Source organism: Aplidium turbinatum, chromosome 1 (assembly GCF_918807975.1).
Source record: "Aplidium turbinatum chromosome 1, kaAplTurb1.1, whole genome shotgun sequence".
NCBI classification, from domain to species: domain Eukaryota; kingdom Metazoa; phylum Chordata; class Ascidiacea; order Aplousobranchia; family Polyclinidae; genus Aplidium; species Aplidium turbinatum.
Window position 1 is genome coordinate 20,301,491 of NC_137472.1, and position 72,089 is coordinate 20,373,579.

Here is a 72,089-nt window from a genome sequence, read left to right on the forward strand (position 1 = left end):
CCAACTGGTATCTGAAGGTACTATAATTATAAGCACGGCGGTTACCTCAGTGGTTTGATTCTGGATCATAGCATCTTTTCACATATAAACTAGGTGGGCACTTGCCCACCTAGTCCCTTTTCTTGCCCCCCTGGCCCTTTCTTTGCCCCCCTAGTTTGAAACTAGGTGGGCAATTTTTAAGACTTAATTTTGTTTAAATTAAATCCAAGTTAAAGAATGAACAACTAAATTCAGTGGTTCTCAACCTTTTTTTGGCTGTTACCCTAATCTCCACCCTGAAGTGAGCCAATTACCCCAATATCAATTTTCAAAAACAAAGTGTTTATTGCTATGTATTTCAAGGGGCTAACTATGACAATCAAAATGCAATACAATGCTGAATACAAGATGACAATGCGTGGTAAACATTCAATGCGAAGGTTGGACCTGGACTTCAGCCGCCAGCTTTGTGATCCTGGGTTTTGTGGTAGGCTACTGAAGGCGATTCTTGCGTTGCTTTTGACATCCAGGCGATTGCGCTTCTTTGTCTTCATTCCCAAGACAGTTGAAAACATTTGTTCACAGCGATACGTTGTTGAAAAAGATGTCAGGATATTTAATGCAGTGTCGCTAATGTTGGTGCGTCCTGGAGTCTGCCAAACAAGAAGGGTTCCAATCCAAGCCTTTCCTCTTGAAATCAAGTTTCAAGGCTTCGTTCATTCGGAGAGTGATAAATTCTTCTTTGGCCGCAAGTCGTCATCATCCACCTGGCTGTCATCACATGCGAAGGGCTCAGCGCAACATTGGAGACTATAGCCGTGTCCAAATTCGGAAAGTACGTAGTTGTCCAATGTCCATCTTCTTGGCTTGTTGGCCTAAGTGGTCAGCTATGTCCTCCTTCAACGACGCTGTCAAATCAAGTCCATAGCCTTCGAAGTAGGGGAAGGTCGGGACCCATGATCATGGTGGGAGCCATAATCCACCCCCGTTTTTTTTAATATAAAGTGCTCTTTTTGCATTTATTGACGTCATTATATTTTTTATGCTTGGATAACTTTCCCACAATCCTTTGGTTAAAATTGTACAAAAAAATGAAGGTGCAAAGAGGATTTATAGGTTTTGGGTTAAAAAACGTAATTTTTTTTGGCTGAATGTGTTTTAAAATAACTCATTTGTTATGCAAGAAATGTTCATAAACTTTTTTATAGTGGTAGGTGATGTATTTATGATGAGATTAAGCTGAAAGTTTTTTAGATAGCAATGTTAGTTTTTTTTCAGCTGTTGTTTCATTTTTGAACGATCAGGTAGGGAGCCTTGAGTCACCTTGTGTTGGGACCTACAAGCCATGACAAGTGCCTGTGATAGTAGATGTTAAAGTGTCATATGACATCATTTTTTTTTTGTTTTCACACCTTTCCATTAGGATATATCACAATTCTTACTTTTGTTTCGTTTGCAACTATTAATTATGCTATTTCACATGAAAATTCTGACAACTCATCCCAAGGAATCATTTGAAAATTCTCCATCGTTTATTTCAAAATTTAAAGCTTGGAAGCTGGCTTGAAGATTGATTTCACACATAAATAATACAACTATGTTTTAGAATTGTATTTTTGATATGGCGAAGTGATTTCTTTGCTAAAATACTACCTTTTTTGGCTTATCGCAATTGTGGCTTATCGCTCCCCACATGTGGGGAGCGATAAGCCGCTTGGCGCGTGTTTATGTTTTTGAGCGTAAATTAAACATTCGCTGAAATAATAACTTGTGCTTTTGCTGTAGAGTAGGTAGCAATACAAGGCATTGCAAAACCAATTTTTAGAGAAAAATATTGAGAAACCTAGAAGATATGCATCTAAAAGAAAAAAGTGGCTCGCAGGTCCCGATCTTCCCCTACATGTCAAACGTCTGAAACTGCACTACTGTACCTCTTCCAATTCGGTTGTTCCACCATTCAACCTTCGCCACAAATGCAGCTAAGGCTACTTTGGTGTCGATCACAGTTACATTCTTGCCTTGAATTAAAAGATTGTCTTTGTTCAATTCACCAAAGATATCAGCCAGGTAACACAGCTAGGAAGTCCACTGTTGGTTAGGGAAATATTCAGCCAAGTCGGACTTCTTTTCTATCAAAAAAACATGGATAGCCTCACGAAGTTCGACCAGGCGGGTTATCACCTTGCCACGAGACAGCCATCGTACTTGTGTGTGGTACAGTAATGCTTCGTATCTTTCTCCCATCTTCTTGCACAGTTCCTTGAAAAGACGGCTGTTCAATTCTTCCGCTTTTATAAAGTTCATTATCTTTACTTGCTTCATTGTTTCCAAATCGGGTCTCGTTAGGCTACCCCCCAAAAATAAGCAAATTAGTTGGAACCACTGAGCTAAATGGAAAGCATTAGCATACATTTAGAACTTATGAGCCTACCTTTGACCTTACTTATAATATCCTTAATGTTCCATTCAAGCAGATTAATTATCAATTTGTGTTGTGAGTACCGTACGCGGTACCTCAAATTTTGTGTGAGATTCTAATTGTCTGAATTACCGAAGTTTGTTTCCTGATTTTTATCAAAATAAAATACCAGCTCATTAGAATCATCTAATTCTGCATAGATTCAACTCATTATAATATTTTAGCAGTTGTGTTTCATATAGGCTAGGCTATTACCATAGCTGTTTCTTGTTACTTTAGTACAAGAGACCTCTGCAACTAAATGTTGCTAGATTAAATTTTATTACATTATTATTTACAAAATATTGTGGGCAAGGATGAATATAGGAATCAATTATGGGTCTCAAAAGTTTAGTCTAGTTATAATATGCCTTTTCACCAACAATTTTCCTGAGAAATCTTCATTTTTAAGCTTAATGTTTTACGCTCGGGAAAAAAATGACCCTTTTCACATGATTTACGCGCGAAAAGTGCCCTTTTTAACATAACTCTCGCGCTAAAAGTGACCTTTTTTGAATATTTGCCCACCTAGTCCCAATTTGTGAAAAGATGCTATGTTCTGGATCAAGAGGTTGAAGATTCGATACCCACTGCCGCTGTTGCAATTCTATTCATGCAGAACTTACAAAAAGTTTTGTCCCTTTACAGTATATTAGCCTACGTTCGATTTTTCGTCATGTTGATGAAAACAGTTCGTGCTGCATGGGATGGGGCATTGGGGCAGAGCTAATCAAGAAAAAAATTATCGTTATTGGATATTATCGGCGATAATTTTATCGTTTATCGTTATCGCTTAACTTTTTTTTGGTTTATTGTTTATCGTTATTGCTTTAGACATTTTGCGTTTATCGATTATCGTTATCGCTTAACTAAATTCCATCCACGATCCCCTTGTTAAATTCAACAGATTCGTCATTTATTAACGCCTGCAAAATAAGCTACTTGATCCAACTACTTGGCCAGAGGACACAGTAATGACACACGGAGAAAACGAAATCATTGAAGTGGCAAAGAGATTACGCTTAGATTTTAGATGAACGCAAAGCTGTGAGGAAACTTTGTGAATATGTAACTACGAAAAAAATATTCCAGAGTCTTCATAATTTGATCACTACTAAAATCCATTACAATTTCATCGAACGAGTGTGAGCGCTGATTTTCATAAATGAATCTCATACTGACATCTGACCAGGGTTGCAAGTATCGGTTCCGAATAGCTATTCGATAGCGCTATTCTTTACTTTTTCAATATCGATTATGTTCAAGTCTTTTCTTTTTTCCGCCAATATCGTTTATGGTTTTTCTTTACTTTTTTTTTGGCTGAATCGACATTCTTTATTCGATTGTTTGGCGACTTTTTTCAAGCATTTAATTTTACTTAATAACAGACGGACAAAGATATCATAACATATTTTGACGCTTATGCGAGAAAAACGATAATTGAACAATACCGATCAAGCGGAGTTGAAAGGATAAGCATTTTGTTTGAAGTTATGCATGATTGTGCAGAAAGGCACTAAGATTGGAAATCGCTAATTGTTTTGTCTAGGGCCTGTGGCGCCCAAGAGCTAATTTTCTCTGACGCAACGCGCGTCACTTCTATGACGTCAAGCCGTATTCTAGAACATTGTCTGTGGCGCTAGAGAGCCATTTTCTCTGACGTAGCGCGAGTCATTTCCATGACGTCATGTCGAATTCTAGAACCTTCCTTTCCAATTAACAAATAGGCCTACCGCGTGCTCTAGGAATGCAGTCTTGTAATGAATTTTTGCATTGTGCCTGAATCGCAGTCCCACTGTAATTCATCGACACGTAAATCCACCGTTATATTACGTTAGATGGTCGCATGTAGAATTGGCAATGCCTGTGGATGCGCCTCTCCAATTAAAGCTAGAATTAAAACTATTCACCAGCTCAGTGGCCGAGTGGTTTCGCCTTCGGCTCTGGTGCTGGTAGATCTGAGATCGATTCCAGGTCGGGTCAAACCGAAGACTTTAAAAACGGTACCGATTGTGTTCTATCCTGCATAGTGCAGTGAGAATGAGTCGGGTAATAATGTGATAACATCGTAAACCTGATACAAATTAAAAATGAGCCCTGTCGCTAAAAGACCTTAGCTGTTGTAGAGCGACAATAAATAAAACCATAACATTATTATTATTATTATTCAAACTATTCACCAGCTCAGTGGCCGAGTGGTTTCGCCTTCGGCTCTGGTGCTGGTAGATCTGAGATCGATTCCAGGTCGGGTCAAACCGAAGACTTTAAAAACGGTACCGATTGTGTTCTATCCTGCATAGCGCAGTGAGAATGAGTCGGGTAATAATGTGATAGCATCGTAAACCTGATATAAATTGAAAATGAGCCCTGTCGCTAAAAGACCTTAGCTGTTGTACAGCGACAATAAATAAAACCATAACATTATTATTATTATTCAAACTCAAACTATTGACTATTCAGGCTACTTTTCCATTTGTAATCAAGCTGGTTGGTTGATTTCTGCGGCTTCTAGAATGTAATTTGTAAAAGGCAATATGTAGAATTCTATTCTCTGGAAGGTGCAATCGTAAACGAAATTCCTTTTACCCCGAAGTTGAAGTTCTTTTTGTTGTGATGGAGTTCATAATATAATACGCCAGCATGCTAGTATTTTGGTAGTGGAATTGTTAGTGGTTCGGTGTTCTCATTTTGATGTGTGCGGATTCTGTTCGTCTGAAGCTAGAAGTCAAGCTAATAAATAACGCAGCCTTAAAGGATTCTATCTTGTGGTCAAATATTATTCTGTCAAACCAGTTGATAGATAAGGCAGTGAAGAAGACTATCGTGTCCTGGTCATTCCTAGCCAGTTTGACCACGGTTCTGCCCAGGAATGTCGCCGTCAGCATAGACGGCTGCATATGAGCGCGCGTGTTAACTGCCGCGTCCGCTACAGGCCCTAGGATGTGAATTGTTTGTTTTTACTGCAAATCTTGTTGCTCTGCACTGAATATCGTGTAGTGATATTTTGATCTTGAAGTCTTTATGTAAATGTAATATTTTGATCTTGAAGTGAACTCTATTACCCACAGTATTTTTGTGGCAACACTGTTGACCGGTATCATATATTTCTTCTTCAATCTGACTTTCCCGTTTTCATTCAATCCACTTAAAATATTTTTTAATGGCAACATGTGGTGCTAAAACGAAATCAGCTTCACAGCAGAATCGATATATGACTGTTTTGAAAACAGCTCCATTTCCAAACAATTGTTTTAGTTAAGTCATTTGATTTTGGACCCCTCTATCTGACGGTTTCAGCTAACCCCTTCCCCCGTTCTGACGCATCATATGACATTTTGGTATACCCCCATTTAAAGGGTCAAACAAGTCTAATTTTAACCCAAGTAGAAAAAATTTGAATCATAAATCAATTAACAGTTATTTTCACCAAATGATTGATTGATTGATTGAATCTTTATCCTCGGACTGGGAAAGCTTCTTGCAGAGCTTAATCCTGGCAGTTTCGCATACTTGTAGAGGCTTTGAATCACTGACGCAGGCCCGGTCACCCAGATTGACAGAGTGAAGTTTCCGATTGTTGAAGTCTTGTTGCCAGGGAATTATTCCATCCATTAGATGCCACTGAATGGAGAGCAGTCCTTAACGTGCGATGCTCAAGCGCACACCCCGAGAGTCGAACCAGCGCCGCTTTGGATGTTGAAGTTTCTTCGTTGCAGAAGTGACGCGCTAACCAATTGAGCTATCGGGGCGGTTCTTAAATGTGAGCTTTCTGTGTGCTAGCGTTGAGACTACCCCGTGTGTACTACCCCCAGATACCCATTGGCCTCCGGCCATCGAATTGGCTGCTACGCGGCTGACTGACACAATGTCTTACCCCCCCTAACAAACTTTCTTAATACGCCACTGTTTGCTTAGTTAGCATCAAGGAACGTGAAATTAAAATACACATATTATATTATACAGTCTTTTATTAATTTGTTTTGAAAAAAATTGGCTATTTGATCTGAACAAAACATATTCATGGACAATAGAGAAGGATTGCATCAAAGAAAAAGACAAAGCAAAGTGCAAGACACTAAATCTTATAGAAATGTAGTTGCATCCTCCACATCAAACTATTCATTATTCAATATTCTTTTAATCATATTGTGTGTCTTTACATTTGTTTGTATTTTGGGATATATAAAATCACCAGTAAAGGCTCGTTCAATTGAAATCCAACCTGTTGAATTTGCTGGTGAATTTAAAATAAACACGAAGTTATCTCATGGAAGAAAGTAAGATTGTGAATGTGTATAAAACTGTATATATCTAAGTTATACACTACCTGTGTAGTTTTAAACAATTGGTTGATAGTGGGAATCTTTATTCTCATACTGAACGTTTTTTTGCAAAGTTAATCATTGAAGTTTTGAATACTTGTAGCGGCTTTAAACCACTGACACACTGACACAGTCACAGAGTTTGACAGAGTGGAGTCACAGCTTGTTAAAGAGTTTATGCCTGTGAATTATTCCATCTACAAAATGTTGCTGAATGAAGAGCAATTCTTGTAATGTGTTGCTCAAGAGCTAAACCAGCACTGTTTGGTCTTGCTATTCATGTACAAAGTTGAGTTCTTAACCAACTGAACCATCAGTGTAAAGGAGATTAAAGAAGAAATGTAATAATCTGTTGTAGAAAATTTTTCTATCTGGCTATCCATTCAAGTCTGATTTGTGAATGCTCATTTGTGCACTGGACATCTATCTTTCTTGATTGATTCATTGATGCATATCAAAATTTATGAATATCTACTCTAGTTACTCTTTGGCTTTGCTTAAGTGTGTTGAAATACAGTATTTGATTGCAAATTTGCTAATGGCTAGTGTTTTTTATATATATATATATAGGCCTATTGATGAACTATTTCATAAGTATATATAATATGATATATATTGGTTTATAGAATCCTGATGCCAGCTCCAGAAAGTATAGAAGAGGATGATACTGGGAATCTATATACTGGTTTACTTGATGGGAGGGTGGTGAAAATTTATCGATCATCTGAAGGTTTTATTGGTGAAGGGAGAATTGAAAATATAACCTCTGGGATAATAAATAAAGCAGAACTAACTGATATGGATGCTCTTAATGGCAGACCTTTAGGTATGCTTTGAATGTCCACTTTCTTGTGTTTGAAAGCATTATTACAATAATCCAAAACACTTTGAATCAGTAAGAAACTTTTCTCTGTATTAGAGATAGCAAATACTTTAAAAGATTTGATTGAGGAAATATTCCTTCAAAAACTAACTACCCAAGTTTTAAGTTATGCATGTTAATATACATGCAAGTTTTAAAAATATTAGGATACTTTTCCTAGTAGTTTTATGTAAACTTTCATGAAATCTATAGAAAAACAACAGTCATGCATGTTACTTCCTTATCCATGCTTAACTGTGTTGCCTTTTTGTGGTAATTTAAGTGTAGAAGGATTTAAAACTTGCACGATGATGATGTCATCATAAATTGCAATAACTTTTACCGGTATAATTGCAAAGGCTGTGTGTAGGTGCATCAATTGTTTTCTTATCTCACATGACCTGACCATTCCATTGATTGGTATTGAGCTAATTATGCCATGTTTTTCTTGATTTTTTTCTTGGGCTCATGGTATGGGACTGTGTATTGTGTGTAATACCTGTCCCAACAAAATATTTTTATAGCTTTGTTAAGACTATATATTTTTAGCTTCTGCAAATTGCAGTGCAAGTTTTTTGCTTTTAGCTTGTTAAGAGTTTCTTAATTTCTCCTGTAATACTTTTTTTCATTTGATACCTTTATTTATGGAGGAGCATGTGATATTGTCAAGATCTTTCTGAGGCATTGTGATACTTGACCTTAAGCTTTCAAACTATCGTCCAAGAATATAGGACATCATCATGTACACACTTAGTTTTTCCCTGTAAAAAATTGATGTAGCTACCTGCAAAGTGTATGTACAAGTTTGTGTTTGAGCCTATTTGATTATTCCAAGTGATTTTCTATTGTACCAATTTATGCAGGTTTACGCATACGAGGAAAGAAGTTGTATGTCATGGATGCTTATTATGGTTTTTATTTTGTTGATCTGGAAACAAAGGAAATTGAATTTCTAGTAAAACCAAGTGACACATCACCCAGGATGGCCTTTCCAGATGATTTAGATATTACAAGTGATGAAAAGTTTGTCTACTTTTCTGATGCATCTGATCACTATTCACTATTGCGTGTAGCTTACGAAGTACTTGAAGGTGAATCTAAAGTTCAGTTCTTGTTTGTATTTCAATTATCAAGTCAACAAATTTGTATCTATATTAAAACATGCAAATTAATATTAACAATACTGCAGACATAGGCTACTGTATCTCTGCTTTGGAAAAAGGTCAGCTCTCACCACTCGGCTGCATAGCCGAGTGGTGAGAGCGCTGGAACGGTAATCGAAAGGGCGTCGGTTCGACACCGCTCATGAGCATGCAGCTGTGTCTTTGGCAAGACACTTAAAGGCATGCCTGAAGGTGGACATGAAGATTGGCTTCCTTGCCTTCCCGTCCACTTAATCTAAATCTTCAACCCCCAGGTGTAAACCTGGATACGACAAACATATATATACAACAGTACAACTCGCCTACAGCGACCCATAAAGGAATCTTCCAAATAGTGTCACCGTAACGAATTTCACAATAGCCGAATTCTACCTAAAGTTTAAAAACAGAACTTTGCAACAGATGCCGCTATATAGCAAAATATCTGCATGTATAGTCGAATTCAACTGTACTGACTGTTAAACTCGTTACACAACGTAATGCCATGGTTCGAATGACGCGAACACGAATGACGCCATCGCAAGGCACGAATGACACAAGACCTGAATGCCGCAAGGCCCAAATACCGCGAGACTTAGTTATTGTTAATAAATTGTTTTTTTTAATACGATAGTAATTTCTTTTGCCACAGCAGCAAATTCAAGTTTCATTTGTTACACAAATAAAAATGTTAAATTCGTTTTTTTGCACTTAGCAAAATAAAGATGAAGATGCCACAAAGTCATTTGTTGCTTTTTAATCTTATTGGACACGTGTGCAGAAAAATCTCAATAATCAGAAACATCTGGCGAACTCAAAGTGTAAGTCCAGTCTTCGAAATTAGCCTCGGCAATCGGCAATTGCCGAGGTGATTGCCGAGGCAGATGCATGAATGGCACATTAGCCTCGGCAATAAAAATGCCGAGGTCTCACGAGCGCTTGTAAGGACCACAAGATTACAAAAATCACCCTCATTTTCTTAGACCACACCAGACCAGGAGGTTGATTCAATCTTACTATTGCTTGATGTTTTTATTTGGGTTACTTTCTACTTCGCCGGCGCTTAGTCACGTGCCCAGCTGGGAGAATTGAATCTTTTATAGAAATATCACCCTATTTGCATTGATTCAACGCCAGTAGACGTCAAATTATTATAAGCATTTACTCCTTATCGCGCTTCGCCTTCCGTTATCTCGTCCAGCTGTATCAAAAACGATCGCACCGCTTTCACAACGAACCACACAACATCAACAGACGTCGAATACATGTAAGTAATAGGTTAACGCGTTAACCTTTAGAGTGAGCTTTGTTAATTGCGGTTTGTGATAGATGTCTGGTTGCGTAACAACAACAGGTGCAATTTTATGCGCTGACAATGCTCATGTGAACTATAACAAAAGTTTGCAACTTTATAAATACTGGCTTAATTGCTCCGCAATAAGTTATTCTTTCATCGAATGCTTGTTCTTTACCAGTGTCATTGCCAATATAAGTCATGGTAAAGGAAGATACAGTTAAAAAGTGGAATTTACCTGCTATAGGTTATGAAACAGAGGGGACAGAAGGAAAAGTTAGTGTAGTATTTTGCAAAATTTGTAAAGAATTTTATGACGGAAACAATTCGAAATTAGAAAAGCTACGAAGCCCAATTAAAAAAGTAGTACAAAATTGGATAAATGGTACTTCGGCAGTAAAGAAAAGTAATGCTTCCGATCATATGACATCGCGCGTTCATGAACGGGCAGTTCTGCGTCTTCAAGCTTAAGCTTCAAGCGTTTAAGAAATGACGTCGTCGTCATCATTTCTTATTGGGCATTGTTGTTACGCAATACAACCGGTCGGGAAAATTAAATCGATTTGTGCTGACTCGAACGTTGAATCAACCCAAAATTAACATACTCCCCCCCCCCCCCGTGAGTTATTTAACATGAATTATCGTAACAGCGTGGGTATCGCGTTGCTCGCTTTATCGCTACTTTTAGTATTATTACATCACAACAAATCAAACAATGCAGTCTAGATAGACTACTCTATTATATTTTTCGCTTCTCGTTTTACATGTTGTGGTAGCCTACAATTTTTTCGTAATAAACGTTCACAGCAATTGCCGAGGCAATTTCAACTTTTGCCGTTTGGCCTCGGCAACGTTTTTGCCGAAGTAAAAATATGCTAATTTCGAAGACTGAAGTCTGGCTTCCCGCATTTAATCTCGTTCTTTCTTGCTTTGAACAGGAACAATACAGGAGGTCAGTTGCACTTGTAGGCTTTTTGCTTGTTAATTGACTCTGCATCTCTAGCTACAAATGTCGCTTGAGAAATACGGATCAAGCCTTAAAGCAGCCGGCGGCCATCGCGGCCATGGCCGCTAAGTAGTGCTTGAATGACCGCCGGTGCTACCTCCTCCGTCGGCCAAGTTTGGCCGCCGGTTTCTTCTAGCCAATTATTTAATTTCGCATTAGAATGATCGTGGATTAAATGTCGAAAATATGTAGTATCAAAGAGTGACGCAGAATTAGGCCAGTGCATCATAGTCACTACTGTTGTATTGAATATATCCAGCTGCGATCACCAGCGCTGTAAGTCTTGTTTGCAATTCCCGATGTTTATTTTAACAAAGTGTTAATCCGAAGTGCTAATTTACATCAGCTGGCAATATTGTCGTTTTTATATCGATTTAATGTTGTCGGACATTGAATCGTTGTTAAAAAGGAGAACTAGGTTAGTTGACATCCGTGGGTAAAACACATGTCTTCATAGTTTAGAACGCTGCGGGTTAGTGACTTCACACCCTCAATGGTGACATCATAACGGAGTAAATGGTCAGGTTTTATGAAAGGCGGTATGCAGTTGAAACAATTTACTGAGCTGCGAGCAGTTAAATCAATTTAGGGTCGTTAGATGGTCCCGCAGTATCGGATTACAATCCCGATAAAGCATTTAATGCGTGGTACAACGATTCTATTGCAGGACGTCGCCCAGACTTCAACAACGCTAAGTGATCATATTAACATTGTTGCAAGTTTAATGCTATTTACTTGTGCTATCGTTATTGTATTTTGGCCTCCAAGCACGCAGATTTAGCCGCCGAGAAGGAGCTCTTGGTAGGCCACGACGGCTGCCGGAAAAAAACACGAGTTTAAGGCCTGCGGATGCGGTGGGCCAAATTCCGTGAGAGTGGCCTTTGTTAACAGGAAGCGTGACCTAAAGGGAGCAGAATTTAGGTTTTGAATTTGTATGTACAGTTTTTATGCAATTCTCCTAGGTTTCGGCCAAATGTTCTCATAATTTGAATTTGTTAGTTAGAAATGTCAGGGTTGGCTGATTTAAATCAAATGATTTAAATCATTGATTTAAATCATGATTTAAATCAAACAATAAAAATCAAAAAAATCAATTAAAAAAATCAAATAATTTTTTATTTGCTAAAATAAAAATAAATACATCAACAAATGTTTCACTGCTTCTCTGTAATACAAAAGTTATATTTAAATACTTAAGGCTATAGGCCAGGGGTGGGGAACCTTTTTAGTATTGCGGGCCACATAAAATGAGAAATAACACAGGCGGGCCACTAAAATTTCGAAATTTTATTTACAGATAAAAAATGCAACGAAGTAGACAATGATTTATTTCACTTTCACAGCTAGTGGGATGGCTGAAAGTTTTTATTTTTGGTGAGTCGTGTCATGTCTGTGTGATGTCTGCTGACACGGAAGATGTTGCAACTCTTAACTACATCTCCACGTTTTTATCAGTCAGTCTGGAGCGAAGCCGACTTTTTGTTAGATTCAATTTGGAAAAAAACTGCTCGCAACGGTAGGTGCTTCCAAACAGAGACACATATTTCAAAGCATGTTTCCGCATGACTGGAAAATCATCAGCATTTATGTAGCGTTGATAAAAGTTGAGCAGTGGAATGTTTTGGTACATCGCTTTCAACGTAGGCTACCCTCACTCTGTGAGCTCTACTATTTCATGTTGGAAGTTACTATAGGAACATCAGTTGCAACCACATTGAAAGGAGAGGCAAAAATATCTAACTCCATTTCTTTACTCTTTATGTCCAAAAATCTTGCATTAAATGTCTCCATAAGATTGACACATACATAGGCAATGGGTAGCCTATATTTGGCTGTTGTAGAAAGCTTTTGCTCTTGCAAGGTAGGAAAATGTGCGGTGTTACTGTTTTCAAGTTGTACTTTCCACAGGTAATTTAACTTCAAATGATTTCACTTTTGCAAAAGAAAAAAAAAATTTTTTTACGAAATTTTGATGCGGGCCACATAGAACAGTTACGCGGGCCGCATTCGGCCCGCGGGCCGCAGGTTCCCCACCCCTGCTATAGGCTATGCATGTTTTGAAAGGCAACTTCGTTTACTTGGCAGTTCACAAACAGTGTTGTTCACTAAACATAGTTTTTGAGCAAGTTTTTTCCACTTTTGGTCTGGTTTAATCAGAAGTTCGAAATCGATTGAGCACTGCAAAAGCTGGCGAGCTTGTACTTATGTACAAACTTCTCAATGCAAAATAAACTGCAATTTTGTGTCATCTGAACTTTTATTGTTTTGGTATGATACGTCGGTAACATAATTATATTACACAGTTAAACTTTCTTTGCAAAAAGTCTGGTTGTAGGCTATGCATCAGTTGAGCAAAAAAGCAAAGTAATGTGTGCTCAAACGTAAGAAAAGATTTTAGTGTAGTGAGATGACAGTCTGAGACATACCTCAATCTCGATATGCACATTATGATTTAGTATAAAGCAACATATCACACCTACTTAAAAATATGTGCCATAACCTGACGCGACAATTTATCGAAAGACAATTTATCGGACGACAGTTCATTGAACGACAGTTTATCGAAAGACAGTTCATCGAACGACAATTCATCGAAACGACAGTTCATTGAAACGACTGTTTATCGAAACGACAGTTTATCGAACGACGAAGCACATATGCAATGGAATACTCAGGGGTTAGGGGATAATGGTTAGGGGCTAGGGGTAACTGGTAAGGGTTAGGTTTTCGATTAACTGTCATTCGATAAATTGTCGTTCGATAAACTGTTGTTCGATTAACTGTCGTTTCGATAAACTGTAGTTCGATTAATTGTCGTTTAATAAACTGTCGTTCGATAAACTGTCGTAGTACCGTGCAATAGACACTAGACAGGCTAGCCTACAATATGATAATAAAAATGATTAAACACTTGCAAAGCAAAGCCTTTCAATCAATCAAGGGGTTAAAAATAATTCTGCTATCTTACTAAAATGATCTCTTCCCCCAAGTAGACTCGACGCTTTTTTATATAAAAAAAATCAAAAAAATCTGATTTAAATCAAAAAAATCCGATTTAAATCAAAAAAATCCAATTTTTTTGATTTTTTTAAAAAAATCATGATTTTTTCCAACCCTGAATGTGGTACATGTTCCACCTAGGCCTTGGTTCCACACTCTTTTGTTTTCGGAGACGATCGATTTGGTTCTGATACGCATTCAAACAGCGATATTAAACTTGAAATAAATATTTAGTCATAGGCAACTTCTGGTCTACCTGTAACATATGAAGTTGTATCCATTTTCCAATAGACGCATTTGTATTAAAACCTAACCATTTTCACTTTATGCGCAACGTGAAAAAAAACTCATAACATACAAAAATTAAGGCATATCATACTGTATGCGCAATTTCGGAATGGCCCGTTTCGGTGAGTCCGATTCCTTAACGGGGGATTTTTTCATTTTTTTTTAAATTATTGGGTACCGTAGCCTAATTATCATTGCCGTTTTAGGGTTTGGGGTTAGAGGTTAGGAACTCACCGAATCGGACTCACCTAATCGGACTCACCGAATAGTAGCAGACCCGCGCAATTTTGCTAGACTCTTGGTTTTTCTGAATTCGATGTTGAAAAACTAATTATTAAAAGTAGGCTACAGTTTGTACAGTCACGAAGATGGCTGAACAAAAATAATAATATTTGTGAACAAAAATAATTAATTTGGCGTCTAGAATTTGTAAGCTATTGTCCATATGACTGAGTAACACTTGGTTGGTGCAAACCTCTAGGCAGGGGTTTTTAACCAGGGGTGCGAGACCTGTGCCTAGGCGGTGCGGGGATACTGAATTATCAAGGTTTGTTATGATATGATGTAAGAAGCAAAGTTGTTTTAGCAGGTTTCAACAAAAATTTCAAACTGTAGGCGACTATTACTTTTCAGCCAATCCTAGGAGGGGGTGAGAGAACTGGTTGGTAATTTCAAGATGGTGTCGACAAGGGAAAAGGTCAAGAGCCGCTGCTCTAGGGCTAGGCAATCTACTAAACTTGTATTAATAGTCTCGAAGTAGTCATCACAGATTGAACTATTAAAAAAACATTTAATTTTAGTAAGAAATAACCAAATCTCGCGTCATTGATGTATTGCGGCAATTGGGCCTTTTGTCATTCGTGCCTTGCAGCATTCAGGTCTTACGTCATTCATGTATTGCGGCATTCGTGCCTTGCGACCTAGGGATTGCGTCATTTGTGTTAGCGTCATTCGAACCGCGACATAAAGTCGTGGATCCATTAAACTCACTTCGTTTTATTGAATGTAACTTTTTATATTTTGAAAGGATCATGCACTGGTCGTGTGCTGAAATTCAACTTACAGACAAAGAAATTGCAGACCATTGCATCCGGACTTTGCTTTGCAAATGGAGTACAACTTACAACAAATGAGAAAATGGTGATTGTTCCAGAAACTGGGCGATACCGTATATCATGGATCGATGTGGATACTGGAAAAAGAGTCCATGTTCTGAGTGTTCCTGGTACAATGTCTCAATTGTTTTATTGTGGCATGTTAATTCATGTTACCCTGGAACGTGAAACTGACATTTAGTTGTTGGCAATTATATATATATATATGTTTAACTCTGCAGTGTCATGTGCATGTTGGAACAGTGTGACCAGCACTCAGAAAAACGTTGGTGTCACTGAGACCACTTAATGGTGTAAGCAGTAATGTGTAATGCAGTAATACACTTATGCAGTAATGTGCACTCATGATGATTACTGTAATACACCCTGTTATTTTCCAAGCATTACTGCAGACTCTCAATGACTTAGTGTGTAATCTACTGAAGATGAATCTTTGTGTAAAGATGATATGTGAACCTTTACAAGACTGGTGTTTGCCTACTGTAGTATGGACCATAAATGCCTGAATTTGTTACAGCCATGCCAGACAATGTTAGAAGAACCAAAAGAGGAACATATTGGGTCGGGGCCACAACCAAAATTTCACCAATGGTCAGAATATTGTACCAGTTTCCAATGCTTCGACAAATCATTGCTGGATTACTGCCGCATTCGTTGCTCATAAGGTACACTTTGCCAATAGGATTACCGTATTGATTAGGCTACCATTCAGGGCTGTAGAGTCGGGCGAATAATATATGGCTGCTGCTCCTGCTTCACTGTTGCCGGATTTGAACTTTCTCATTTTTTAAAATTTAATTTCACTTAAGCTGTGATTACAATTGAAATGGCGACTTTCAAAAAAACTGACAAGAACAAAAACTTACATTTTCCGGAGAAATTTTGAAGCGATGTAGACAACAACAAACACTTTTTTTAAAAACGATTGCAAACAAAAATTTTATTCATCGTTTTGTATCAAGTAAGTCGGAGTCGGCCTTTTTGACGACTCCCGATCACCCCAAAATCTTTCCGACGCCACAGCCCTGTTACTATCCGTAAAAGGACGATTATGACTTTCATCTGTAACAATAGAACTTCCAACTTTTCATCACTAAGAAACAAGAATTTCTATCAGGCGATCGCTTGTTGAAACACTTCCAACAATGCAAAGATATACTGTAAAAAATTGCAATTGCAATGATATATTATACATACAGCCCCCAAAATTCGTCTACCCGGCCCCCAAAACTGTGTAAAAAAATGTGATATATATAGTATACACTGAATAAAAACCTTATCCAAAGTGATGCTTCAAGAGGTGTTAAAGTATTTGATTTGCCATTTTCTTTCCATGTTTTCTACTAACACTTTGTGAAAATAGCAATTTTTGAAATATTGAGTATCTGTAACTTTGGGAGTTTGGGTTAATAATGAGTCTTTATTCCACTACCAATTTTTCTGCAACGATCGAACATGTAAATTGTTGCTCACAGCTGAAAAAATCACACCCACTCTGTTGAGTGTTGAATCACGACCACTGGTTGCAGACTGTTGAGCAAAATGGTTACAAGGCCCGAGAGCGTCTTTTCTCACAGTCACCTGGCCCTTTTTCAAAAAATATTGGCGACCTCTGCTTTAAGGCAGTGAATCCAATAGACTAAGTTACCTTAACAGTCCTCTTCATCATTCTCGGGATCTTCAGAAGGTTCTGATTCAAATAAAATCATGCTTTTTGCAGAATACCAGATAGAAGACATAGCATGATATTTGAAGTGGATGATTCTGGAAACATATTGAACACACTGCACGACCCAAACGGTGATTTAACCAGTGGAATTTCACAAGCCACCGATTTAAGCGATGGCCGCATTGCCTTGGGGACATATTCTGGCCCTCACCTGGCACTGGCAGACAGAGAAAAATAGTTTTGTTACTTCATTTAGGCAAGAAGTATTTTTGGAAAGAAATGTAATGTTATGAAAATCTTGTTGTATATATATAATGCGTGCGCGGACATTTTGCTGAAAGACAGTTTGCCGAAAGACATTTTGCCGAATGGACTAATTGCCGAAAGGACTAATTGCCGAATGGACAAATTGCCGAAACAATTTGGAAAAAATTACTTTGAAGTGACACAAATTCTCGTTACTGTGCAATCCCTGCTGTGCAAGCAGTGCCTTTGAAATAGAATTACTTTGCTACTATGTGTTTGCCTAAAAGTTACTTTTAAGCGACACCAAGTCTCGTTACTATGCAAGCAGTGCCTTTGAAATAGAATTACTTTGCTGCTATTGTTTGCCTAAAAATTACTTTGAAGCGACACCAAGTCTCGTTACTATGTAAGCAGTGCCTTTGAACTGCTTTCGACCAACGAGTCTCCATCACACACCCCACGATACGTCGACTGACAGAAAAGTTCGATTCATACCGACAACCAGTCTGTGTCACATTTCGCTGTTACTGTATAATGTTAACTTTTGAAAGCAAAAATGTCTTTTCGCGATGTTGCAACTGCTTATATTTTGTATTACTTTTCCAACTATGTCCATTTCTTATCAAGCTTGTCAACTTTGCTCTGCATTGAGCAATGCGCAAGTAGGCTACGAGGTGCAAACTATGGAATGCTTTTCTATTGGAAACCTTGTTGTAACGTCTGAAAGCTTAAACAACAGCATACCCCAGGTCAAGCAGTAGTCGATTGCAAACAAAAAACTCTTTTTTTTCTCGCAAAAATTAAAAATATACACTGGATTTTCAGTCGTCTCGCAATCCTTCGAAAAACGGCTTTCGACCCCCAGGTTTAAAATCTCTGTGCTACACGGTTCATCTTAGTGAAACATAATGTTCCATTTCATTAAAAAAAAAAAAAAATGTTCCATTGCACCTGCTCATTATTTTTTACCATGGTATTGTTACCACACACATGACCTTTGGAGTTACCGCTAGCTATGTCACATTTTATGAGCTATTTCTAAAAGGCCTATTTTTGTTTCCTTGATCTTTTCAAAAGTAAATAACTACAGTCTGTGTTTGTTGAGGTTACCAACAGTCCGGAAAACTTGTTGCAGTTTTTTTGGCTTGATAATACTACAAACAAAAATGGTTAAACTTCACGCACAACTACCACCAATAGAGCACTGCATGCAGCTGGAGCTCCGCAAACTCAAACAAACTTCAATGCTATAATGCAAACCAGTCAATCTACACTACATGATTTAACGGAAATTTGGAAAATATTTGGACGTAAATTTCAATATTATTACCGAAGATCTTAGAATGTACTGTTGTATCCTAAAACTAGGGCTAAAGTTGGATTTGAAAAAAATGCCGATTATCTCCCTACTGTAAGTGCAGAGTGCAGATTCACTAAAAAATGATGTGCGATATAATTTTTCAAACTGATGTCGTATAATCAAATTTGAATGATATAGAACAAAACTAAAACAACTGCAACAAGTTTCCTGTTCTGTTAGTAACCTCAATAAACACTACGGTTCTTTACTTTTGAAATGATCAAGAAACCAAAAGCAGGCCTTTTAGAAATAACTCACAAAATGTGACATTACTAGCCGTAACTGAAAAGGCCATGCCACACATAATAAGTGATAGCCATGAAGTGCGAAAAGTGATGAATTAACACTGCCATTATATTGTTATACAAACATTCGAGGTTGCTGTAAAAAATTATAATCAAAAATATATTGCTTTGAGTCGATAGAAACTTCATTGATTGTGATCTCCCTTTAATGTTGAAATACCGGTTTTGAATTAGTGCAACTTAAGGGATTATAGTTGTGTGCAATGTACATTCGCAATATAGCAACACCATATCGATGTGAAGAGACATTGTAATTTTTTTGTACTATACTGTAACATATTCTTCACACATGCATTTCACATCGCCTACAGCTGCAGTAATATTTTAATGTACCGGATATTTTTAATATTTTTCTCATATTTATTGAAACATAAATTATGTTACCGCGCTATAACTAATCTAAAATGAAAAGCGAAAGCCTGTTAATTCATGTCACCAATCGAACGCCTCTTTTCCGTTGTCTTCATAAATCATGTTTATTATGGCTACCAATTATCGTTGTGTTTTTTTGTTGAAGATCAAATTCTTGTCACGATGATTTATAACTTATAGCGAGGGAAAATTTTGCATTTTTTTACAGTTTTAAGCACTTTTAGCTTTCGAAATATTCAAAACCTGCAAGTAGGATGTCAGCATTTTTTTTTTTCAGAAATGCAAAGCGACTTTTAAAAAAATATCTAACTGCATTTTTTCAAGTTTTGTGCCAAAAAAAATGCTGAAAAAAACATGAAATTTATTTACTTCAAAGTACGCTGTGTGTTCGGAATGTCGACTTAAATCAAACAGTGACTCATCGCCACCTAAGGTATACGTCTTGATTTGTCACATTCTGCAGAATTTTCGACATTTTGCCAACTTTTGGTAACTGTCTAAATGAATTTTTTTTAATTTTATTTTAACGTCTTTAGGCTACTGACTTTTCCAGGTAACACAATGGGTTCTGACCGTGGCGGTTCTAACACCATCAGACGTTGAAAAACAAAGACAATTTGATTTCGAAAATTTCAGTTAGACTTTTAATCGCTTTTTAACAGTTTTGATTGATTGATTGATTGATTGACATTTTATTTGTTGCGAGTATAAACACACATATTCAACAAAATCGGATAAAACAAACGATAACGTAAAATGTGTTATGTGTGGATACTGCAACGGGTGGCTGCGAAGTGACCTGGAAGGTCTTCTAGTCGAGCAGCCACCCTCAACAAAAGAAAAAGTAACAAATTAAACATCAATGAAGCGAGGCAAAAGAATCTAAAACATAAATTTACGGTATAATTGCTTGAATGAACACAAAATACATCATGTAATATAAGTTCTACATAGTCCTGAAGATCATCATTGGTAAAATGATAGTAGTAAACTTTTATAAATTTTTTTAAATGAATTAGGTGATTTTTTTCTTATTTCCAATGGGATTGAATTCCAAATTTCCACTCCTGTATACTTGAAACTACGTTGAAGTATTGAAGATGAATATTGAGGAACATAAAAATTATCCTTGTCAATTGCATTTCTGGTATTGCGAGAATGTACATTTTTTGCTTTTTTAAAATAATTAGAAAAAGTACATGGTAGTGAATTGTTTTCATATTTGTGCATTAATTTTGAAGTTTCGAGTTTGAACAAATCTTTTATTTTAAGAACATTTAGTTGTTTAAAATATGGAGTCACGTGATCGGACCATCGACCTCCCGCGACTATTTTTATTGCTTTGTTTTGGAATGTTTGGAGTTTGTCGACATGCGTCTTAAAAGTGGAACCCCATATTGATATTGCATATTGTATATGAGGATGCACAAGCGAGTGATATAATTGAAGTCTTGTTTTCGGAGGAATGAAAGATTTCAATTTATACAAGATGCCGACGGACCGAGCAAGTTTCAATTTTATATCATCAATGTGGGGTTTAAATGAAAGTTGATTGTCAATAGTTATTCCAAGATATTTAGCGTGGTCAACTATTTCTAATTTATCACCGTTGTAGAGAACATTGATTTTATCAAGATTACTGTAGTTTTTTTTTGGCGGAATTACTAATAAGTTTGATTTGGAAGCATTGATAGTTAACTTGTTGGCATTTATCCAGCTATTAATTTCGACTAGATCCGAGTTGAGCTTGTTTTCTAACAGACGTAAGTTTTCAGCTTTGACAATGAGACAAGTGTCATCCGCAAACAATCTTGGTATTGATGATATGCTATTGGACAAATCATTTATATATAACAAGAAGAGCAGTGGGCCTAGTGTGGATCCCTGTGGAACGCCGTACTCAATAAGCTGATGAGTGGAAGAGTAATTGTTAATCTCAACATATTGTTGACGGTCATTCAAATAGGATGCGACAAGGTCGTTTGCTACTCCCCGGATGCCATAGTGGTCAAGTTTGCGCAAGAGTCGTTTATGGCAAACAGTATCGAAAGCCTTTTTTAGATCCAAGAAAGCAAGCCCTGTAAAATCTTTGGTCTTCATTTGATCATAGGAAAGTTTGACAAAGAAGTTTGGAAGACCATAATCGCCAACGTCTGTATCAGATCAGGCACATAATCATCATCATCAACAGTCTGATTTTGCGTTTTTCAACTTACTTTTTCTCATTTTTTACTGCTTCCCCAAGGCAACAAAAAGCTTTCATATCATTACGAGTCAGTAAAAAGTAAAAAAAGTAACTTAGAAAATTTCGATCAGGCACTAGCAGTAGCGGTAATCAAAATCTACTAAATGTGACAAATCAGGCCGCACCTCCAGGTGGTCATGAGTGACCCAAAAAATTTATCGAACTTTCATGGCCAAACAATCAAACATTAGTCCACAGCGTTATTCGAAAATTTTAACAGTGTTCAACGCAACGTGTTGGAGACTAACTACTTTTATTTATCTATGTTTGCTTTTAATCGTCTTGGTTTGATGTTGAAAAACTACTGTGTGAGCAATCAGTTAATGCAGTGGTTCCCAACCTTTTTAGGCTTACGGCACCCTACCAAAAAGAAAAATTTTTTGTGGGACCCAAAGCAAAGTTTACATATTTTGAAGTCAGTGTGAAACTTTAATACAGGCCTACTGGTCTTCCCTTGGCATACAAAATGAGCAAAAACGTTTTGACAGCATTCACCTGCTGAACTATCGACAATCAGCAGAACTTGTACATACATTGACTGTGACATCACAAAGCCGCAATGGAAGGGAGCCACACTAAACTTTTGTGACCACAAAACATCGATGAAAATTTTATCAACAACAATGATCCTCGCAAACCGTTTGAAGGCAGATAAAAAATGAATATGAAAAATAGCTCGCAGCACCCCAGACTGTTGTAAATGGCACCCGGTTGGGAACCATTCAGTTAATGCCTTGGCAGCGTATGTTACCTAAGTATTTTTTGCACATATTTTATTTCTATAATACAGTATTTTAGATTGGTTGCTTGGTTAAATCATGACTTATTACTTTGCGTGTTTTATCTGAGAATATGAACTTTACGTCAAAGTGAGGCAAAGCACGAATAAAGATTTACCGCAAATGTGCCAAACTTTTGAATTGCAAACATGTAAAAAGTTCTAACTTCTTGCTCTAACACCCAGTTGTGCATGCAGGTCGTAGCAAGTAATTTAAATGTTCAACTTGATTGTATAACATGGATGGCAGTGACGTAGACGGTCTACGTCACCGTATTACGAGCGGTGATATCGAGGATAATCCGGATGAAGAAGAAATTTCCGTTGCCAGGTTAACCCAACCTGCATCGAGGTCTTTTAACACTGCGCTGCTCATCACTGTCGGCTTGCTTGTGGGAATTGGCATTGTTGGCTACTCTCTGTCTCCAATATCTGCTGTTGCCATTCTTGGCGTAAATGAAGTGCCAATGACCGGGGTCTTTGCGGTCAACAATAAGTTGTCTAAAGGAACGAAGTGAGAGTTCAGCTTATAAATGTACTTTCATCGGTTGTGTTTCGTTACTTGAACTTCCAAGTGTATATTTTTAAAATGTATTTTTTAAATGTAGTCACTAACGAGGTGCAATTTTAGGAATTCTTGTTGCTAACTTTCATCGCAATTTAGATATTGTTAATAAAGTTTGGCCCTGAATGTAAGTCACCCGCTGCAGGTTTACCAAATATTTTTAACAGTGTTTTCTCGCAAAAGGATTCCCATGTACGCCCCTGAGAGCATGGTGGAGGACGCAGATCGGAATCTGTATGTTGGTCTCCGGGATGGAAGAGTTGTCAAGATCCATCCATCGTCGGATGGTGTCATCGGTGAAGGACATGTTGAAAACATAACGGACGGGACTATACGAGGTGCTGACGATGTCACGGATTCAAGTTTATTTCATGGGATACCTCTCGGTGAGAAGCGGCGGTTGACTGTTGCCTACAAGGCATGAAGACAAATCTTTTTATTTTTGATTTAACAGACCATAAATATGTTCAATTTTCAAGACCGTTGTTGTGTTAATGCATTCATTCAAAAAGAAGTTAGGATTGATTTTCTTTAGGTTTTGTCCCTCATTTAAACCATAACTATCCATTTCCTAGGACTACGGCTTCGCAAAGACACACTCTACGTCATGGATGCGATATACGGCCTGTACACGGTCAACCTTGTCAGCAGGGATGTCAAGATTCTCCTGAAGCCGAGCAACACAAAGCCGCCTATGAGGTTTCCCAACGACCTAGACATCACATCAGATGATAGCATCGTCTATTTCACCGATTCTTCAACTCGTCATCCCATAACCAGACTGGTCGATGACGTGCTGGAAGGTAACACACTCAATTACTCGTACCACCAACTTCTGTCCGTACATATAAGATATAAGTCTAAATTTGCAATGTAAGCTGTTCACCATTGTGCAGTGATAGACTCAGAAGTCACTGCAGACAACTGGTCGACCCTGATATTGATAGTCACAATAGGAAAAGCCGTCGACTGATGCAAAAAGTCGAATTAAGCGATATAGCGCTTTTTCTTAAACAAGACAAATACTGTTTGTATGTAAGCAAGCGCTAGCCAACTACGCAGGATCCAACAAGTTTAAGAGATTTAAAAGTAATCATAAAAAGAACATGCACAGGAAAAACAAACCGCTACTTAAAATTTCACTCTTCAAAATACAGCTGCTAATCTAATTTACAAAATTTGACAGAGCAAAGTTGCTGCCATGTTCTCTTACAATGGCGATCAGCATTCAGCATGTGCACGGCCGTGCAGCAAAAATACTGCGCAACGTGTCGGTATTTTGAAATGCTCGTCCTTACATTGGTCATCATTTGTATGGGAGCGATCTTGAAGGAAAGTCATTTGCTCAGCAGCTCAAAAGATTGATTAAAAATGAGTGATGCACTTTCTGTACCTTGCTGGTGGTATATAGCAGAGCAGCTTGGAAGCAGGCGGCCGATAGCTCTGTCAACGGATCCTGGTTTGACCAAAACAATGACCTTTACCTTTTTCCAGCATTTCGGATATTTTTTTGATACCGTATGTAATATAAGTGGAAATCGTGGCAGAACACCAGTTTAAGATTTAGGCTTGCAGCTTTTGATTTTAATATTATTTTAGTACAGTATGATACTTCCTAAAATAGGTGCATTTGGAGACAGCCGAAAAACAAAATTAGGAAAGTACTCTTGTTAACATAATACAGGGACAACTTAAGAAATTCTGCATAATCATCTCGTGGAATGTACTTCATCACGAATTTTAATAAGTAACATTTGAGCTGTCCAGACATCTTCTTGGAATTGATCACTTTCCGTTTCTGGCATGTGTATCGTATTCCTTGTTAAATCTAGAGATGGCCATTTCTTTTTCAAAATTTCAAACACCTCAACCTTTGGACCACTGGATTCACCAAAAGTCTTTTTAAGGATTCGGGAAAGGACCACTTCAAGAATGTGATGTCGACATGCAGTCCACAACAGTGGATGATTGAGTAAGCCTTCTAACAAAATGCATGCTCCGTTAAACTTCCCAGTGTTGGATGCCGTAGTGTCGAAACACATTGCCACACACAATTCTTCTATATCCCAGTCATCAAGCATATTTTTAATCGACATAGCTTGATTCAAGCCTGATCCACTTTCTAACTTCGTAGTACCCAGCAACTTTACTGCATCATCATGGCTGGATAATATGGCAATGTGTTCTGTTGCTTGAAAGTCGTTGCCTTCTCTTAGCAATTTTTCGTCCCAGTGTATGGTGAAGAATTCTGATTTTAATGTATTTTTGAATTGTTCCTTGATTTTCTCGAATTCAGTTGAGCGAACAACTTGTCTTGCTCTTAATGTGGTGCTGGTACTCAAAACAAAATCGTTAACATCGCCATGGCATTCTCTAATTAATGCAGCCAAAACATCATTTAATGCATTACTTGAGATCTTATGGCTATCAGCAGCTGCTATGACTTGTGGCAGTTTAGTTATCTGCCTTGGCACTTCTAAGGAAACAGATTGTGGTTTCACTGGCATGTTGGATGTACCTTCCCAATCTTCTCTGCTCACACAGCTTGAACTGGCATCAGTATCACTGCTGCTTAGGAAAGCAAGGTCAGTCTCCACAGAATTTAATACTTCCATTTCCTTCACCGATTTGTTTTTCCTTCCCAGTTCAACTTCTTCTGCTCTTCTTTTCCGTAGAAGGCGTTTTTCCAATGCTTTATCTTTGCATCCAAATGTAGACTTTCGCTGGCCTTGTTGATCTTTCACGAAAGCATAGTCTTCTTCATTAAGTTTTTCTTTAATATTTGCTTTTGCTATATCAAAAAGGGTATAAGGGTATCCACTATCCAAATCAGCGTCAAACTGTTCTTTTCTCGTGTTACCTTGTTTGGGATGTTTACGAGCCTGTGCTTCAATTTTCCTGTGCTCGTTCCACAGTTTGTTCAGTTTTAGTTTAATTGTTTTCTTGCTCTGAAAACAGGAATATTCAGGTGTGGATCCTCCAGAGATCTTTTTCCACAGGAATTCAATCTCACTGCATGTTGTGGCCACAGCATCCTGTCTTGGCTTTTTCTGAATTTTCAAATAGAAAAGAAACCTTTGTAAAACAGCTCTCTTTGTTGGCTCTCTTAAAAATACTTCCACATCTTTTGAACGTGTGGAATGCATGGCAGCAGGTGAACAAATTTGCAGAATTACAGTGTACAGTAATTATGCAATCAGAAACAAACTCTAGCTATCACTTTTCACAAATCCTTGTTCTACAATAATATCTAAATGAGAAAATCAAAAAGATTAGTTGACTGCAGCTTATCAGTTACACTCAAGACTTGAAGTTCAACATAATGTTATACAAGAGACAACTAACAATGGTTTGTGATGTCAAAGATCAAAAAAATTTTCGAAAATTTTAACCAAAATCTACATTTTCAAATTGACGTTGCACGGTTAATACTGAACCAAACGTGCTCAGATTTGGTTTGTGGGGTTTTTAGATGCAACCTAACAATTCCAGGGGGTCCCCACTGAAATTCGACAAAAAAGTGTTTTTTTGAACAACCCTACTGTTCAGTGTTCATGCGTTTTACCGTAGAAATCTTTCTGATGTTATCTCTCCCAACTCAGGCTCTTGCACCGGTCGTCTGTTTGCTTACCATCTTACCACGAAGAAGCTGCAGACGATTGCGACTGGTCTTTGCTTTGCCAACGGAGTGCAACTGACCAAAGATGAGAAGACCCTCATCGTGACTGAAACGTCGCGTTATCGTGTTTTATGGATCGATGTGAACACAGGGGAGAAACTCCACAGATTAAAGCTTCCTGGTAACTTTGTTTTGTTGTATTTAAACTTTTTTTTAACTAAAACTAACCTTATGTATCCTGAGTTGTGACTTCTATTTTTGTGTCAAAAGAACATTAAAATATTTTCTTACGAAAATAAGGTGTTTTGTCGTAAGTCTGCCAAAGTTTCGTCGGTAGGCTACATCACCTTGTGTCGAGCGGGCTACATAAAAACATGTTCCCCTGTTAAGTCTCGATGCTCACGAATACTGGAGCCGTTTGAACATCGGTAGCACTGAAAAAAAAACGCTTTACAGCTTCCAACTTAACTACAAAGCTTAAACTGTAATTTGAAAGGGAAAAAATCATATGAGAAGTTGCTCATGGCGCAACGTGACATACCCAGAGCTTGACATCTTGCGATGGTTCAGCTTTATATACAAACTATCCCCTGTATCAAGTCCTACTCGAGTGTTGTTCATAAATTTGTTTTCAATATTGTTGTAAAAGCCGAGATAAATGTCATTTCAGCAATGCCAGACAACGTACGATCCAACAGGCACGGTTCCTACTGGGTCAGTACCACAGCCAAGTTATCGTCTTCCTACCTCAGCTTGCTGTCGTGTAGTTGCCTAAGGCAGATTGTAGCTGGATTGTTCTCGCAAGAGATCTTATTGAAGTGAGATGTTTAGCTTCGTTATAGTTGTGTTTTGATAAAACAAACTTGTTTTACACCCTTCGTTTTGTTAAAAGTTTAAACGTAACATTTTTAAAAACGCCAGTATAGAAAAATCAAAATATATTAATTTAAAACTGTTTAAGCGTTATATGCCACCTATCTAAGGTTTTGGTTCGTGTATTGATCCAATTAATAACATGCAGTACCAGACAGTGTGTTTCTTAGAGAAAGCTTTAAATAAATAAAAATTAATAATAACGGGAGCAAATTGGTAGTCAATACCATGGGATTGTGGCGGCCAACTTCGTTATGCTCTATCTCACAAGAATTTAGTTTTCTTTTATCTGTAGCCTACCACAAGCAGCAACAAACTAGCTATCGTAGAAGTCACTTATCAAATTGTTGCTGATAAATTGCCCACTACAAACGAAGTGTTCTGCTAACTGAAAAATAAATGGCTTTCTGTCAAGTGCTGGCCTATGGTTGTTTCGAAGCGATGTTCGTGCGTCTTTGTTTTGTGAATTATCTTTATTGAACGTGAATGGCGACGCCCGACCATTCATTTGCGCCAATTGTCATTAACCATGATGTCTACATCCAAAATCCACAACTTATTTTTGTAGCTCTCTGATGGACAGGCACCATAACATAGTGGTGGAAGTGAACGGCCAGGGCGAGATAATCCGGACCATGCACGATCCTGATGGGGACTTAACCTACGCTCTATCGCAAGCCACTGAACTGAGCGATGGAAGGGTCGCCCTCGGATCATACGCTGCTCCATACCTCGCCATCACTGCCGCGTCAAGCAGAAACTATTAAAAGCAAAACGAAGTGCAGTAGTTTTTGTTTGTTTAATGTCGAAACAGTAAAACGCGTTTTATGTTGTTCCATACGATTTAAACACTGTTGACAGTATTTTAATTGCGATTTGTTATGAATATGTTGTCGAAATGTGATTCGGGGTACTTAGTACTGTAGTCTGAACCTTACTTTGGTGTTTTTGACAAGTTTCTTTTTACGCTACGGTATTTCTTATGCACAATACATAGCGTCATGTTCCTTAAATTGCATTGTTAGCCAGATGATTTACCTGTAGGCCTTGTCAAATTCTGTTCAAATATAATGACACCACTTTCTCAATTTCAACCCTCCTTTGTATTCCGTCGATCCTAGCTCTATAACATGTTTCCTAAGAGTATCATGTGACACTGCAGAACTTAAATCAAGTTTCGACATGAAACCGAATATTGATCACAATGCTCCGTTCACGGAGGTTTCCAGCGCGGTAGTTAGTGAATCGCGCGCCTGTGGAGGCTATTGTCCAATCACGACGTCAGACGTTATTTATTTGGTTTGAAACAGTGGCGGGTGCAACATAATAGAGCGGCACGATGCCAGGAAAGCATTTACAGCAAACAATAGAATGAAATTTAGAAAACCATTAAGGTTTGCTTACACAGACATGTCACGATACAAGGAGAGCTATGTGTGGATGGATGTGAATCAAAGTTTTGACGATTCGTCGCTGTTGATGAAGTTTGCAAACATCAAGCAACATCCCAAATGGTAAAAATACGCAAATCTCAGCTTTGTAACTTAAAACGAAGGTAATGCGAGTAGCGAAGAAGCACTTTTGCATTATACTAGTTACGTAGTTAGTATTTTACAAGGTAGTTCAGAAGCCCTGAGGAGACAACCAACCACGACAAACTTCTCTCGGCTGAACTTTTACCATCTACAATTCTACATCCAGTAAACACGCACATTGGTTTAACATAAGAGCAACGGTGGTATGCTATTGCAAGTTGGATATAGAAATAAAAATTAAAGATACAAATGCATCTTCATCAGTGAAGTAATTCCAAAGCAAAGAAAGGCATGAAGAAATAAGGATATTTCTGCACAACTAATTTTCAAAGGAATTCAAAGATACATTCGTAAAGTGCAAACAAACAAAATCATCAAATAAATAAAAAGTGCGGTTGATAATAATAATTAGGAGCGGCGAAACAACTGGTGGTCGCCCTTCGTTTCCGAAGATGGCTGATGAATGCGGTGAAGCTTCTGCTGTACGACGGACACGGAAAGAAATGAAAAGTGCGGTTGATAATTAAGAGCGGTACGGTAGTATAACTAGTAACTACATGTGTTAGATTTAATACTTTGAAATCATGCCTGACGAAATAAAGCAACAGATGCCGAAGGGTGGCACGGTAAAGCAATGCGCCCGCATACTCGCTCGAACAACACGACAAAATGCTGACCATGAGGAAGTTGAAACTAGTGTGGTGGGCTGATGGAGTGAAAAACGACTTTTGTCGTATCTAGCTCATGTACGGTGGTTCAAAATTTAGAGAAGGAAAGCCAATCTTCGGAAAATGGTGATCTTTGCAAACAGCTTAACATAAAATTTATGAAACATTTCAACTGTTTATGTGATACTGGCACGATAATTTACAGCATCAACTTTACATAAATGGCTTACGATACGATCAAGGAGCATTGGCTGGCAGTAAATAGAAGAGTTATAAAGTCTTTTGTTAATCAGTTCTTCATGAATGGAATCTGCTTTTCTAGTTTTTTATTTCCACACGTAACAGCTTTAAAAAGGAAATCGCCTGACAACAAACTTTGCTTTCTTTGCTGCTAAAAGCGAAACTCAATCAATTGCAAAACTTTGCTTTCATAAAGCAACAAAATTCTTTCACATGCCCCTTGCTGGACTTTTGCAAAATTGTTTCAAAATGTCATTTTCCGTTTCATTTGCTGTTTCTACTCCATCTTCTTCATTTTTTGCATCTTCTTCTTTTGCAGTTTCGTGCCCTGTGCTCCGATCCACCAGCGCGTGAATCATCATGTGGTCCACGCCATGCATCACCCTGCCCAAGTTAACAACCGCCCCCATCGCTTCACTGGTCGCCTGGCCGGCCTCGGGACCGTACCTGAAGAAGAAGACACAGGTTAAGAAGATGGACGGTGGCGAAGGTTGAATTTTCATGGCATGAGCAACGCACTTCAAGGCAGCTTTTCATACAGAGGCACTCAGTGGGTGGAATAGGTTGCAGACAAAGAAATTTGAACCACAAGCAAAAACATTATACAAGCAATTGCGCCTGCACTTGTGGTTCAAAGCCTTTAAAAGTATTGTATGTCAAACTACTACAGAGGATAAGCACCAGAAGAGGTCCTTCAAGTTCAAAGATAAGTAATTAAATTACTTGAAACTATTCTAAATTTAAATGTAAGTGAATATAATTCATGACACAGCGAACGTTTTCCTAACATGAGACTATCATTAAAGAAATGATGTCTGTCAACTGATGTCTCTCAACCTCTGTTCTGGTTCGTTGATGTTATTGAGGATGAAAAGTTATACAAGGATCCTTCGTTTAGGATGCAACCAAACAATGAAACATAATAAGCAAACAAAATCAGTCAGTTTCGGGAACTAATTAATTAAATTGTCATGTTTTCATTTACTTGTGATTTTCTAGATACTGAAGAAGCCACCTTTACGGTGGCGAAAGCTTTATTTATAAATTATACAAGTTTCCCAACCTGACTGATTTTGTTTACTTATTATCAGATAACCAACTTCGCGTCTGTGGATCTCACGTTGCCAGCAACGCAATAACAAATCCGGAACCAGTCAACAAAATATTCTTATTACTTTGGTAAAAAAAGCGTAATATCCGCGAATGTACCATGTCGCTCGCATTACGGTCTTTCAGTTCTTAGAAACAAATGAACTTTCAGCGTCAACGAAATCTGACATGCCATCTTTTCCAGATATTAAAAAAACGCAACAAACACAAAATGGCTTGAGTTTGTGACAGACGGTCCGAATCGAAATAATCTAGCAAACCTTCAAATTGCTGGGATTTACATCATCATGAATAATATAATCTGATCACTTACTTGTGTTGCATAGTGTCCACTGTAGCACTCGACACAGACTTTGCAATCGCCATACCACCTTGCTCCAAGCCTTTCCATACTGTGCTAAACCCTGGGATTCATAGATTTGGTCAACAATCAACATACTCGTATACCGGATATTATTTTGTACAGTAGTCAAAGGTGGCGGTGGGATGGCGCAGCGGTTAAGGCGCTCGCTTTTCAATCATGCAATCCTGTTTCGACTCCCCGCTTAAGCTGGTTGTTGAAAAACATCGCTCACCTCTACCCAGGGTGTAATAAATTGGGTGGGCGTAGTTGTTGAAGGAAAGGCGGCCGAGAGAAAGGAACTGGCCGCCACCCTATTCTCGTTGGTGCCCATGGTTTCCCTGACAACAAAATCCGTCATTTTTACTTTGATTCAACGTCTGCAGACGTATCTTCTCACCCCTCGAATTGGATCAAGTATGATTAAGACTCTCCTTCACCATTGTTACTAGTCAAAGCACGCTTGTTCCAAATACAATACAAAAGTCTATCTCTACACATAATCGCATAGAATTATTCTATTGGCATTCTATTTGAATAAGACCTTCTGATGATCCGTTAGGTGAAACAATTTGTAAAGGCTTCAGATACTAGTAATAACTATATTTGATTTAATCACATAGAAATATAAATGTGTATTAAATCAACATGCTCGATTAGCTAACCATTTGCTAAAGGTGGTAGTTCTACAGTGTAGTAATGCCAAAAGATGTTTCGTCAATGCTCATTGCTCAGACCATTGAAAAACGGAAATGCTCAGACCTTTTAACAAACTTTCACGTCAGGTCTCTACTTTATAATTTAATAACAGTTTCCCAAATCCAAGTTCGACATACAATTTGCAAAACTAAAATTTACTTTTAACAGAAAAAGGTCGCATTTTAGCTTTTAATAAATTTCACTTTTCACTAACCCGACCTTGAAAGTCATAAACTAAACATCCCACCGCCACCGGTAAACTTAAATAAGTAACAACGATGCAGAGAATACCACAACGTAATAGTCCGGTGGGAAGAGAGGCATCACCTGATAACCCTGCACCAGCGACAGTGAGAACTCCGGACATATTGGATTCTTTACTCGATGATTTCTCATCATCAGGAGGACCGTCCTTTTCAGATGCAGGTGATGAAAGGTAAGCATTGACGTGAGGAGACACAATCTTCACGAGTTCGCCAGCCACGACACAGAGTCCTTTGATGACGGCATTGCTGACCTGGACCGCGACCTCTGTGTACAGAAGAAAGCTATAATCAAGTTGGAACTTCTTCTTCAAATATCTACTGTATATCATTTAACTTCTACCTGTCTGAAGAGACAGAGAGAAAAACTAACCAACAAAACGATTTCCAAAGTTGCAAGCTGCAACGAACAAAATCTAGGACATTCATGCCATCTAGTAAACTTAAATCAAGAAGAGCGCAAGGGAATTTTTGCTCTTCGAAAATACAAATTATAAAAACAATGGCTACCAATGGCCTAGTTGCCTGGGTCTGTTGCCAGAAAAACGCCAACTTATTTGACTGATTATGTTTTAATTAAAAGATATTCAGATCTCGTTGACAAGTGGAAGAGCATCCCCGCCATAACGTGCAAACCAAGACGGAAGCTCCAAGACATCTTCCCACGCCTTATGGCACACGATAGACCGATGGTGAAGTCGGTCTCTTGGAACTCTTCTTTCGATAACTTGACATTGGCTACCGGTCAACCAGAGGTTAAAGTGTTCAATTACAAATGTGATGCCATAGAGGAAAATGTTGCGATACCACAACTTACTTGAAGCTTCGTGAGTATAATAGATTCCTTTTTGAAGTGTAGGGTTCACTATCAGTGGCTTCTCATCGGGGGTCATGTTGTCCTGTAGCTGCGTGGCCCCTTGTTGGATAAGAGATGACGTTATTTCAGCCCCTTTCGACAAGCCCCAACTCAACCAATTCGCACCTAGAAATGAGACGGCGATACAATGTAATTATATCGATCAACCACTACGTTGTTTCACTCCATCCTATGTTCAAACTTTTACCGAAATATTACAGAGAATGCATGTTCGAGTTAAAGTCATACTAAAGGAAAAAACTGACTTGGCGATTTTCCACATTCGTTGTGTTTAACATGCTACCATAAAACGATTTTGAAAAAAATTTGGCCCCATTGCGGTCTGACCACCATTGCGCGCGTGCTTTTGTCAGAGCTTTCGACAGGGGAATGGGCGTGAGCAGCGAAGCGTGCGATTATACAGTCTACGTCACCAGCGACTAGCAATCAGGTGATCGGGCAAGAGTTTTTACTGCGTGAGTTTCAAATGGCAGATCTTGTTCTTCAAACAGTGAATCATCCTCTTTTACATAGATTCAACGTATTCAGGCCTTCAATCAATGTAAAATGAAAATGTAAAAAAACAAGTTTTTTGAAGGCAAACTCCACAAAGGCATGTGAAACGATTTCAGCTAAGCAATTCAGAAGGCGTGGAGTAATCAGCATTTTTTACATGGATTCAACGTGTCTAGGCCTTGAATCAATGTGAAAATTCTTGAAACCCAACACGTCTGAACTTTCCAACCCAATGCGCGAAAAGACTTTTTATATTGCTACTGCTGGTCGCTGGTGACGTAATTCTCGAGCAGTGTTTCCACTTTTTGGTCATTTTGCAAAAAATAAAAATAAATGAAACATTGGACTTTGCGCCTTGACAGCGCCATTGAAAACATTTTTTTTCAGTAATTTTTTTATGAAATGTATTCTTGAATGTTCAGTTTACGCATTTTAATGCCTACTTCCCGTTTGAAAATTTCATTTAGTATGAACTTTAGGAGAAACACGACAAAAAACATGAGCTATCATAAAGAAACTCTTTCAGGTTTACAGAAAAAAGGGGGTTAGAAAAAAACACTCAAATAAAAGGCAAATGGTGCATTAACATCCGACATTTGATAATCAAATGACAAAAAGAAAACTCGGCATGGATTAAATGAATCTTCATTGACGATCACGAACCTGTTTCAATCCCTGAAGCGATCTTTTGACTGGTCGATGGTTCCTTTTCATCTTTCACATCATCCAAATTTTTCTTTTCTTCTTTAGATTGTTCCTCTTTAATTTTAGAATGTTCACTTTCTTCCACCTGCTGGTTATTATCCGGACGATACCCGATGGAGGAAGCCAAGTTGATGTCGGGTTCTCCTTCCAAGCGATGCTCTTGTACCTGAAAGAAATACTTTTATTTTGAGAAAATAAATCGGGTCAGGAGGTAGATAATAAAACTGAAGCGTGTTTTCATATAGCACTGTATTCATCGCAGAATGCGTTGCTCCTTAGCGCTTTACAAAGGAGACAGTGTCAATGCAGCCGTACAGACGCGCAACTGAGTAAATTATTACCCGAATCCGCTCCTGAGTGTCAACTGTCAAACAAGCGTAAGATTCACCCATTTTAGATGGTAGCCACTTTAACAAGTCGAAATTCTGCCACTAAACTTGACTAGAATGAAACCGCCAACCAATCATAAGCTACGGTTTAAGTGACGTAAAAAATGGCGAAAAGAAAATGATACAAAGCAAATTAAGTGATGGATTTTTTGTCAGCTGGTTGGCTTAGGGGTTAGGGCTAGAAAGTAGTCATTTCATCGACGCGGGTTCGATTCCCACCACTGCTATTTGCTCTTTTTCTTCTGTAATTACCAAATAAAGTTCAAAACAAGCATTAACTCTCTGGATGAGTGCTAGAAGGGTCACAATTGGACGGTAGCTTCTTATAACATGTTCTGATTGGTTGGCGGTTGCATTGTAGTCATTCGCAGTGGCAGAATTTCGACTTGTTAAAGTGGCTACCATTTTAGATAGTCACCATCACATGACAATCAACAATTTCCTTCGAACAGGCAACATCACGTGACCAACAAGCGGTGTCGTTTACAAATTCCTGTTGGTTCGGACCGAACAGAATGACGACTTGACGTTGCCTTTATTCGGTTGAAATTTAAGTCACACAACGAGATCCAAGCATATTGTTCTTTTTGTTTGTATCAAGGATTCTAATGAACTCAAGTAAGGAAGTAACGATACATCAGTATCGGCCAATTCTGGAGCATCGGTATTGCATACTATCACATATTCTGAAAACGTTCATCAAAATAATTCAGTTATTCAAGATCTGCAGACGTTATCTAAATCAGGGGTTCCCAACCTGGGGGCCATGGAAAATTTGAAAAATAATAATTTTTTCAGTTTATCATCTCTAAGTCCACTCCAACACTATATAACAAAAGAAATAAATTAAAATTTAATAAAAATGCTACTACATTTTGCCCAAATCTTCATGAAATGGTCTTTAATTCCCGGTTGTTATGACGTTTCTTAATTTTTTCAAAAGGTTGAAAAAAATAGGGGGCCATTGATTTTTCAAAATTTTCAAAGGGGGCTACGGCATAAAAAAAAGGTTGGAAACCTCTGATCTCAATTTTAGATGGTACGAGTCGTATTTTTTTGTTTATTTTGGTATTGTAACGCAATGTTTGGGAGACACTGTCTTCGAGTCATCCTTTTGACCGAAATAAAGCACGTTGATACAATAGTCTTGCATTGCCTGCTTCATATAATAGCGCGTCAGAGTAACTTGGCATAAGTCAGTGATCCTAAACTCAATGATGAACACAAACCACATGTTGGATTCAAGATTATCGCAACTGGCCACTCATACAACAATAAAAAGCACATTGGCAATTATGATGAAAAAATAGGATTGATACAAAGTAAAGAATATTGTTACTGCTTTGTCCGTAGTGATACCTATTGCAAACAAAGAAAAATTGAAATTCATCAAACCGAATTTCGATTTCTTTGCAAAAATACCATGTTGGCAAATCGAGAATTTTTCTTCAGAATGAGCTTGAAACAAAACTATGACGGCAAAAGTTTGTATTCAAATCAAATTGTAAAGGAATCGCAGAAGCCACCCACATCTTATGCGACTTTCAACGTTCTGACGTTTTCCTTTATTTTGGCTTCCAACCCACAAAATGGAAAGGAAGAGTCAAGATGGACACCTTTGCTGCAAATTTAATCTTTGGTCGTGAAAAAGCTTTCAAAATAAGTTTGTTTCGTACAGCTCTAGTTCGCAAGCCCAATGCCTTGTTGCAATGTTGGTGGAAAATCTTGCATTTACGCTATTGTACATGTTCAGAAAATCTCAGTCATTGAATGTGAATTGTATTAAATTCATGGCGAAATCATTCTCTCAAAATAAGAGGGTAACCCTAGCTGTAGTACACCAAAAAATTAATCTTTTTTATTTTGCGTTAAGCTCGGTTATTAAACAACGGTACCGTATTTTACGGACTATAAGGCGCACCCGACTATAAGGCGCACTGTCAATAAATTGCTTTGATCAGTTTTTTGTTCATACATAAGGCGCACCGGACCATAAGGCGCACCACCATATATAATGGTAGTATCAGTACTGGTTTTGAGTGTAGGCAATACAGCACTACCGCACTTGATCCATACATTAGGCGCACCGGACCATAAGGCGCACAATCAATTTATGAGGAAAAAAAAGGATTTAAAGTGCGCCTTATGGTCCGTAAAATACGGTAACTGTGACTAAATAGATGAGTAACAAACAATTTGACAAGCCATCCAAAGTGATGACATTGGTCTTTTTCACATTGATCTGGAAACACCGTCTACAAACGTTGAATCGATGTAAAAAGGGTCAATTTTGCAGCCAAGGAAGGGGATAGATTAAACGGCACATTTTATCAACGCGAGTTTTATACTCCTACAAAACGTTCTAACTTGGCGTTTTTGAGCATAGCACTGAGCTATGTGGCAACTCTCATTGGTGTCGTTTGAGACATTTCCAAACGAACCACTGTGGTTTGGTGACCCATGGCCACCTGGAGATGCGGCCTGATTTGTCACATTTTGCAGATTTTGATTACAGCTACTGCTAGTGTTTGACTGACATTTTCTGAGATGTTTTTACTTTTTGCGGTTTCCTAATGACATAAAACTTTTTTGTTGCCTTGGGGAAGCAGTAGCAAATGAGAAAAAGTAAGTTGAAAAACGCAAAATCAGACTGTTATTGAAAATTAACAGTCTGACTAAAATCTTCGAAATCAAATTTTCTTTGTTTTTCAACATGTGAGGATGTTAAAACCTATTGTGTCATTTGGGGAAAAGAATAAAGAAAGCGTAAAAATCTAATTTTTAGAAAAATTTATTTAAACGTTCGCCCACAGTGAGAAAAACCTGGAAATTTCTGCAAAATGTGACAAATCAGGCCGTATCTTTAGGTGGCCATGGGTGACCTCAAAAATATTTTATAATCAAAATAACTAATTATGCATCGTGATGTGCTGGGAAGAAACATAAAATGTGCGAAAATTCAAAGCGCAAAGACTGTACGTGCATCTGAACTAATGGATAACTGTCTGGTAATGACCACAATCGTTTCATTAATCAAACAAGTTCTTTAACATTAGTAGTTTATGTTGAAGTTATGAGCTCACTTGTTGCAGCTAAGCTATTTTTCATTTTCACCTGAAGGCATGCCAAATTGGATAGAATGCAAGAAAAGGCCTCCTCCAAAGTTGGATCAAGTGTGGATGAGATGACCAAGCCTACACTCCTTCCATGTGATGATCCATTAAGATCAGGAAAAATGAAAGCGCCGTTGCTGCAGTGTAGCACAGGAGACTGGCCAGGGATGAGAGGATAGATCCATTCCCCAACCTGGATGAATGCAGGAGGCCTGGAATAGAATTTGAAGCTGGGCAAAAATTTCATATCAAGATCTGCAAATGGCGTGACAAGTATGGCGTACAGTAGAACACTTTCAATATTAACGCGAGGGTTCCTCGTATTTTATAGGAATTGATTTCTTGCTTCAGTGTAGTGATGCGTCATTCTGAATTTTTAGATCACCATGATGTATTTACATTGTAAGTAGTTAGTTAGGTAAGAGGTTGAGTGCAATCAAGAGCCGAAAAAAGAAACATTGATAGCTAGTTATTGAGCCACTTGTTCATTGTTGTGCTACCAACAAGAATGTTACAGTGTTGGGATGGCGCAGCGGATAAGGCGCTGGCTTTCCATTAATGCGAAACTGGTCCGACTCGCGGATTGGTATTTGATCAACGCGCTCACCTCTACCCAGGCCAGGGGGTATAATAAATGCGCGAGCACAGTTGCTGAAGAAAAGGCGGCAGAGAGAAAGGAACTGGCCAATGGCCATCCTACTCTCTTATGTGCCAAAGGCTTAGTATGATAAAAACCTTACCTTCTCATTCCCTAAAACTCAGTAACTGAGTATGAGATGAGACCTTTACTTTTTAACTTTAATCTAATTCTAATCTTTTGTTAGTAGGGGGTTCCGTGACAAACGCAAAAGTTTAATCAAAACAAATGGTTCCGCGATGAAAAAAAGATGGAAAAAGATGGCTGACAGTAACAAGATTACCTTGAAGAGGTCGAGAAAGTTTCATCGTCAAACAAATAAACATGCAAGGAAGTTGGATAAGATGGCGGTGGTGAATTAACTTCCATGTCTTCTTCAACAGTAAACATTTGTACACCGTCAGGTATGCGAAGTAACTCTGTCGCTTTCTCGCTGTCTTCTCCATCCAACCACGTGGTCTGTAGTTGACATTAAATCAGCAACAACATACTTTCCACAAAAACTGCTACAGAATATTTAACGTACAAATATCACCATAAACTTACATTCAACAAGATTACACGTGACTTGCTATATCTAAAATAAGTACAGTAATAATGAATTGCAAACAGAAGTGAGTTACAGTTCAACTTACGCTGTGAGACAACGCTTCTCTGACATTGCCGAGGTGGTCATGGTCTATTTCTATGGGTGCACTTGGTGTAGATGTATGACCTTCTGGTACCTCGCGTGAATAACCCGGAGCAGAAGACTGATAATAACTTAACAAATCAGTGAGATTGAAACTTATAATTGTTGATACATCATTGGTTGAATAACGAAATGGCGCAATCGCAAACATTTGTCTATTGATCGCATGATTCTCGTTACGAAACACAACAGAGCAAGACAGTGTGAAGTGAAGAAAGGAGCGTTCTTGTCGTGGTCTACCACACATGAATGCCAATTCAAAGCCATTTTAAAAGCAATGATTTTTAACGAAATTGGATGTCTTCTGGATGTTGTTCCATAGCCGAATGTTGGAGCGGTGTGTTCAATAACTGGTACAGATACATGTGGAAAACACCGCAATTATATCCATAACAGCGGTGAAAGGCGTTGATACAAGGGAGCTGGGCGGTTCTTCCATAGTGACAATGGTGTTTCTCCAACAAGGCCTCTCTTTGATACAAAAATACGGCATTATCTTTAAGGTGGCTTAACACGTCGCCATCTGCAATTAACTGTTGTTTAAAGTACCGTACGGTACTTAAAGTAAATAATCAATTTTAAATGTGACATTTTGCAGACAGTGTGTCGTGTCCCAGCCTGCTTGAAATATTGATGACACCACACAGATGGGAACTCCATCAGGTAGGCTATCATTCAATGTTATGTTAGGGTCATTCCATGTCAAATGAGCAAATGGGTTACCCCACATGTCATAGATTTTTTTGAAATTTGGCATACTTAGAAATAAAAATATGAAGAATGCAAAAAAAAAATTTGAAAAAATTTAAATATTAGCAGAGTTATGGTCATTAGTAAAATCACCATTTTTGCCTGTTCCGCTTCAGTGATGTTGTCCAATTTCCTATAGTATTTCTAATTTCTTAACCTATGATCAAACAAAATGGCTGAAAATTGCTAGACAGACATTTTAAGATGCAAGGAATCCAAAAATGTAAATTAAAAAGTTGACAGAGAACTTCTTGATATGATTATAAAGGTTTCAAATTTTTACATGCATTTTTCGGAGGCCAAACTTTGGGGGCCTATAAAAAAAATGGGTATAAAAATTAAGAACTGAAATTCACATGTTTTATGCTTATACCAATACTCTTTCATGTCAAATAAAAAAATTGAATTAATTTTGATAACTACTATGATAAAAGCTAGATTTTCTGACTTGCAAATTTTGACCTTTTTTACACTCATTGTTCAAGATTTTTGTCTATGACATCACAATTTACATTATTGCTTGTCGATGACATCACAATGTACATATTGTTTGTCATAATGCAGCTCATGAATGAATTGAATACTGGTAATACACTAAGACTAAGGTTTAACGTTGTAGAGTAGTAGACCATGCACTATAGTAGTTATCATATTATTAGTATATACTACATTAGTTTTACAATAACACAATTGTTATGGATTCATCACAGCATTATGACATTGGAAAAAAATAAGGTATTGTACCATAAAAATTCACTTTGCTAGAAGCATTGGGTTTTTGGACATTGGTGGACTTGCAGAAACAGATGAACATGTTTATTATGAACCTTGACATTTCTCTGCTTCAAGCAGGTAGACGGGCTTTGAACACTTGAACAGTGGGAAAAGTATCTTTCCTGGTTGCAAGATCTGTGGAGCATGTTAGGAATAATACATTGCTAATAGAACAACCTAAAATTGAAATCACAGTTAAAAGAGTAATTAACTCAATAACTCTACAAGTTACCACTACTATGGTGCATGGCCTACTGCATTAAACCTTAGTGTATTACCAGTATTCAATTGATTCATGAGCTACATAACAATTGTCATGACAAACAATATGTATATTGTGATGTCATCAACAAGCAATAATGTAAATTGTGATGTCATAGACAAAACTCTTAAACAATGAGTGTAAAAAAGTCAAAATTTGCAAGTCAGAAAATCTAGCTTTTATCATAATAGTTATCAAAATTAATTCATTTTTTTTTATTTGACATGAAAGTGTATTGGTATAAGCATAAAACATGTGAATTTCAGTTCTTAATTTTTATACCCATTTTTTTATAGGCCCCCAAAGTTTGGCCTCCGAAAAATGCATGTAGCAAGTTGAAACCTTTATAATCATATCAAGAAGTTCTCTGTCAACTTTTTAATTTACATTTTTGGATTCCTTGCATCTTAAAATGTCTGTTTAGCAATTTTCAGCCATATTGTATGATCGTAGGTTAAGAAATTAGAAATATGACAAGAAATTGGACAAAATCACTGAAGTGGAACAGGCAAAAATGGTGATTTTTCCAATGCCTATAACTCCACCAATGTTTGAAATTTTTCAAAAATTTTTTTTTGCATTTTTCATATTTCTTCGACATCTACAAGTAACATGCCAAATTTCAATGAAATCTATGACATGTGGTGTAATTTTTCCAAAAATTTGCTCATTTGGCATGGAATGACCCGTTATACAACGTATGAAGGGGGACTATTTTCTCTGCAACCATTCCTAATTCAGTGGTGATGCTTTGACCAAATTTCACAGTAGTTATTACAAGAAGAAGTGAAAAAAGAATGGATAAAACGCTACAAATCCTGTGTTGCAGTGCTGGTTTGTGTGTGTCATTAAATAAGCGCAAGTTAAAGTGATTACGTTTTTCTGGACAACATGTCCTTTTCTGAATGTGTTTTTGATTTTTCTTGATTATGTGAGAAATCTAACATTGAAAGTGACCTACCGTGGACGGAAAGGGAATTTCTTGCAACTTATACAACCTCGACCGCACTTCTTCCATAACTGGGGCCATCTTTAACTGCATTTCTTGTGCAATAGAGAATGTGTCATCATCCAAACCCGTCACAACCATAGAGACTCCCTGTCAAAAAAATCTTAAAATACAACTGTAGGTATCTATATGTTTGAAACCTTATCCACAACAATCTTGAGGTGTATTTATATGATTGAAGAAACACCGAACATAGAGTAGGTTGCAAGTGAAAACATTGCATTGCTATCAAAACTTATTACATTTTTTGATACCACAAGTCAACAATTGTTTTTTCATTATAACCGTTAATGTTAATCAATTTAGAGTTTTACATCATAGCACTTCTTGATGATTTTTTCCGCTTGAAGCGAGTAAATTTACCACCTATGTAGCTTACATGCTAGCAGCGTAATAAAGTAACAAAAATTAAATTCAAACAAAACATGCAATTGAGCGAGCATGCAAAGAGCACCATCTTGTGATGGCCCAACTTGCAAAAGTCAACATCTTGACAACAGTTGATTCAATTTGACTTCAAATGGTTTTGATCGGACTGATAAAGCCTTGATAGGTTATTCCTGGTAGTTTCGCATACTTGTAGATGCTTTTGACGCTGGGCCGGTTACTGAGATTGACAGCTGGTGAAGTTTCCGATTGTTGAAGTGTTGTGGCCGGGGAATTTTATTCCATCCATTAAGTGCCACTGAATGGAGAGCAGTCCTTAGAATGTGTTACTCAAACGCACACCTCGAGAGTTGAACCAGCGCCGCTTGATTTTGAAGCTTCTTCATTCAAGAAGTCACGCACAAACCAATGAAACGTAAAACAACACAAAAAACAAATAAAAGGAGTAGTATCGGTGCGTGCTTGTACAGTTTTTGAAACTTTGTTGAGTTATAATGAGATGCCACACTTGATTCAACAGCAACAAACCATCTCCATCCAGATGAAACAACTGTTCAATTAAGCCAGACATTTACAACCTCGTTTGCAGGTGGGCTAAATACAAAATATTAAATTTGGATGTATGGCACATGAATTTTTCACAAATAATGCATAATGCAGGATCACTATTATATATGTGAACGTAGTTCATTCTTGTAATGAAAAAGATTTGTTTCAGTCCATGTTACACCTGTGTGAGACAATTTTTTTAATAAAAAAGATGAATTCGTCAACAAAAGGTAAGAGAAATAAAATTAATCAAGCTTATTTAATTTTAAAAAGTTAATGAGATTTTAGTTATTGCACATTTTCAAATACCTCATGAATATTCACTTGTACAGAAATACAAGCAATTTGTAATTGATTTTTAAATGTTAGATTTTTAACCAGACTCTTTGCTTTTCTTCATAAGTCTACAATGTTCCATCTTTAAAAATTTGCACTCAGCAAAGCGTTTGCAAAAAATGAAATGGTCTTCAAGACTCTTCAAGGTATTAAAGCATGATTACATAGTTTTAACAAAAAGTCAAAATATCGTTTTCATTAAATAGAAGTGCAAACTTATGAGGAAAAAAGCTTTAGGCTGCTAGATATTGCTTTGGATTTGTGCTATTGTGACACCATGACTTGTCATAAAAACAGTTGGTTGTATCTATCTCAATGTGTCATGACATATCTCAATGCTTAAGTGCAAAACAGGATACAGAGCGAAAAATTTAGATTCAATGATATATATATGTAGTTTATTATAGTAAATCAAATATAGTTATTACTATCTGAATCCTTAACAGCCTGTTTCACCTTCAACGGATTATCAGAAGTTCTGAAAAACATGCAAAAACAATAAATCGGTAATTCTTGAAAATATATTAAATATTGTAACTGTAATTTAATCTGCAAAAAACTTTTAAACCTGTAATTCCTGAAAAGATATTAAATATTATAACCATAATCCAATCTGCAAAAAAACCCTCAGAATTACAAAGGGCTACCTCCATCAGTTACTGCAAAGCCTCAATTAGAATGTTCAGCTTGCAACCAAGCAAAATGATGCCAGCATCTGTTACATCACAATGAAGCAAAATGCCATAAGGATAAAGTAACCTGAACAAAATGAAATTTAATTTTTTTAAAACCTGTGAAAACAAAATGAAATTTAGTTTGAAATTTATAACCTGTAAAAATCAAATAAAATTTATTTTTAAATTTAGAACCTGTACAATTAAAAGGAATTTATTTTATTTTGAAGTACTTGAGTTTAAATTTGTTTCTATGACGACATTTACCCACCAATTCAGAACGCTTGTTCAGAAGGTGGTTACTATCAGCCTTCAGAATGGCCAGCTTTTCAGCCAAACAGAGGCCACAATTATTACGACCACCTCCACTATAAGGCCGAGCACAGCAATGGATGGACCATGTTATTTTAGGATCAACTCAACACCCCTGTCTTTAAGGTCTCAAACTGCCTTAGATAGTTCCGTGCTGTTTCGTTTAGATCTATCCAAAAAAGAACATTTATGGTTGGAAAAACGTTTTTTAGGATCACTAAGGATGAAGGAAAAGTATATCGGAGCTGTGTGCGGCCTGCAATTCTACATGGTAGCGAGACATGGGTATTGAGAGAGAGTGAACTGGCAATCCTGAGAAGAATGGAAAGGTCAATGGTGAGAGCAATGTGTGGGGTGAAAACGAGAAGGGAAAAAAGGACTAAAGAATTGTTGGATATGCTAGAGATGAGAGAGACCATAGACCAACTGGCAAGGGCAAATGGAGTAAGATGGTATGGACATGTGATAAGGAGGGAGGAAGGAAGTTTTCTTAGAAAGGCACTAGATCTAAAGGTGGATGGGAAGAGGAAACGCGGTCATCCAAGAAGAACGTGGAAACAACAAGTGAAGGATGAATTTAAAAAAGTCGGACTGAAGGAGGAAGATGCAAGGGACAGGGTGAAATGGAGAAAAGGGATTAAAACAATTGCTGCGCGGAAACAATCGGCCACCCCCAGTAGTGGGGAACAAACTGATGATAGATTATGATGATGAGTCTCACAACAACCAATGTAATTAAGAACCTTAGGGCCGTTATCAATGGTGGCTTTGTAAACAACGGCCTTCTGCAAGCATTGTTCATTCAAAGGACAATCTGGCTTCACCCTACAATTGCAACCAGACTGAGATGGTTCATTATCAGCCTGCAATGTTGACTTATTGTGGGAGGATACGATGCTTGCAACATTCGGAGTACAACTGTAGCTCAGCTTGATAGTATTATGGTTGAATATTTTATGCAATCTATGATGGGGCGAAAGTGGATAGAAATGAGTTTGAAAAATTCTATACCAATGTTGCTATCAACCTGCAAGCTGAAAGGAGGATTGAACCATAACATTTTCCCATTCCTTTTCCTAGATGTACGCAAGTTATTAGCAGGGTTGTAGCAAACTCTCTCCGTAAAACCACTTTTAAAAGGGCATCATTATAAACAGATGCGGTCTTATCAAATTCATTCTGGCCAAATGATGTGGCGGACAATCGCTTTGCAATCATAGTCGGGATTTGTCTCTTAATGTTGGGTGGGTGATTGGACTGGGCATGAATGTAAATTGGATCATTATTGGGTTTTCGATAAGGCCAGAATTTACCAGATAGTAAATTCAAAGTGACGTCAAGAAAGTCAGTTTCAATAAGGCCAGTCTCCACAGTCCACAGTAATATTTAAGCCATGTTGTTTAAATAATTGTATGACATTTTTTCTCAAACGGTCAGTTTTTGGGCCGGATAAACTACGCAAAATAGCCAGACCATCATCACGATACAACCCAAGCCTCTCTCTGTCAACAATAGCAGAAAGATCGTTCAAAAGAAACAAGCCAACCAATTCACAAACCTCCGCTCCGTCAAATGAGCCCATAGTAACATCAAACAATCCATCTTTCTTAGCCCAAGTGTCACCACCATCAAAAAGCAACGATTTCCTAACATGGAATATTGTTTGTATAATATAATCATCTAAATCCATGAATGATTTGGCAAAATCGATAGATTTGCATAAAAGTTCTTCCGTAATGGATGGGTAAAAATCAACAATATCAAATTTCAAAAAAGTGCATGGAAGAACTTTTATGCAAATCTATCGATTTTGCCAAATCATTCATGGATTTAGATTATTATACAAACAATATTCCATGTTAGAAAATCGTTGCTTTTTCATGGTGGTGACACTTGGGCTAAGAAAGATGGATTGTTTGATGTTACTATGGGCTCATTTGATGGAGCGGAGGTTTGTGAATTGGTTGGCTTGTTTCTTTTGAACAATCTTTCTGCTATTGTTGACAGAGAGAGGCTTGGGTTGTATCATGATGATGGTCTGGCTATTTTGCGTAATTTATCCGGCCCAAAAACTGACCGTTTGAGAAAAAATGTCATACAATTATTTAAACAACATGGCTTAAATATTACTGTGGACTGTGGAGACTGGCCTTATTGAAACTGACTTTCTTGACGTCACTTTGAATTTACTATCTGGTAAATTCTGGCCTTATCGAAAACCCAATAATGATCCAATTTACATTCATGCCCAGTCCAATCACCCACCCAACATTAAGAGACAAATCCCGACTATGATTGCAAAGCGATTGTCCGCCAGGCGCCACATCATTTGGCCAGAATGAATTTGATAAGACCGCATATGTTTATAATGATGCCCTTTTTAAAAGTGGTTTTACGGAGAGAGTTTGCTACAACCCTGCTAATAACTTGCGTACATCTAGAAAAAGGAGTGGGAAAATGTTATGGTTCAACCCTCCTTTCACCTTGCAGGTTGATAGCAACATTGGTAAAGAATTTTTCAAACTCATTTCTATCCACTTTCGCCCCATCATAGATTGCATAAAATATTCAACCATAATACTATCAAGCTGAGCTACAGTTGTACTTCGAATGTTGCAAACATCATATCCTCCCACAATAAGTCAATATTGCAGGCTGATAATGAACCATCTCAGCCTGGTTGCAATTGTAGGGTGAAGCCAGATTGTCCTTTGAATGGACAATGCTTGCAGAAGGCCGTTGTTTACAAAGCCACCATTGATAACGGCCCTAAGGTTCTTAATTACATTGGTTGTTGTGAGACTACTTTTAAAAAACGTTTTTCCAACCATAAATGTTCTTTTTTGGATAGATCTAAACGAAACAGCACGGAACTATCTAAGACAGTTTGAGACCTTAAAGACAGGGGTGTTGAGTTGATCCTAAAATAACATGGTCCATTCATTGCTGTGCTCGGCCTTATAGTGGAGGTGGTCGTAATAATTGTGGCCTCTGTTTGGCTGAAAAGCTGGCCATTCTGAAGGCTGATAGTAACCACCTTCTGAACAAGCGTTCTGAATTGGTGGGTAAATGTCGTCACAGAAACAAATTTAAACTCAAGTACTTCAAAATAAAATAAATTCCTTTCAATTGTACAGGTTCTAAATTTAAAAATAAATTTTATTTGATTTTTACAGGTTATAAATTTCAAACTAAATTTCATTTTGTTTTCACAGGTTTTAAAAAAATTAAATTTCATTTTGTTCAGGTTACTTTATCCTTATGGCATTTTGCTTCATTGTGATGTAACAGATGTTGGCATCATTTTGCTTGGTTGCAAGCTGAACATTCTAATTGAGGCTTTGCAATAACGGATGGAGGTAGCCCTTTGTAATTCCGAGGGTTTTTTTGCGGATTGGATTATGGTTATAATATTTAATATCTCTTCAAGAATTACCGATTTATTGTTTTTGCATGTTTTTCAGAACTTCTGATGATCCGTTAAAAGTGAAACAGGCTGTTAAGGATTCAGATAGTAATAACTATATTTAATTTAATTCGCTCTGCTTTGCTTTTTTGCTTAGCATTGAGCACTTTTTGTAGTACTGTATTAATAGTTTTATATTATTCTTAATTTATTATTATGTATGTAGTGATTGTAGTGGTAACATTGCAAATTATTATTACTATTGACTGCTTCCTTAACCGGCTCTACCACTGATTATGATAGATATGAATACATTACATACATACTTTTGTAATATGCTGAGTATTCACAGGAGAGTCATTCCATTATAATTCAACCATGGCCACCCAGTGGCGTAGGAGCATATGCTGCCGCCCCTAGCTTTTGTTGAAAATGCCACCCTAAGTAGACTGCAGCAAATTTTGATATAGTTTCATGTTCAAGCAATCTTTTCAATAAAAATATTTACAAATAATGTGCCGCATCACAGAAGTTCTATATTGCTTGAGAAAGAAGCCTCACTGTCTCAGCGTTAAGGCCAAAATTAAAGACAAAAAATGGACAACAAATCTATTAGGCAAATAAAAGATCAATAGCTGCCTCAAAATTGAACTTTTTGAGCTTTTGCCGAAGCAAAATCAGCAATAAATCATTTGAACCGTTCTCTGGTAATGTTAAAGAAACATTTAAACCAGAAGAGGTTACAAATTTTAGCATAGCTCCCTCATGCTTTTTTAATTCTGCTTCTCTTGCTCTTCTTCTTTTTAAAAAAAGCTCCACTCTCTTTGACACGTTTCATTTTCGAGTCTAAATTTAACCACAACCTGCACGCCTTAAAGCAGCAGGCGGCCATGGCCGCTAAGTAGTGCTTGAATGACCGCCGGTGCTACCTTCTCAGTCGGCCAAGTTTGGCCGCCGGTTTCTTCTAGCCAATAATTTAATTTTGCAATAGAATGAGCGTGGATTAACTGTCGAAAATATGTAATATCAAAGAGTGACGCAGAATTAGGTCAGCGCGTACTAATCACCACTGCTGTATTGTGCGGGAACATTTGCTATTGTAGGCTATGGAATATATCCAGCTAAGATCACCAGCTGTCTCCGCGCATTCGCAAATGCGTGAGCGCATTAGGCCAATGCGCGACGCGCTTACATCCATTGTGCGCGAATGCGCCAGTAATAGCGTTAATTACCGTGACGCGAAACCACAAGTCGCAAGTTTGCGATTTTTTGCATAATTATAGAGCAGTACTAGACGAACATAATTTAACAAAAGCAAGACGAATGTTCCGCTTCTTAAATGATCTAGATTATAGAATAAAGTTTTTAAAAAACCTTCGCGCATTTGCCTGTTTGATTAAGTCTTGTTTGTAATTCCCGACGTTTATTTTAACAAAGCGTTAATCTGAAGTGCTAATTTACATCGGTTGGCAATACTGTCGTTTTTATGTCGATGCTATGTTGTCGGACATTGAATCGATGTTAAAAAGAATGACTAGGTTAGCTGACATCCGAGGGGAAAACACGTCTCTTCATAGTTGAGAAATGTTCCCGCTATGGGTTAGTGACTTCACACCCTTGGTGACATCATAATGGTATAAATGGTCAGATTTTATGAAAGCCGGTATTCGGTAATGCAGTTGAAACAATTTAGTGTCGTTAGATGGTTCCGCAATACCCGGAATACAATCCCGATAAAGCAGTTATTGCATAGTACAAAGATTCTATTGCAGGACGTCGCCCAGACTTCAACAACGCTATGTGATCATTTTAGCATTGTATTTTGGCCTCCAAGTGCACAAATTTGGCCGCCGAGAAGGAGCTCCCGGTAGGCCACGATGGCTGCTGGAAAAAAATACGAGATTTAAGGCCTGACCTGTCATTTAAACGTTTACGATTAACAACAACTTAAACGTTTAAATGCCCTGGTTCACCTTCCACAGTTTTCTTGGTCTGCGGGACCAAATCGTAACTAATTAGCTTATGATTAGCCATCTCTCCGGGCCCCTCTCAGTCCCGAGTACAATGTCCCCCCCTCTCATAGGGCCAAACGTGAGAGACTCGCTAAACCTTTTTTTCGTGCTAGCGTCAAAAGCCAATAATAGCCCCTGGCCGCCAAAAGTCTTCTAAGTAACCGGTAGAGTCTTTCCCAACGACACACCAGTATCCGGTAGTCTACCTAAAATCCTAAATAAATCACCTAGCTAAAATTATGATGCTGGAACCTATCCTGCCCTAACTAAACTGAATCTGTAGTGCCAGCCAACTCTCAACACTATGTCTGCCTTCCCCATCTAACTACGCTAAAACAATAAAATAAACCAGTATGTATCTCAGCTGTACTGCACACGAGGTCTGACTACAGAAACTACTGCTGAAATAGAGAAAATGAAACGTGATTATAACAACAGATTTATGACATAATAAATGTTTCTAAGAATTGAACAACAGACAGAGTACATGCTACAGCTATCCAACATCACGCAAGAAGCAACTCGAGCTTTTTAGATGTTGTTCTATCCTTACATTTTTTAAGGTGTGCTAGCTGTCTTTTTGTAAATCATTTTCTTGTTTTACTTTTTATTTATTTTTGCAATACTTCATTTTTCATGCTGTGTGCACTGTGCAGCCTCATTTTGTCGCCCCCTTGCAGCCTGCCGCCCCTGGTGCAGAGCCAGAACCGCCAAGTGGCTGCTACGCCACTGTGGCCACCTGAAGATGCGGCCTGATTTGTCACATTTTGCTGGTTTTGATTACCGCTACTGTTAGTGTTTGACTGACATTTTCTGAGATTTTTTTACTTTTTGCTGTCCCCTAATGATATGATATAAAAGCTTTTTGTTGCCTTGGAGAAGCAATAGCAATTGAGAAAAGTAAGTTGAAAAACGCTGAATCAGACTGTTATTGAAAAATTAACAGTCTGACTAAAATCTTTGAAATCAAATTTTCTTTGTTTTTTAAATGTGAGGATGTTAAAACCTATTGTGTCATTTGAGGAAAACAATAAAGAAAACATAAAAATATAATTTTTAGAAAAATTTCTTTAAACATTCGCCCAAAGTTGGCAAATTCTGGAAATTTCTGCAAAATGTGTCAAATCAGGCCGTATCTTCAGGTAGCCATGATTCAACAAATTTTGAAGAAATTTTACACCACCATCTCTTAAATTTTCAATATTTTTACAAAGTTGGCACATATCTTAGAATGCTTTTCAAAACTGTTGGAATTTTTTTGATACCTTGTGTCGTTTTCAAGTTATCGCAATTTTAAGTTTTACATTTTTGCCACAAATGGCGCCATTGTGCATGGGAATATTTTGTAAAAAATGCTCTAAAGTCATCATTTCTTGTCCAATTATGATGAATAAAGTGTCTATTCCCATGTTCTCAGGGGTGAGAAATTCAATAATCCTATTAAAATATGAAAAATAAACAACTGCTTGATATGAAAAATCCTCATGATATTTTTTTAAAGTTCCTCAAACTTTCAGGTCCCCCCACTCCCCATGATTGCATATTTTTTTTTCTTATTGGCTCCATTTCATAAAGTGATTGTTTAGTTACAAAGAAATGAAAAAATAAACAACTGCTTGATATGAAAAATCCTCATGATATTTTTTTAAAGTTCCTCAAACTTTCAGGTTCCCCCACTCCCCATGATTGCATATTTTTTTTTCTTATTGGCTCCATTTCGTAAAGTGATTGTTTAGTTACAAAGAAATGAAAAATCTTTCATTGAACTTTTCTCTAAGTGTTTTTATCACTTTGATTATTAGCATACCCATTGCAAGCTAATAATTATATTTAAGCTAATTGTGAAGTCTTGGACAACAATTATGACTTCAGAGTCATTACTCGATATGACTTCACAAAGATATAAAAATGATGTGATTAAAGTCAATTTAAAAGCTTCCATATAAACTTAACCTGTTGCTGTAGTCTGGGTTTTTTTTTTCGCTGAGACTTTTCGGTCATTTGTCCGAAATGACTTGAAAAATTTCGGTCATTTTTTATTTATTTCGGTCATTTTTTCTGATGAATATATTTCCTTTCAAGTAGCTGATACAAAAAAAATTGCACTTCCTGACTAGCTACAACATTGAGTTTTGCTTGAGAAACGTTGTCGTGTTTTATCTGAGAAAAGTTAGAACAGACAAACGTTTCTTCAACGTTCATCAGCGAAACTCAACTTTGAAACACCCGGCCGCAGACATCTTTTATTGCACACGAACACACGTTCAAAAATAACGCAAAACAAAAATACAGTATATACAACGGAAAGGAATAAAAACAAGTAAGAATGACCAAATAAAAAAACACGTTACGCTCTAATGGTTTGCAATTACAAAGTAAATTAACTCCTCAACAATTTCACCGGTCACGTTGTAGCGTGCTGGCTTCGCGTTACTGTGCCAGTGCGCGTATGCCACGTCATAATTGAATGTTTTGAACAACGCAAGCGATTTCTTGTTGGAGTTCGCAACCGAGAAAGCAAACTGAATCCACGTTGTACGGTTGCGCTCTCTGCATTAAAAGTCAGCAAAGCATTAGCAATGGCTGCCAAACTTGGCCAATCTATGCCACGCTTTGTGGCTATTGTTAAAACTTTCCGCCAATTGTCACACTGGTTCGCAATCAATAATGTTAACAATTCAAGCATAGACAGTGTGTATTGTTATTTATCGGGTGCTTTGACTGCTTTCTAATCCTTTGTGATTACAAGTGGCAAAGTACTTTATTTACAAGACCGCTTGCGTAAAATTTTCTCGGAACTTTATGGCGGACAAATGCGGCCGACGGAAGTGCGAGACCTAGCGGACAAATGTCGGTTTTTATAGGTTAATCGCAGCCATGTTCGCGATGGCGCCTTCAGTGTCGAGGCCTGAGTTGGAAGCTGTTTTAATTCGTATTCAGGTTAAGAAATTACGAAATCGTTTTACTGAAAAATATCATCTTCTCTTTTTTCAATTTTGACAGGGTTTGAGGCTTCCCTTGAGGATACACCCCTGAGGCTACTCAATACTTACCAAAAATGAAAAAATTTCAGCTAAATTGAAATGATTTCCCACCTGCTCATTAAAAAGTTTCAAACAGTTATATTATTGTGGGGCTTTTTGCGTCTACTCAATGGAGTATGACGTTGCAAAAACCATCACACAAAATCACTATCTATCGATGTGGCGTCAAACATTTCACAGAGGGGATCACCAGCTCCAAAGTTAACAACATTATGCAATATGCTGGGATAATTTTCCGACTGACAGATCAATTTTTTCCACGACTCGAAGGAAAGATTTGAAAACAGTGGCATATCTAGAAAGTTGAAGTCTTTGAGTGTGTTATTTTCATGTTTGCATTTATCACAAGCAATGAGACATTGGATCAACGTGCAAAGAGATACTTCGTTGTTTATCGAGGTCTGGTCAATAACATTTCGAAAGGGTTGACACAAGCTCAAAATTTGATATATATGCAACATGCTGAGAAAATGTCCCGATTGACAGAACAGACCGATCAATCTCTACCAAGCGGTTTGACCTTTCCAAGGCAACGCAACATTGCGTCACACTTGAAAGCACCACGTCAGTCACGTTTGAGAAATGTTACTTCTGTATTTACGTTATCTTATACATTAAGACATTGGATCAACGTTCAAACACTAAGTCTATGTCTTGTATTTCCGATTGACAAAAAATTGTAGAGTGGCGCAAGAAGCTTCTTTGCAATCACTGAAATCGATTTGCGTGCGTACATATTTTTTCTGATATTTTGACCGAATTGACTATATATATATTTTTTCGGACATTTTGACCGAATTGACCATATTTTTTTCGGACATTTTGCTAAAAAATCGGTCAATGACCGATAAATGACCGAAAAAAAAAACCAGGCTGTAGTGGTGGCCATATTACTGATTATTTCAGCTGTAAGTATCTGTAAACAGTATTTATACATGCAGGTGTTAAGAATAAGATAGTTATTTATTCTGTCAAATTGAGAGCTAATAATAATACTAGAGCAGGTACTTGAAGTCTGTGGTCTGTGTTTGAGCAATTGATGACTTAAAATGAATTCTTTGTTAGAGCCTTGTTACATAGGAAAGCAACCCAAAGTAGTGACTGTCACAAGACATCAGATAAAAAAGAAAAAGACTTCAAGAAATTCAGGGTCTGCTACTATTCGGTGAGTCCGATTCGGAGTCATTCCATTATAATTCAACAGATTTTCTTCAAAAAGTCAACCCGCCCCTCTTGGAATTTTTTTGTTTTTAGATATGTTGATGTGCATGAAATTCTGAATGCAACAAAAAAAAATTATGAAAATTGATCAACCGGTTCACTAGATATGCCATTTTGAAATTTGTTGATCACTTGGTGGCGCTGATGAGTTCACAAACATAAAAATGTCATTTGTTGCGCCCCCTGATGATAGAGAGGTGATCAAACATTCGATTTCACTACTTTTAAGGGTGAGGATTCCAAAAATGCAAGTGTTTTCTGTGTATTACTATCACAAAAAAAGTTATAGCAACTTCTATTGTTTTTAGGTGGTCGCAAAAAGACGCCCAAAAAGCCTTGTGGGAATCCACGTAGAGTGAAAATTTTTTTTTGTAAGATAATCAAAGATGTATTTTATTATAAAAAAGAAAAAAATTAGAGGTGTTTTTTGTTATTTTTTTTTAAATTTAATTTTAAAGTAAAGTATGGTTTTCACAGAATTTGTCCATTTCCAAGCCTTACATTGTTGTTCTTGTGTCATGTAATAATAGGCACACCAATGACATCATAATGGTTATTATTTCTTAACAATCAGCCTGTTAGTTGAGGTTCAAAATGGCTGCTCTTTTAAACCTGACTGCTTCCCTATTGTGTTTTCTGTCTGAGAACACCCTGTGTAGGTTAGTTAGTGGGTGTTGTGAGTAGAAGGTATTGAGATGGAGGATTGCACTGTTGGAAAAAAAGTAGTAGTATTATACTTGTCATTTGAAATCAATATTTAATGATTCGAATATTTTTTCAGAAAGTAAGCAAATGATGATTGCAAATTGTTGACATTGGCAGTTCCTCTTTTTCAAGTTCAATCCCAGATCTCCATAGAACTAACTTTGTTTCAGTTTCAGAAAGGTCAGACAAAGCTATGTAGCTGTCCTTACGGCTATACCATTTCAAATGACAAGTACTACTACTTTTTTTTCCAACAGTGCAGTCCTCCATCTCAATACCTTCTACTCACAACACCCACTAACTAACCTACACAGGGTGTTCTCAGATAGAAAACACAATAGGGAAGCAGTCAGGTTTAAAAGAGCAGCCATTTTGAACCTCAACTAACAGGCTGATTGTTAAGAAATAATAACCATTATGATGTCATTGGTGTGCCTATTATTACATGACACAAGAACAACAATGTAAGGCTTGGAAATGGACAAATTCTGTGAAAACCATACTTTACTTTAAAATTAAATTTAAAAAAAATAACAAAAAACACCTCTAATTTTTTTCTTTTTTATAATAAAATACATCTTTGATTATCTTACAAAAAAAAAAATTTCACTCTACGTGGATTCCCACAAGGCTTTTTGGGCGTCTTTTTGCGACCACCTAAAAACAATAGAAGTTGCTATAACTTTTTTTGTGATAGTAATACACAGAAAACACTTGCATTTTTGGAATCCTCACCCTTAAAAGTAGTGAAATCGAATGTTTGATCACCTCTCTATCATCAGGGGGCGCAACAAATGACATTTTTATGTTTGTGAACTCATCAGCGCCACCAAGTGATCAACAAATTTCAAAATGGCATATCTAGTGAACCGGTTGATCAATTTTCATAATTTTTTTTTGTTGCATTCAGAATTTCATGCACATCAACATATCTAAAAACAAAAAAATTCCAAGAGGGGCGGGTTGCCTTCACTTGTTCAATTATAATGGAATGACCCTTCGGTGAGTTCCTAACCTCTAACCCTAAAACGGCAATGATAATTAGGCTACGGTACCCAATAATTAAAAAAAAAAATTGAAAAAATCCCCCGTTAAGGGATCGTACTCACCGAATCGGACTCACCGAAACGGGCCATTCCGAGAAATTCAATGCTCTATCACAAGAAGAACAGCAAGTTTTACTCTGGAGAGCTGGATGAACATGCTGATGCACTATTACACCCTGAAAACAAAATTATTTCATGTAGGGCCCAAGGGGCTACATGAAATAACATAGCTAGCCACAGCATGGCTTGAAAGTTCCACTTGTCTGACATAAGCTACCGTATAATGCATAAGTTGGAGATTTGCAACTTATCCAGGAACTTATCTTACAAAAATACCTTTTCAAGACATTGAAGTGCGCTCATGAACTGCTGCACAGCAAGCTCATTGTTTCCACCTTCATAAGCATAAATTGCATTTGCAACAAAGCATTGAGAGGCCTGGTACAATTCTTCAAGCGTACAGAAGACATTTTCCTAAATAACATTTCTTATTAAAAATTGCTATAACATGAAATGCTACATGAAAAGTTCTAGCCATAGTAAGAAACTAGCATGAAGATAGATCATCAATTTAAAATATTTCAGAGCACCCAATAGGTGCTAATCAGCCTGCTTTAAATGTAGACTCATGGCTATGAGATTGTTTCATAATTATGACAATATATGATATACTCAAAAGTTTGCATTTTTGTGTTTAGAGGCTACAGTGCAAATGTTATGAAGTGCAATTTTCATACTATTTTTATGAAAAGATTTGACAAACATGAGTCATCAAACTGTTCGATGCAACATGTCTAAACTTCTAAGACAGTATAATTATATATATAGAATGCATTAATGTGAAAAAAATGGTGTAGAAACATTTTTTATGTAGGCTACACATTTGTTGAATAAAAAAATTATAAATCTTGCTTGCTGGGCAATAGCTTTGTTTATGTTTCTTGGCAGCCGATTTGTAGCAAGAATTGACAGTGATAGACACCATGTTTCGCCCATGAGGCTGGGCTCGTCAGTATCGCACCACTAATTTACCTGAATACCTTTGTGGCATGAATTAGTGGTGCGATACTGACGAGCCCAGCCTCATGGGCGAAACACGGTGTCTATCGCTGTCAATTCTTGCTACAAATCGGCTGCCGAGAAACATATTGTTTGATTGGATAGTCTGAATGGCTAGCGTGGAAGCTACACCGTTATAGTTAGCGAATCGCAACTACTCGCTGTACTAGTGAGTGCTCAGCCTTGTGCTGACTGCTGATAGCCGGGAAGAACGCCCTTTCTTCACAAGCTTTGTTTATTTCAAAAAACCCAGAGCATCATATTTGTCCAAATTTTATCAGAAAATTGAAAAAATGAACCAAAGTACTATAAGGTAGGCTACTTAAAACAAACGTGAAGGAAATGTGAAGGAAATTTTCAAGGATAAATTGAAAACACAGTGGATATTTCTGTACACAAAAATCAAGTAATGCCACTTTGTAGCCTACTACACTAAAACTCATTTATGCAAGAAGACCTCTTAGTTAAACAGCCCAAGTGCATTATTTTATTGAGTTATGCCAGCATGTAGCCTACTGTGAGTGAGAGGCACTTCATTGGTAAAAAGTAGTATTTGAGGTGAAATAAGCATATCATGAATCTACCTTTTTTGCATCTTTTTTAAATAAAACCAAAAAAAAACGTTTTTTTTTTAAAACTATGTGAGTTGGGCTTTTTAAAAAAAAACGGGTTTTTCTCAACCCTGGTTTATTTGGTTAAATTTTATGATTTTGCTTCGAAGTATGAACTTAGATGCACTTTCAAAACATGTTTGATGCTATGAAATGAAAAGTCAATTCATATTATATATAAATGTAGGATAGAGATAGGCATAACCTGCAAATTGTAAAAATATTTTTGCTAATTGAACATTGCTTTTAAACTAGGTATTAATGTTCTGTCTTGCAGTTTATATATGTATATATAAGTCGAAATTCCAATTTTAGTGCACTAAGCTGTACAATAAGTCACTCACAAATTGTCTGATTCTCAGGGTATACGCTTGAGCAACGCATTTTAAGGACTGATCTCCATAGCGGCACCTAATGAATGGAATAATTCCCTGGCAATAACACTTCAACAATCGAAAACTTCACTCTGTTAATCTCTGTGACCAGGCCTGTGTCGGTGGTTCAAAGCCTAGTACAAGTATACGAAACTGCCTGAATTCAGCTCTCAAAGAAGCTTTCCAATCCAAGAATAAAGATTCCATTAATCAATACAATACTTACAGTTTCACGATTTGAAGTAGCAAGAACTGGTGCTTCTAAATGTCCACTTTCCATCATAAACCTAACACAGTCTACCGTACTTCAAGAAAAATTCATGCAATATGGTAATTAAACTAAATCAATCAATCAGTCCATTTATTTGTCACAAACATGAAAAGAATACAAAATATGCAATAATCTGTTGTGTGTCATATGACGAGGAGACTGCGAAAAGACCAAACGATCATCTAGTCAGCAGCCACTTCAAGCTAGGTGATGTAGGTCTAAACCTAAATAATTAGTTGATAATAATAACAATTCTACAAAACTCGGATCTGACAGCAAACTTGAGTGAAGCGCTCCACCAGTCCATTCTCCACTGGTACTAAGCAATGATTACTGGCACTGGCCGGCTGACCCCTGTGTCTGCGTGGAATTTGTGGATAGATAGAAATTAGAAAGTTGTCTGGTGCACGCAGTCATGCGGAACGGTTTTTACTTTTTAGCCATTCGCAAACTTAGCCTATTATATTTGGACAGCTGGAACCCGGGAAGCATATTTACAAAAGGTTCCCTATTTTGTGCCTATCTCGAAAAGTGACCAATCAGAAGCCGTATCGCTTTCTTACGTCCACTCATTTGCAAAGTTTCTTTGCGTGATTGCGTCGAGTTCGTAGGTTTTCTCCAGGATTGCCAGTTCTGCGGTTTTCCCCTGGAGTTAGGCTAGTTTTATTTCAAAGTCGCGGAAAAATGTTAGCTGTGGCGTTTTTTCTTGTTTTGTTTTATATTCACAAAAAAAGCTTTGACTATATTCTGGACTTGTTTCATCACTTTTGACGACTGGGTTACTTTTCAGTAGCAGTTTGGCTATAAATTTTAAAAACATCTGGCAACCTTAGTTTGCTCGCTGTTCGTGTCTGCTCTGCTGTCTGGCAGGCTAATCGCTGGGCTAGTACTGTGGCAGGCTATATCTCGTAATATTTTTGTATATATCAAATAATCACTGAATATACAATGTGCACTGTGCAGTAATGAACCGTGATGATTATCCAATTCTTACAATAGCCTACATTTTATCTGCAATTTTAGATTTGGACTATCGGACAAAAAGAAAGCATTTTACCCCTACATCTCATTCCTATATATGTTGCAAACATTTCACTGAAGTTGAAATCTTGAAATTTTGACTTTATACTTTACAAATTTTGACTCATAACTTTCTGCGTTTGCAACCCAAATGCAAAATACAAAGCATATTAGAAATCAAACCGTTGGCGTTAAGTAAGGATATCTTGTTTTTCTAATGAAATAAAAGAAAAATGTGGAAGACTCAACGACAAAATAAAAGACAAAAAATGGACAACAAATGTATTAGGCAAATAATAGATCAATAGCCGCCTCAAAATTGAATTTTTCGAGCTTTCGCCGAAGCAAAATCAGCGATAATATCTTCAAAACCAAGGTTTTGAACGTAATCTCTTTCTATAGAAAGAATCGATAGAGCTGATAGCCGATCATCATTCATGGTGGAACGTAAATACGGCTTTATCATTTTGAGCTTTGAGAAACTCCTCTAGATTTATGACGTAATAAATGTTACTATAAATTGAACAACAGACGAAGTACAGGCTACAGCTATCCAACATCACGCAAGAAGCAACTCGAGCTTTTTAGCTGTTGTTATATCCTTAAATTTTTTAAGGTGTACTAGCTGTCTCTTTGTAAATCATTTTCTTGTTTTACTTTTTATTTATTTTTGCATTACTTCATTTCTCGTGCTGTGTGCACTGTGCAGCCTCATTTTGCCGCCCCTGGCGCAGAGCCAGAACCGCCAAGTGGCTGCTACGGCACTGCAGAGAAGTGCGTTGCATGGAACTTGTCTAGAGGATCAGTGTACATACCTTTAAACAGGTTATATTTATATTGATCTATGGTCACAAAGAGCACGCTCTGCAGGAGCTCGTTGATAGGCTACCAATAATCTTACCACCTGGCATGATTCAAATGTAAACAGCTGCTCTTCATCCTGCTTAAATATGTCCTGCATATGATTGGAATAATGTAATATGATTGTCATCTAGGATACTTTATTGGTAAGATGAAAACATAAACGTTATGCATAAAATTCATTTACTACAATTTACTTCTTTAAGAAGATACATCAGATGGTGTAACATGACAGAGCACAATACCATGCAATAGTGACAATCAAGGAAGCAAGTAAATGATAAGATTGATGATACAAGCAATTTGAACAACGTAATTAATGCTTCCAACACTTTGATCAAATTTACCCAAGTCAAATATTCTATAGTGTAAATATCTACTTTATATCGCCATTTAGACTACACTATGTTTCATAACATACACAAGTAGACGTAAATATACTTAATCAATGACTAAGACAGTTAATCATGCAAACAGCTATAGGCCTATCCCTTCGTAGATAGGGTGATTACTTATTAAAAGTCAGCATTTTGTGTCTGCTTCGTAAAGATGACCTGTATTTAATAAAATATATCACATGTTAAATAAAAGAAATAAAAAATAAGCAAATACTTCTTCGAGATATGGCCATCAAAAATAGTCCGGAATGACCAGGAGATTATGTAGTCAAATCACAACACACTGATAAACAATCTACCCTGCCACAATAAGGTATTGCTAATCAATGAAAATTTGATCTTATTCAATAAGAATACAACAGCAACTTCACCAATACTCACTTCATACGATTGGTTGTAAATAAATGTGAAGTAAGCATACAATAAACATTACAGTGCAATACCAAGCACGCTTGAAAAAACTGTTAAGGTGTATATGAGAGTAGCAACTCCATTGGCTGTGAGGTATAACAAATAACATAGGTGAAATGATGGTTGGTTATCAATGTTGCGCGAACTCTGGAACCGAACCCATGGTCTGAATGCATGCAGTAAATGTCTGTGAAGTGAGCCCAGAAAGGTTTCTTTTTTTCCAAAGTATAAATAGATCTCTAGCTTTTCCCAAGAAGGTCAAACTCGGTTGTTGTTTGATTCCATCAGCTTCAATTGGAGAACACATCTCATCTCTTTTTCAAAAAGCTGAAAAAATACAGTGCACATTAGCAATTTCTGAGTAGTATACACCCATTGGTACACAACATACAATTTAGACCTACTATCCTCGCCAAAACGAACCGTTTTTGCCTCGAATTAAAGTCAGAAGACAGTGAATAAATGAGCAAAACTTATTTGCTGAACCGTAATAAGTACTGTTGTCCCTCTACACAATTTCAATCTAATTAATTAAATTTAACAATCAAACTAAAGCCATTCTTTTGATCTTATTCTTACCTTTTGTAGGTGTTGTAACAGACATGATTTTCCACACATTTGCAATTAAATTTATGAAACAGGCAGCATCTTTTTTTTATTTCTTTATCTTTCGGAAATTAAAACATTGGTACTTTCACTGCAGTCTTGCAAGACTTGTACCCACTTTTACAGCTTGTTACACAACACACAAACCCCATTTCACAAATATAGATTATTAAAGCACTGAATTAATCACAATAAAACCTAAATGAAAGATCCGATTAAAACCTTGGATTGCTACTAAAATTTAACATATGTATGTATATACTTTTGTTTATAAATAACTTTCTGGACTACTAACAAGCTAGCCTTTTAGTTAGCCAATATTGATTTATATACTTTCTATTATAGCCTAGGCCTACAGCTATAACCGTACAGAACCACTTTAGGGGGCAAAATGTGTGCAATTTTAATAAAACATTGCTTAATTCAGTGGCGTATTCTCCATACATGCACTGCATGCCTTACAATTCTGATGAAATCAGAAATCTTTCAAGGACAACGAATTTATGCGTAGAAATAGAAAATGTTAATAGCAGAACCTCCTCGCTCTCTTAATTTCAATATTCGAAACAGCTGTTCATTTTTAAACTTTGGCAACTTTGCTGACCCTGGCAACCAGCCTAGACTATCTGTGGTTTTATTAGCCAGCTTGGTAAAGATATTAATTGCACAGGCTTTCTCAAGTTTGCAACGTTCTAACCGTTTTACCAATTGCACAGGTGGTAGGCTACCTGAGAAGCCATGATGCCAGCAATTGCCTAGGTTAGGCTACCAAAAAAAAAAAAATTAACATTGCCAATTTGTCAGGCTCAATTTCACTTGCACCAGTAGGCTACAGTTAACTGACTAACTTGCTATAACTGCTACATCGAGTGCCAAGAAAATTGCCAAGTGCCAAGAAAATTTAACCTATCAGCCTGCTCCTGTACCAGACATTATAGTCCGGCAGCCCGTGACGTTTTTGTAACATCATAAGGTACAAAAGGTTTGAGTGTTTTATCAACCTTGCCCCACTGTGGGATGTTCAGAAACCCACATCCGAGGTTTCACTGCTGGGGCGTTTGGGGGCTACGGCCCGGTGAAAAACCCATTTTGGGGGTCAAAAAAACATCATAAGGTACAAGAACAAAACCTACGCCAGAGTTTATGCCTTCACTTGTAGACTTTGGAACAAGTCGATCTGGGTGCCCCAGGTGGGGCATTCCCGAATAAGGGGCCCTCAAAGTTGGGGCAAAATACGTAAAAATAACATCATAAGGTACAAAGATGGAACTTCTTTCATCAGTTGGGGCATGTTCCACTGAGTACGAAACAACTTTTCTTATGGCCCCAAGGTGGGGCTTAACCTTATTTTAGGGGTATAACCCCTAAAATTCACAAAATTAACATCATAAGATACATGGATGAAACCAAGTGTAGGTGATAGTACCTCACTTACGGATTTCAGAACATTCAAATTTGGTCGCCCCAGGTGGGGCATTCCCCAATAAGGAGTTCCTCAAAGTTGGATCAAAATACGTAGCCTACCGGTAAAAATAACATGATAAGGTGCAAAGATGGAACTTCTTTCATCAGTTGGGGCATGTTCCACTGAGTTTGAAACAACTTTTCTTATGACTCCAAGGTGGGGCTTAACCTCATTTTGGGGTATAACCCCTAAAATTCACAAAATTGACATCATAAGGCATAAAACCAAGTGTCTCTCGTGTATATTTCAAAACGTCTGCAAATATTTTGGAAAATCAACGAAGCATGTAAGATATAATATCTACACAGCATAACATTTGCTTATTAGGCTAAAATTTATCACTATGAAAATACATATTGTACGCAGGGGTGGATTGGCGGCTAATCATTAGCCTACTGGGAATTCGAGAACGTTCGCGGTTGGCCGGTCAGAGGGTCACTGTTCTGTTTTATGTACAAAAATTTTTTTTATTTGAAATATAATAGTCGTAGCGCTATATCCTTATTCTTTGTTTGAATAACACTGACAATGATTGAAGTTACAAATCGAAGCTTGCTATACAAATACGTACAATGTCTAACTTTATAGCCTACGTCATATTACCGGTGAAAGACTTTATCTAAAATGAAATAAATTGTTTGTGAAACGAGCATTTTTATGCTAAATCTATTTTGATAGAAGTGGACCGTTATTATTTTTAAATTCCCGGGCTAATTCAATTTGCTAATCCGCCCCTGATTGTACGTAGGCCTACCTACATTTAAGTTTCTCTCAGACTAAACACTGAACAGAAACAAATCACACTATGTGGTCTCACTTAAACAACTGAGAGGACTTCTCGAATAACATGTGACTTGTGCTGAAAGAAAATGGAAAAATTGCTCGCTACAAAATAACGAAACCTGGAACGGCGTGCGAAATAAACGTTACATATTTATACACTAGTAGAACGAAAAGATGCACATTAAACTATTTAAAAACGTATGCCCTGTTCATCAAATCAAAGGGCTTCTTGAAAAAGCATGCCTCCTGCACAATCTCTCTCGGGTAGGCTATGCACCATTGGCCCCGGTTTGCAGCCATGTGAAAAGATCAATTTTAACACTTTTTTCTATGTGGTTTCGTGAGTTCTGGTGGAAACCGTAAAATTAATACAAGTTCAAATCATACTCTATCCCCATGTTTACAAGAATAAAGGTAAAAAGTTGCTTATGTAGGCTATAGCCTACAGTTTATTTATGCTTGAGGTGGAGAAAGGCAAAACATCTATTCATTAAGGGTCTGCAGGTTCGTCGTCAGAAAAGTCGCATTCATCCGTTTCTGTTGTTTCATCATCTGATTCTGTTCCGTCTTGATCCAAACCCTTCTCACTTTGCAGAACGTTGTCCAGCGTGGACGGAACTGGACCTCTATGAAACCAAACCAGTGAATTCGCCATCTTCCAAACGCCAGCCGCTTTCAACTGGTTTCTGGAAAAAGCTTCCCTTTTCAGCAGCATGATTCCAAATGCCACAAATGTAATTCGCTCTGAGTATTTTCTGATAGAGCACAGTTTTGCACGGGGGAAAGTTGCTTCCATCTGAACCTTTCAGTCGTCGCAATGGATTGGAACCTTTCGATTTGTATGTCTCAATGAATTTTTTAAATCGTAATTCATTAACGCAATGATCACTTTTACATCCATACATCTGGCACACAAATTTTTCAATGCCTTTTTCAATGTTTTCATCAAGATTTTTCGAATAGGCTATCCCAAAGCAGCAAAGGTATGTTGAGCATGCACATTTTTCTCCAATATATTAAGGGGTCGAGCCTTCCCTTTACCCGAAAAAGCAGCTGTTTGATCACAGCCTGTAAAGCAATGAAAACCGGGAAGCGACCGAAGCATGTCTGGAGATAAAGTACTGCCAAGCTTTGATACATCAATATATCTCAGAGTGTTGTTTGCCTTTACACCAACTTCCATCCATATGTTACGTCTTTTTGTACAAACGACAAATTTCCCAACAATATAATCAGAACATTCGTGTCATTAGAGCGGACTACCACATTTTTCACATCGTGGCATGCGGTGACGATGTGGCACATTAGGCGCGTATCTGCTTCTTCGTGGTAGCATAACAAGGACTCCTCTTCACCACACAACATTTTTTCGCCATCTTTTCGATAAACATAACATTTTTCATCAAGTGTTACATAAAAGAACCTTAAGTCGAGGAAGCTGGAATACTCATTTGATTTTCAAGAATTAACAAGAAAATGCACCAATGCTTGCTTGAAGTTGTCATTCCTCATTGCGGCTGCAAAATTAACAGGTCGTTTTATGGCCTCTCCTTCGATGACGTAGGCTATTGCTGATCGCCGAAGCCATGAATTGCTCGGCGATCTCGCTTGGCATCTTTCATGGACGGCGATACAGTTCTATCGAAAACAACGTGTATTGTTTTCCCACTGTGTCTGCACAATTTCTTCAAAGTCGTCTTTGCAACACCTCCGAACGTCATTGGCAAATCTCCAAGAGTGTGAAGAAGAAACATACCATCGATTTCGAGAGCCTTCAAAAGCATTGAATTTTGGCTTGATTTCATCGTTGCATCCATATGGCACAAAGACAGTGGTACTGGTGTGAGGGGGTAAGACAGCATCAATTCCACGTCTACCTTGTGATCTACTGCTAAACATAGAAGCCTTCCCATCAAATTGCGTTCCATTCTCAACTGATAAAATTTGCCTTCGCGGGTTATGCTTTTCACAACGGCAGCTTCAGAAGCAAAGTTGCAGATTTTGTTTCTACGTGTTGGCTTGTTGAAGGTGCTAGCGTCCTAGTGGCATTGATTTGTAAATTTCTTTCTATCCTCAGTTCCTTTTTGAAAAACATTCAAAAGAAAATTTGAAGTGACAGAAGCGACTGCTTTTCCTGTGCTAATATTGAATAGAAAGGATACATCGAAGCTTGCACTAAATGGATTAACTGTACTGCTTATTTTTTCGCATTAGTTTATCCAAATGTCTGCGGTCTCTATCGATGCTTGAAGGACGAAGGTCAAATGATGCTTTCTCTGCTGATGTCATCCCCAGATCTTCATAGAAGTTGTGAAGGATCGATCGGCGCATAAAGTGGGTAAGTGCCCATCTCCGTCTGGCACCAATTGAATTAGTGAAAAACGAAATCCCAGTGAGTCGATTGGCGGATTCTGCATTGATTGTTTGCTCCAAAGTTTGATCAACAGCACATCCGCAGAAGTTTATTTGAGTTCTTTTTACGGACAAGATGCCTTGTTCAAACAGATCACTTATTCCAGGGCGAATTGCTTCCATTTTTAGCATGTTATCCTGCAGTCGCAAAATCCATCTTGCATAATTTGGTTGGTTGAAAATGAAGAACACGCTTGACATCTCTCCTATGCAGTGCACAAACAACTGATGATTTGCAGAATGAACACTCCGAGCAAAGAAGAGGTACGTCTTGACAAGTTTTAAGTATCCATACCAGCAGGCCTACTGGGCAGTCTTGCCATTTTCTTCTGTTTCGGTTTTTCTTGAAAATTCTTGGTAGGAACTCAAAAAGTCTTTAACATCGTCATCCATAAAGCCAATCGTTGACTGGGATGGACGAATACATAAACGACGCAGTTCTTCGTCTAGATTTTCAGGAGCAGGGCATTGTAACAAGAATTGATTAAAATGCAAGATTTCTAATGCTGTTCTATTCGTTTGCACCTATTGTAATGAGTACCACGCAGAAATTCGTTAAGGGATCCTTCGGCAAGAATACCAGCTTCTGTTAGGATGTATGGACCACCTGAACCATCCAAGTACTTACCCATAGCTTTAAAGAACGCCATGCAAATGTGGAAACCACCCAGTAATATGAACAAGCGGTCACATTTTGGACTTTCTTGCTCTTGAATGGTGACGGCATGTTTTGCAATGGCCAGCTCGTATGTAACACACAGGTACTCTTGCTACCATATGTACGTATGCTACTGTACACTACAGTCTTCAATCGGTGAAATATTAAATTATAGTTGCTTATTAGGGAATTATGACTTTCGCACCCGGTATCAGTCTTTGTGCTAGGAAAAATCCTCAGGTGAAGCAAAAAAATGTTGACGTTTTGCAAACACTTGTTTCCATCTAAATAGGATACAACCTTGAATTTGGGGTTGTATATCCTAAAATGAGGTTAAGCCCCACCTTGGAGCCACAAGAAAAGTTGTTTCAAACTCGATGGAACGCGTCCCAACTGATGATAAAAGTTCCATCTTTGTAGCCTACCTTGATGTTATTTTTACGTATTTTGTTCCAGCTTTGGGGCTCTTTATTCGGGAATGCCCCACCTGGGGCGACCAAATTTGAATGTTCTGAAATCCGTAAGTGAGGTACTATCACCTACACTTGGTTTCATCGATGTACCTTATGATGTTAATTTTGTGAATTTTAGGGGTTTTACCTCCAAAATAGGGTTGAGCCCCACCTTGGGGCCATAGGAAAACTTGTTTCGGACTCAGTGGAACATGCCCTAACTGATGATACAAGTTCCATCTTTGTACCTTATGATGTTATTTTTACGTATTTTGCCCCAACTTTGAGGCCCCCTTATTCGGGAATGCCCCACCTGGGGCGACCAAATTTGAATGTTCTGAAATCCGTAAGTGAGGTACTATCACCTACACTTGGTTTCATCCATGTATCTTATGATGTTAATTTTGTGAAATTTAGGGGTAATACCCCTAAAATGAGGTTAAGCCCCACCTTGGGGCCATAAGAAAAGTTGTTTCGTACTCAGTGGAACATGCCCCAACTGATGAAAGAAGTTCCATCTTTGTACCTTATGATGTTATTTTTACGTATTTTGCCCCAACTTTGGGGGCCCCTTATTGGGGAATGCCCCACCTGGGGCACCCAGATCGACTTGTTCCAAAGTCTACAAGTGAAGGCATAAACTCTGGCGTAGGTTTTGTTCTTGTACCTTATGATGTTTTTTTGACCCCCAAAATGGGTTTTTCACCGGGCCGTAGCCCCCAAACGCCCCAGCAGTGAAACCTCGGATGTGGGTTTCTGAACATCCCACAGTGGGGCAAGGTTGATAAAACACTCAAACCTTTTGTACCTTATGATGTTACAAAAACGTCACGGGCTGCCGGACTATTAAGACAATTAGCAGAAGACCAAAGAAAGAAAACGTAAATGACGCAATGACGTAAGAAAGTGATACGGCTTCTGATTGGTCAGTTTTCGAGATAGGCACAAAATAGGGAACCTTTTGTAAATATGCACCCGGGAAGTGTGGTAGAAACGGTTCAGTTGGTTTTTATTTCTGATAATCACAATGATAAACAATATATGCCAAACATAGCAGAGATCTAGAAAAAGGTAGAAGCGACAAAACTTGAACGTTATTACTTATAACGTGCTTGATACCGATAGAGGATAATCCGTTTATAGTATGGCACTGTCGGGCATCGGCACATACACGTGCAACGTCTGGCCGGTTAGCCTAGTGGTTATGCGGCCGCCTCGAGATCAAACGGCGCTGGTTCGGCTCTCGGGGTATGCGCTTGAGCAAAGCATTTTCAAGGACTGCTCGTGTAATGGTGCTGCGGCGCTGCAACTCCACCAATTTTTTAACTCATGCTGCCCGTGATAAGAAATGTAAAACACGTGGTGATTTTTCATTATTTTTATTGAATTTGTTTAGGTTTGCAGACCTTTCCAACTTTTTCGCTTTGTTGACTGGAAACGCCTTCTCGGAGAGGGAAACTACCCACAGAAATAGAATAGATATAGAAGGCTCATTCCCATTCACGCTCCACACACCGCGATGGCACCACTCGAGTGCGCCCGCCGCCATCTTTGTTAACACAACCAATCGTGAAAGCCTATTCAACAGGTACCTCTAAATACCCATTGTTTGTTTGTTTATCTTTATCCTGCATTGCGGGAAAGCGGACTTGAGCGCTATGCATCGGTGTACGCCTTCCGACATACACCTGACCCACGCTGCAGCCGACGGCAATGTCTGTTTTCCGGTTATCTACTTTACTTATGACTTAAATTTGGTACTACCCATTACTCGAAATCGATCACTAGGTAGAGGCAATTATCGTAAAGTTTCTTGCCCAGAGAAACAACAGCAAGTGCGGGTGGCTGGAGTCGAACATGCAGGCTCTCGACTGCGAGCCCAACGCGCTAACCACTCGGCCACGGCTGCCGACAATTGTAGGCATTGTCGGGCATTATCAGGTATTGTCAGGCATTGTCAGCTTTTTGGGGGGTTGTGGAGCATTTTCAGGGGTTGTCAAGCATTTTCAGGGGTTGTCAAGCATTTTCAGGGGTTGTCAGGTATTGTAGAGTAGCTACTTTCAGGAATTGTTGGGAATTTCCAGGCATTGTCGATCATTATCAGTGGTTGACAGGCTTGTGAGGCATTGTCGAACATTTTCAGGCATTATCAAACATATTCAGGGGTTGTCGAGCATTTTCAGGGGTTGTCAGGCATTGTAGAGTAGCTACTTTCAGGCATTGTCGATAATTTCCAGGCATTGTCTAGGATTTCCAGGCATTGTCGCTCAATATCAGTGGTTGGCAGGTTTGGTAGTCATTATGGAACATTTTCAGGCATTGTCGAACATTTTCAGGGGTTGTCAAGCATTGCAGAGTAGCTACTTTCAGGCATTGTCTAGGATTTCCAGGCATTGTCGATCATTATCAGTGGTTGACGGGTTTGTTAGGCATTATAGAACATTATCAGGCATTGTCGAACATTTTCAGGGGTTGTCGAGCATTTTCAGGGGTTGTCAGGCATTGTAGAGTAGCTACTTTCAGGCATTGTTGGGAATTTCCAGGCATTGTCGATCATTATCAGTGGTTGACAGATTTTTTAGTCATTATAGAACATTTTCAGGCATTGTCGAACATTTTCGGGGATGGTCGAACATTTTCAGGGGGGGGCGGGAGGGGCGGACCGCCCCGGCGGCACGTCTGGGGGCGGCACTTTCAGACGACGATTTTTGCATGATTTTGATTATAATCTGATAAAAAAACGCATTTCATTTTCACACAGGGCCGGATTTAGCTGATGGGGGGCTCGGGGCACTTTTAGATCGGAGGGCCCCCGTTCAAAAAAATTTTTTGTTCCTACGGCGCGAAACACCCCCTCGACGTCTACAGTAGCATTAATCCACCACTGCACAGCATTTTTCAGAAACTACAAATCTAAAAGAAAAAAAAAATAACACAAAATCACACTTTTTTCACGTATGGGGGCCCTTTAAAATTTGGGGGGGTCCAGGGTACCTGCACCCTCTGCCCCCTTAAATCCGGGCTGGTTTTGCATGCTTTTTCTTGAAGGGGCGGCAAAACCTGAATCCGCCCCGGGCGGCACATTCCCTAGCTACGCCACTGCCGACAATGCCTGCCAGAAAGAATCTAAGGTACTTTACAATGTCTGAGAACCCCTGACACCTAAAAATGTTCGACAATGCTTGAAAATTTCTAACAATGCCTAACAACAAGCCTGTCAACCATTCATAATGATTGACAATGCCTGGAAATTCCCAACAATGCCTGAAAGTAGCTACTCTACAATGCCTGACAACCCCTGAAAATGCTCGGCAACCCCTGAAAATGTTCGACAATGCCTGAAAATGTTCTATAGGCTAATGCCTAACAAACCTGTCAAACACTGATAATGATCGACAATGCCTGGAAATCCTAGACAATGCCTGAAAGTAGCTACTCTACAATGCCTGACAACCCCTGAAAATGCTCGACATCCCCTGAAAATGTTCGACAATGCCTGAAAATGTTCCATAATGCCTGATAAGCCTGCCAACCACTGATAATGATCGACAATGCCTGGAAATCCTAGACAATGCTGGTCACAGCGGTAAACCATAATCTCTTCTTGGGAAAATTTTAACATAAAGTTCCCTAATCCGTTCGTCTGTATATAATGACCGAAGAAACACACACTTGAACTTCTTTTCAAACAGTGTATTCCTGTAAAATTAGCCCGAGGCTACCGAAAACGAGGGGGTGCAACGCCTACACCACTTAAACTGTCACTACACAACAGATTACTTGGATAAAAGACGGAACCTTTGTCCAGCTAGCAAGCACTAAGCCAACAGTTAAAAGTGCGGCCAACTTTCAAACAATCATTTTACGAATGACCAGAATAGATATCAATATCTCAAATTCACGTAGAAAGTAACTGTGACGCAATAAATGAAAGACAATTATGAAGTCATTCCAACAGGTGTTTAAAGCTGATGTAATATTTCCTGTTTAAACAGGCCCAAACAAGTCCAAACAAGTTTGACACAAGTCTATGAACGATGGTGCAATTTTGGCACATTTTCTAGCAACTTCCATGACGTTTGATTTGTACAGAGATTGGCCGTAACATAGCGGCCCCTAGTTATGACAGTCTAACATGGCATAACTAAAAAAGAATTGAAGGACAATCGTGAGCCAATGAATAAAACACACGATACACAAATTTTTTGAATCACTCACGTTTAAGTTAATACGCAAATACAAAGGGCATGCAAAGAATGAACAACAATAAGAATAAACACGACGATACATGAAATTGGTACCATAGGTACACGCTAAATGACGCTATATACAATAGTTGCGATAATAACCGACTGTTCCGGGCTCAGACAAGTATCGGCCACCGCAGACAAAACCAGGCTCAAACCCTAACACTTAGGTGTTCTTTACGGGGGCGAGGCACGAAATATCCCTCAACACGTAGTCTACTTTCACTTTCCCCGTACTCTCATCATAGTTGCAGACGGCAACTTTGGCTCTACGAACCACAGGCTTCCCTTTCCTAATTTGTGGAACTACCTCATGCACCCTCCCAAGTTGATACTTCCCACGTTTACCAATGTCTTGGAGAGAACCTACCACTACAAGTTGACCAGGCTCCAAATTCTCGGCCATTTTTAGCCATTTTTTCCGGCCCTGAAGACCTGGCAAGTAAAAATCGATCCATTTATTCCAAAACTGCTGAGAAAGTGACAAATTGAACCGATAATCCCTTCTTAATTGGTCACGATCATGTGGTTGCCCAACAGCACAGTATGGGTCTAAGTATGGGGTCAAAAGTGAGGCAGGGGTGATGACAGTAAAATCCCTAGGGTCGTCACTCAAAGGTACCAAAGGGCGTTCGTTCACGATCCGAACGGCACTGCTGGAGTACGTAAGCAATTCAATGAAATTGGGCTTACGAATTGAAGAGTCCAAAATGT

At 38.0% G+C, this 72,089-nt stretch overlaps 3 protein-coding genes across 3 annotated transcripts; 2 read left to right on the plus strand and 1 right to left on the minus strand.

Annotated features, from left to right (window-relative positions):
• The first annotated feature begins 6,407 nt into the window (after positions 1-6,407).
• On the plus strand, positions 6,408-17,373 carry LOC145780219 (adipocyte plasma membrane-associated protein-like). Its single transcript, XM_082591924.1, has 6 exons — positions 6,408-6,714; positions 7,386-7,585; positions 8,485-8,712; positions 15,379-15,576; positions 15,984-16,131; positions 17,187-17,373. Exons 1-6 carry the CDS (start codon positions 6,458-6,460, stop codon positions 17,371-17,373), a joined length of 1,218 nt encoding a protein of 405 aa, XP_082448050.1. The 5' UTR covers positions 6,408-6,457.
• Positions 17,374-21,375: 4,002 nt separating this feature from the next.
• Positions 21,376-28,505, plus strand: LOC145773483 (adipocyte plasma membrane-associated protein-like). The gene is made up of 6 exons (XM_082584805.1): positions 21,376-22,955; positions 23,190-23,392; positions 23,582-23,809; positions 26,609-26,806; positions 27,296-27,443; positions 28,067-28,505. Exons 1-6 carry the CDS (start codon positions 22,681-22,683, stop codon positions 28,263-28,265), a joined length of 1,251 nt encoding a protein of 416 aa, XP_082440931.1. The 5' UTR covers positions 21,376-22,680; the 3' UTR covers positions 28,266-28,505.
• A 272-nt stretch (positions 28,506-28,777) lies between these two features.
• Positions 28,778-58,131, minus strand: LOC145770515 (spartin-like). Its single transcript, XM_082582188.1, has 11 exons — positions 58,018-58,131; positions 56,084-56,221; positions 42,008-42,145; positions 39,205-39,321; positions 38,853-39,028; positions 37,934-38,144; positions 34,389-34,596; positions 33,171-33,335; positions 32,418-32,621; positions 31,365-31,455; positions 28,778-30,388 (listed from the first exon to the last, which is right to left on the minus strand). The coding sequence occupies exons 1-11, from the start codon at positions 58,072-58,074 to the stop codon at positions 30,151-30,153; spliced, it is 1,743 nt and encodes a 580-aa protein (XP_082438314.1). The 5' UTR covers positions 58,075-58,131; the 3' UTR covers positions 28,778-30,150.
• Between the last annotated feature and the right edge of the window lie 13,958 nt (positions 58,132-72,089).

Coding starts and splice junctions, on each gene's coding strand:
- LOC145773483 (XM_082584805.1), top strand. CDS start 22,681: ATGGATGGCAGTGACGTAGACGGTCTACGTCACCGTATTACGAGCGGT. Junction 22,956..23,189: donor AAGTTGTCTAAAGGAACGAA/GTGAGAGTTCAG, acceptor TTCTCGCAAAAG/GATTCCCATGTACGCCCCTG. Junction 23,810..26,608: donor GGTCGATGACGTGCTGGAAG/GTAACACACTCA, acceptor CTCCCAACTCAG/GCTCTTGCACCGGTCGTCTG.
- LOC145770515 (XM_082582188.1), bottom strand. CDS start 58,074: ATGATGGAAAGTGGACATTTAGAAGCACCAGTTCTTGCTACTTCAAAT. Junction 42,146..56,083: donor CACTTCAATGTCTTGAAAAG/GTATTTTTGTAA, acceptor TTTTTTTGACAG/GGAGTCTCTATGGTTGTGAC. Junction 33,336..34,388: donor CGCTTCAGGGATTGAAACAG/GTTCGTGATCGT, acceptor TCTCATTTCTAG/GTGCGAATTGGTTGAGTTGG.
- LOC145780219 (XM_082591924.1), top strand. CDS start 6,458: ATGGACAATAGAGAAGGATTGCATCAAAGAAAAAGACAAAGCAAAGTG. Junction 6,715..7,385: donor AAGTTATCTCATGGAAGAAA/GTAAGATTGTGA, acceptor ATTGGTTTATAG/AATCCTGATGCCAGCTCCAG. Junction 7,586..8,484: donor TCTTAATGGCAGACCTTTAG/GTATGCTTTGAA, acceptor CAATTTATGCAG/GTTTACGCATACGAGGAAAG.